Below are 66370 nucleotides of genomic sequence, written 5' to 3'. Positions count from 1 at the left end.
AGAGAGAGAGAGAGAGAGAGAGAGAGAGAGAGAGAGAGAGAGAGGAATATTTGTGAACAAGAAAAGAGTAAAAAGATTGTGATCTGCCTTAGTATAGTGGAACATGCCAGTCACCATCATCCTTGGAAGTATAATAGGAGACCATCCTGGGTTGTACAGTGAGTTTCTGGCTTTCCTCTGCTGCATATTAAGATCTATGCCAAAAAACAAACAAAAGAAATAATGATTACATTAATAAACTAAAGTAAGGAAAAAATCCAGAAATTGTAATAAAACATAAATTGGTTATATAAGTAAATAAATATTTGGCAGACATTTCTGGTGGTTGGAATTCTTGTTTCCATATGTTTGCTTATTTCTTATTATAGAATTACATGCTCATGCTCTTTGCTAAAGCGCTTTGTAGAAGGGTCCACTTGAGCCTAGAGAGTAAACATTCAGCCCTTTGATGTTTGTCTTGGCCTTATGACTGAGCAGGTTGGGAGGAAGCAGCAGCCTCAAGAGTGCTCACTGGTTAGATATGACCTGTTGTGTTTCTTTCTCAGCCCTAGGAAGACCATGCTGCTGATAGCCGTTAGAATCATTGCATGGACAGAATAGATACAAACTCACCTAGATGTCCTGGGCACAGCACTTGAGCCCAGGCAAATTCAACCAATATGTTCAAAGCTCAGCACACAGTACAGGAAAGAAAAATGAGTGCTGTGTTGTAAGCTTTCAAGATTGTGACTTATTTTGTCAATATCTGACATGTCAGATAGGTGTTAATACCAATGACTGTAGAAACACTATAATACATAGACAAATCAGGAAGAAAACAAAATGTTATGCTGATACAGATATTGTTAACAATATAAATCTATGATATGTTCAAGAGACCTTATGGCAATCTGAAAACTAGATAAAATTGTTATTAGAAGGCAATTTTAAATTATTTAAGTTGCTGGGCAGTTAAATCTATGATATGTTCAAGAGACCTTATGGCAATCTGAAAACTAGATAAAATTGTTATTAGAAGGCAATTTTAAATTATTTAAGTTGCTGGGCAGTTGTGGTACACAGCTTTAATCCCAGCAATCTGAAGACAGAGGTAGGTGAATCTTTGAGTTCTAGGCCAGCTTGGTCTACAGAGTAAATTTCAGGATAGCCAGGGCTACACAGAGAAACACTGTCTCAGAAAACAAAACAAAAAACGAAAAAAAATGTTTAAGTTATCCTAATGACTGTTAGAATGACTGATACATTATCAATCATAAATTATTGAATATATATATATATGTATATATATATATATATCACTATCTATTTCATTAGACTAAATAAAAAGTCACTATCAAGAAGTAAAGTTTTAAGATGCATTTTATTAAATCTTTAGAGATCATTTCTTCCTCCTATAAGTGGCTGGAATCAAAAAGAAACTGTACTCAAATGATTAGCTAAATACAGTTAATCAAAACTCAAAAGTTCATCACAAATGAAGACAACTCTTATTTATCTTTATATTTTTACTAATTCTTTAAAATTTTATAAAATAGAATTTTTACTATATTTACCCTTCTTCCTGATCCTCCTCTTCCTATCTTTTCCCAGAGCCACACTTAACTCCTTAACCCTTCAATTTCTCAGTCTTTATCGTCTTCTCCTTCTCCTTCTTCCTCTTTTTCTTCTCCTCATCCTACTCCTTCTTCTTAATAACCCATCAAGTCTAATTTGTGCTGACCATCTATTCCTGAGTGTGGGGCTACCCACTGGAATGTAATCTTCTACCAAAAGCCGTATTCTTAAAGAAAACTGATTATTCTTCCCCAGAAACACCAATTATCAATAGTTCCTCAGTTAGGAATTGGATCTCATGACCCTTTCTCAGCTGATGCTAGAATGTTGACTGGCTTGATCTTCCACAAGTCTTATGCAGGCAACCACAGCTGCTGTGAGTTGAGGACAGCAGTTCTATCACGTCCAGAAAACACTCTTTCACTCCAGTCCTCCCAGACATCAGGTTCTTGCAATATTTGCAGCCCCTTTTCTGTACTAGTTTCTGAGTACTGGGGAAAGAATGTCAAATATAGATGTCATGTTTATGATCAGGAACACTTATTCTTAGCACCTTGACCAGTTATGACTTTCTGTGCTAATCACCATCCACCATACAAAGAAATTTCACTGATGAGGTCCAAGCGCTGCACTAATCTATCTGTGAAAAGATATGAATCTAAAAGGAAGTCTGATACTATGTCCATTTAGCATAATCATAGTACTAGATTTACCTGTGGAACCTAGAAACTCCCCAACTGTTGAGGTTTGGTGTGTTGCTATGTATTGTAATGCTAAATACTGGCCCCCAAGGTCTGGTTGCCCTGAGGGATCAAGAGATCTTCATGTACACCAAGTGATGCACATGAAGTAACGTTGTCCCACAAGTTATTCCTGATTGGTCAATAAAGATGCCTGTAGCCTGTAGGTAGGCAGAAGAGAAGTAGGCTGGGCTTTGGTTTTCAGGCTTGGGGTCTGAGTCAGAGATCACAAGGAGAAAGAAGAGGAGAAAGAAGAAGACAATTCATCAGATAGGTGAATTATTAAAACATGGTCATGAGGGCTGGCCCATTGGACTAAGTGTATCCCAGGCATAACATGACAAGTTATAGCTTGGGGTTATAGACAGGGAAGTATACAAATAGCACAGAGAGTTGATATCTGCCCAGCTCTAGTGATGCTAAAGCTTATTATAAATATAAAGGTTTGCGTCATTTATTTGGGAGCTGAATGATCTAAGTTGGGATAGAAACCCCCATTAGATATTTACCACAACACCCAGCCTTTGGTTCTTAGCTAGATTTACAGTATCAGATATATGTTTCTGCCTGTAGAGCAGGCCTTAAATCCAATAAAAAAGTGGTTGATTGTCCCACTAATTTTCATGCTGTTATTGTACTTGTGGGTTTATATTTCTACTCCAGTCATTATTGTGGTCACAGAGTTTACATCTGGTAAATACTGTTAATGATTTCCTCCCATTTTCAGTACCCTGCCTAGGACATTGTGGTACTCTGAAAGCTAGCTATCATTGAGAATGCTTTCTGCTCAATACGAAATTAATGTATCCATGTCCTCTGGTCACGGTATGTAGTGTTGTCAGCAAACAGGATCTTACTATCAAGTTCTGGTGGGCAGGCAAGAGCAATAGCAATAGCCTGTGTTGATTTAGATGACCCTGGGACACCTGTTACCAAGAACCTGAAGAGAAGTATCACACATCTGCCATTGGGTTTTTACCTGGAAACCTATGACTTCTGTTTTTTGAGATGAGCGTTACCTGTTGTGTAGGATAAGCCCAATTAAACTCTCTTATGTGAATATATATGAAGCTTATAAAACAGTAAGTTTCCATATGAATTTTTTCAAATATCCTTCATATTAGCTATCCCTCCTCCTCATATCCTCTCCTTCTGATACCAACAAAGAAACTTCCTCCCTTCAAGGAGGAAGAGAAATCTTAAAGAATATGTGTGTGTATATGTATGTATCTTAGTTAGGGTTTCTATTGCTGTGAAGAGACACCATGACCACAGCAACTCTTTTAGGAAACATTTCATTAAGGCTGTGTTATAGTTTAGAGGTTTAGTCCATTATCATCATGGTGAGAAGTATGGGGGCACACAAGTAGTCACGGTGCTGGAGAAAGAGCTGAGAGTTCCACATCTAGATCAGCAAATAGCAGGAGGAAAGTGAGACACTGGGCCTGAAATAACCATCTGAAACCTCAAAGACCATCCCTAGTGACATACTTCCTCCAAAAAGGCCACACCTCCAAATAGAGCCAGTCCCTATGAGCCTCTGGGGGATTTTCATTCAAAACATCAAAGTATGTATGTACGTATGTATGTATGTATGTATACATGTTTGTATTATGTGTGCATGTATGTATGTAGAAATATAAATACAAAATGACATAATTTGAAAACTCACTACTAGAGTCCAGCAGCACACCTATAGTGTGGCCTCAGGAATTTGTCTACAAATTGGCTGTGTGAGAACTGGTAAATATTTTTGACCTTTATGTACCTCAGTATTCTATTTTATGGATCTTTTTGTTGGTGGTAGTTGGTGATGGTTTTGCATTTTTCTCTCTCTCTCTCTCTCTCTTGGCTTTTATGAGACACAATTTCTTTGTAGCCCTGGATGTCTTGTAAGTCACTCTGTAGACCAGATTTGTTTTGAACTTAGATGTCCACCTGCCTTTGCCTCCCAATGCTGGGATTAAAGGCATTGAGCTACCACCACCCAGCTAATATTCTAATTTATAATTGAAAAGAGTAATAGCATCTAGATTAGAGTCCCTGGCACAGAGCAAAGGTCATGAGAATATTAACTACCAGGCTGATAGGCATTTTCTTTCCTTAGTGACACAGACATAGGCCAGATTAGACCAGATTAAAAGTAGATAAAAGCAGGTTTATTAGGAGGCAACTCTCAGGTTGGTTCACCAATCTCACAGGTGGAGATCAGTGAAGTCAAACATCTGGGCTAAAGCAACGGGGTTTTATAGAGCTTATGTGAGGAGTGATGGTGTGCCAGCTAGGAGCTGGAATTGTGTTCACACATGGTCAAAAACTGAGCCCCTGGGTGGAGACTCTTGGGTGGGTTGTCAGAAATGTGGAGATAGGGTGTGATGACATGTTAGCCTGAAGCGTTCTCCAAGTGGGCAGGAGAGTTTTCTCTTATGGGCAAGGTTGGGAGAAGAAGGGCAGATGGGGTTTTGAAGCTTGAACAGGGGATGAGCAGGAGTTCCAACATAACGCATGTGCATAATTCAGAAATTCAAAAATGGCTCAGTGCTAAAAAAAATAATAAACCAAAATAATACATTAAATTAATATACATAAAGTTTTGCTAAAATTCTCAATTCAAATGTTTACAAGCTTAACACTTGAAGCTTGCTCTGTTCTCAATAGTGCTACAAGGTCTCAAATTCTATACATACTCTCCTCAAAGACTGTTGCAATGCCAGACTCCTGGGTTTGATTTAAAACATACCCTCGATGAGTTTGTCCCTATGTTTGTAATTAAGATTTCTTATTTTACATTCAATCCATCATTGCAACTAAAAGTGGTGGCAGGGTTTGAAGCTGATGTTTCTTAAAATAAAGAGTAAGTTGAGGCCTATTTTCTGCATATGTGACTATTATTGGTATTAATATTAGTTTGGAGATTATATCCCTGGCAGACCAAAGAAGTCAGGTTCATTTACCATACTCAGTAAGCCAAGTGAAAGAGCCAAATTAATCGTAAAAAACAGAAAAGGGAGATTTATTCAATATAGTCATATTAGAAATAGGGACAAAGAGATCCGGTGATCCCTAAGTCTATTTTCAGGGTCCAGGTATAAGATTAAAATTTAAAAATTATGATGGCCAAGCACTCCTAGTCAAGGTATGGTCCCATTCATCTTTAATCCAAAATCATCTTGACTCTAGTCTCTTCTCTAAGTTCATGTCAAGACTTGTCAGAATTTTGTGAAATTCCTCTTGGGGAAGCAAATCTCTCCTCTGGCTAACATCAGGCCACCCTTTTCTTTCTCCAAACATGAGATTCCTGGAGGAAATTCTAATCTACTGGGATACTTTGTTTCATTGTCTGATAGCCAAGGGGGTAACACAAGAGTCAGTCTAGGATCTCCTCACTCCTTCTAGGTTTGTATGACGGTGGCATGAAGTTGTAGACACGGGTGTTACTTTAGGTTACATGAAAGATGAAGAGAACATTGATCTAGAGGTGAGACATGTCTGTCCTTACAGAGAATTACTAGACAGTGAGGATATTGTTGCTTCCCAGAACACACTGACTGGTTATGTCTGATTGTTCAGTGGCTTCTGACAGTGCCTCTTGGGAACTAGTACCTTTGGAAAAAAGAATCTGTGAGAGCCTCCCACCAAAGCATGGCATCAGTTGTGTGTGAACGTCCACAGTGTCTTGTTACTGGGGTCGTATGTAGTGAATAAATGACATGACGCTTCCGTGTCTTGGCATTCACACAGCCCATAAGGTTTCTCTAGCAGTGAGGTGAGACCACATTGTCCGAGCATTGTATAGCTCCCAATTTCCTCCATTCTTCTGTTTTATTTTTTTGATGCCTGTTACTAGGTAGTTTTTATTTATTTATCCATTTTTTGAGATTACAATATAATTAAAATATTTCTCCCTTCCCCTTCTTCCCTCCAAACAGTCCCATATACCCCTCCCTGCTCTTCAAATACATGGCCTCCTTTTTTATTACTTATCATTATATTCCTAAATATAACCTACTCAATCTATATAATGTTACTTGCATGTATGTTTTCAGGACTGACTTTTGGCACTGGACAACCAATTGATGTACTTGTCTCTGAGGAAGATTGTGTCTCCCACTTCCAGCTTTCCTCAGTTGCCTCAGTTGTTCCTTGTGTAGGGTTGAGGCCTCTCATTTCTTTTTTTCCTCATGATTCAGCCAAAACAGACCCTCTCCTGGTTCAGCACTGAACCGCTCCTAGAACTGGAAATGACTCTTCTGACTTCCTTAGGTGGTACCTTAATCAGGGAATCTGAGGAAATTGAAGTATCCTTACTCATAAAGATTAGAAGGATGATCTCCTGGGCAAGGTAAGGGAAAGGATATTTTTCACTATGCAAGCTGAGAGGTCACCCAAAAGCGGTCAGCTTCCTTTTCTCCTTCTACTCTTCCTTGAACTGGAAATGGAGGTTGTAACTCTCCTAATGAACAGGCTCCTCTCTCTAGACCCAGTGGTGGCAATCCTGGAGTCTGTCTTTAGACTCAGTATCTCTTAGTCTCAGCTGAGCACTGGACACCAGCACCCAGGACTAGGAACTGGCTCCCTTTATTCTTTACTTTCTCTGTGTTAGTAGACCAAAGAAAATGCCAGAGAATTGTGACAAATTTCAAAATACATATTCTTGACTTAAACAAATGTACCTTAGTAGACTAGGGCTATAGTTAGTGGCTGTGTAGTACATGGCAGCCTACATTTTATCCCCTACAAAAATAACTGAAAATAAATCTTAGAAAGCTAAGAAAGAGAGGGTGCTTCACTACATTGTTCCAATGTATCTCTTAGAAACGTAAAACATGTGATTTTAAAAAATACAAAATTGGCCTTACTGTGACATTTTCATACATGTATAATTTGTGTGTTGCTATGTGTTCATCTCTTGGTCTCTTTCCCATCTCCCACTGCTCCCTCCCTTCCACCAACTCCCCTATCTGATTGTGTGTGTGTGTGTGTATGTGTTAGGGTATGTACACAAATGTACAGAGATATATTAAATATAGTTTTTACACAAAAGAAAAAGTAGAACATTTTTTCTGAGTCTGTCTTAGTTCACCCAATATATTGATTACAGTTCTTCAGTTTTCCTGAAGATAATTCTGTTGGTTTTTATGTTAGAATACAACTCAATTTTCGACATATGCCATGCTTTCTTTGTCTATTCGTCTGTTGATGAACACTTAGGCTGATTTTATAACTTAGCTTTGTGAATATTGACACACTAAGTAGGGATATACAGCTATCACTGTGTTATATGAATTCAGAACCCTTCAGGCATCTATTCAGGAAAGATGTGACAATAAATTTTCACTGGTGAAGTATTAGAAATTCTCTTATGACACATTAGGACCATATATGTGTATGTTTATAGCCTTCAGTGGATGGCCCCACATCCATGCATACATGGACAGCACATGTACTAAATGAATTTAGTGGTTTAAGAAAAAGACATGAAGTTGGGAGGTAGATGTGTAGTGGGAAATTGAGAGGTGTTAGAAAAAGAAAATGAGGCTGGGTGTGATTATATGTAATTAATACACATATGAAATTCTCAAATTTTATATATATGTATATAAAATATTGATGATTGAGTATATGATCAATTTTTAAAAAATCATTTCCCCCAAACCAATAATAGCTCAACAATTGAAAAATGTTTTCAAAAACAATGTAGTTACAATAGCAAGTAATGTCATAAAAAAAATAGACCTAATAGGAAATAGGGCAATGTCAACTTTTAAAGCTTTAGACTGTTGATCTATAAAACTGAGAATATGTATCTTTTTCTAGCTCTTTGATCTCTGCAAACCCTCAACAGCTTATATATTGAGTCCTCAGCACACAGGTGGAAAGACCAGCTTGGCAGCTAATATTCATGAAAGTGTATAGCAGTTCTCCAACTGGCTGTTCCTGGACTTCCTTTTGCCCAAGAAAAGATGGAAATATGGGAAGAGTATCAAATGTGAGGAACACAGGAGACTTCTAGAGATAAGGCATATAGGTAGCTGTCCCCTCAAGGCATAGTTACACCCCTATGGATATCTGGAGTATGGATCATGGTCACATTCCACATAGCTGAGACTAGGGTGGATCCCATAATCCATCCCATGCATTTGAGAGTAGGATGACTCATAGAAACCTGTGCCTTCCGTCACACCTCCACCCATGGCACAGTAGATATCATCCCAGTGGCTGAGTAGGAGTGAAAAAGATGATGTCACTCCTCAACCTGGACCATACGGGCGCAGATCTGGAGTTACCTTGACCCCAGCACGGATGTCATGTTTTTCCTAATACCTTTTTAGCTCCCATGCCTCTAATATGGTTCTGGGGCACACTTAAAGATTAAATGTTATCTAATAATAAATGTTATCAGTGCTTGTCAAGGTACTTGGTATGAACCATGTGATCAGTCTTTGCAGTAGTAACTGTTATAAGTAATGATTTTGGTAGGTTGGGAAAATGTAATGATTACTTTATTTGCACATAGTGAAGAAATAGGCTCAAAGAAAATAGCCCAGAAGACAACCTAACACCTGGAATGCAGTTGATTTTAATGGAATAGCTGATTGCGTTCATAAGAGGAGAAAATAGAGTTCAGTTAGTGTCATGAATGCCTCAGTGATGTAAAGTGAAATGAGATTGTGTCTGTTAGCAGGAAAGTACTTGATTTAGGGTCTGGACTGGGAAAGTGATTCTCTCAAAACCCAGGGTGGCTGCTGTTAAGTCAAGAGGTCAAGTTGGCACCTCCAGTCCCAAAGAGGGGGCCATACATGCCAACCAGGGAGGTTATGTTTCCCCAGTACTGTGCTGTAGCCCTACCTGGTTGTCTGGCTTCTTAGAGACAATGTTTGCCTTGAAAGCCATGGATACAGATGGCACTGAATGTGGCCTACATCCACATACTAGGCATTTCACAGAAATCCCCAATGGCTATCTTTTATGTTTAACCTGGACTTCTAAATCTCGGGACATTGAGTTGCAGAAGAAGGGTAGAAGGGTCATGGAGCAAGCATTTTCTGTGTAATTTGGAGGGTCCTTTCATGCTGCATCTTCATGGCCACCATTTATAAATAAAGACTGGACAAGGTGAGGAAAAAGGAAGTCTCCATCCATCTTATGATGAAGGCCAAGGTTGACAGTGGCTGCCTTGAGTGAATGCTCTGATGAGACTCTAGGGGAGCACTCAGGATTACTAAAGAATATGGAGAAGAGTTTGGGGCCATGTGGGAGATAGGATGACTAAGGATGCTTCTAATTCTGATGGTCACAAGTAAATTTTCTTGAAAGGTAGTTGCAGGGTCTTACAGACCAGATGGATCATCAGGATAGAAGCTTAAAGACAATTTGAGGTTTTATCTTTACATCTAATTGCTTGATCAAAATTCACAAATGGCCAGACGGTACTGCAGGCAGCCCTTATCATTCCATTTCCCATCTGTATACATTTCTACACATTTCTCTTTGCCCCGACCTCTGGGCTCTCCTGGGTACCAGTTGGTGTAGTTCACAGAAGCCCCATCCAAGTAGTGGAAGTCTCCAGGAGTCTGGTCTTCAATTACACCCAAGTAGGCATAGGTGTTATACTTCTTTGCAATGCTTGCGATGGCCTCGTTCTCCTCAGGACTCCTCGGAACAGCAATGTCGCCACCTGCTCTGGTACACATCTCTCTAATGGTATCAAAGTTGACTGACTGCCCATTGGTGGAAAAGACTTTATCCCCCACAGACAGCATGGATCCTTGCAAGCTGAGGACTAAGCAAAGGGGTCTGGGTTAGAGCCACGGACCCCTGTTTCTCCACCTATCCCACTGACTTAGGCTCTCACCCTTAAGCTTTCTACACACAATCTCTCCATCTCTGCTTTTCTCAGTGTTTTCTCATTCTTTTCCAGGCCTAGTTTTAAAATCCATCTCTCTGTTCTCATTCACCTAACAATTACTTATTGGTAGAATCTATACTTTCATGCTTTCCAGTGATAGCGGGAGGAAAGCCTTTCTCTAAGACCCATGTCCACACTCATTTGCTAAGCACTTATGTTCTGGATTCTGGTACTGAAAATTATAGGGAAGAACTGAGAGTAGTGTGCTTGGTGGGACACCCCCCCCCAAGCAGTCCCTTTACCTCCCATTGTTTGCAGAATCTGATGTTTGATCTCGTAGAGTTCAGCCTGGAGCTCCTCATCTAGGTAAGCGGGAAACCCTGTGGAGGTCACACACATCCAGGATAGAGGGCAATCTAGCAAAGAGCTCCACTTGCTACCAGACAGCTATTCTGTCAGCTGCAAGGCTAAAGTTCTGTCATCTAATGCCATACTAAGAGCCCATGGCCCAGTTTCAAGAGCCCAGAAGCAGAGTTTCCATACTCATACACACCCATCTCTTAATATAGCTTGAACCTGCTCAGCTTTCCTGTTCTATTTTTCTGTATCCCTTGACTGGCCCTTCATGTCCATTTATGTCTTTTTCTGGCTTATGAAAAAGACCCCCTCCCATGTACTCTACCAAGATCAACAATGAGGACCTCTGAACTCTCCAGATAGGCCACTATACTGATCCATACCCTGGAGCTTCTATCAGCATGTGGGATTCCTGATCACACTGTCTGCCTGGATTCCAGGTCCATGTAGCCCTCTCTACTTTTTGAGTGTCCAGAGCCTCAGTTCTAAGAAGGACCCCTAGGCTTCCTGATGCTACTCCCCTTCCCCTACAGGACACTAAGTGTCTCTCCATCAGTAGCCATGATGCTTGTCAGTCTCTGAAATAAGGTATTCACATTCATGTGGTTTCTCTCTTCAAATTCATACTTTCTTACTTAGGCTTAGCCATGTGTCTCGAACCCTCCCTTCCATCCCTCATGTGACATCACTACTTTCTACTGGCCCTGGTCTTGCTCACCTGGAAGGCCCCTTTCTCCAGGCTCTCCCTTGTCTCCATGTTCTCCAGGTGCACCAGGGGCTCCAGGAAGCCCATCGCGTCCAGGAAGACCTGGCATTCCTCCAGGAGGACCCATGGGACCTACAGAGTGAAGAGAACACAGATATATGGACCTCTATTAGCATGCGGTGACTCACTTATCCATCCACAGGAACTCTGAAGACATATGCTCCAGCTTAAGGACTCCAGAAAAGTCCCTTCAGCTAAAGCCCTAGACAGATGGTCACCCAGAAAACAGGTCCCTATCCCTGAGCTAAGGATGGGTTCTCCCATACAGTACCTGGAGGTCCAGGATCTCCTTTGATACCATCTCTCCCATCTCTGCCAGGCAAACCATGGTTTCCAGGAGTGCCAGGGATCCCAGGGCTTCCGGCACAAACTTCTGTCCCATTGCACTTGATACCAGCAACAACAGTCAAGAAGAGGGTGAAGGCCAAAGAACCTAGTGACATGGCTACCGTACCAGTGGCTTCTCCTGCAGGAGGGAAGGACCACCAGCCAATCTGTAGCATTAGTGCAGCTCTCCTCTGATCCCCATTCCTGCTGCACTTTGTAGGACCCAGGAACACAAAAAAACATGACCAGCAGATATAGCCAAGAATAGCAAGAAGACTCAAATTATTCCTAGTCAGAAATCTCCAGCACCATCTGGTGTCTAACCCAATCACTGCAGGCCTCTGACTTCAGATCCCTGAACAGAGGAGGAGCACTCTGGTGAGTCAGAGGCCTGAGTTCTCTGAAAATTCTTGTCTGTTATAATTTTGCTGTGTTGCCTCAGGGAACTCACTGTACCTCTCTGACCTTAGCTAATCCTGCTGTGCTCTGTAGACAATTCTAATAGGGTTGTCTATTAGGAGGTGTGTAGTCACCAGGTTACTCTATCCCTCGATATTTTAAGTTATTCTGTTTGGGTTCTCAGATAAACAGAAATGAGAATGGTTCACAGTCCTGCTAAACTGTCATAAGCAGTACCTCTCTGCCCAGTCCGCCCTCAATTAGTATGTGGCTCTTACTGCCAGAAACCCATACACCAGTGGATACCCAGGGGCTGGTGGCTAAGCTCACCTGCACTCAGAGCCTGCAAGCTGTGTGGATATCTGTCTTCAAGTCAGAGTGGACAAGTGGACAGCATCCTTTATAGACATGTAGGCTGATAGCTTTCTCCACCCTCAGAGGCCCTATCACAAAGGAGGGCCAGGCAGGAAGCAACCATCTTGTGTACACAGCTCAGTTTCCTTCAAAGTACTTAACAAGAAGAGCACTTAGAACCCTTGAGGCAAGCACAGAACCACAGAAGGCAAACTCTATGTGTGTGGGAAGGGAATCTTTCTGTTGTCAAGGTTACCCTCTATTCAGAATTAACACTTGTGGTATCAGCACAAAATGAAAGCCTCTCCCAGGTCCTGATGAAAATCTACTACCATTCAGAAAACAAAGCAAACCATCAGAACAAATGAAACTATAACAAAAAAAAATCAATCAGTTACACTAAGCTACTCTATCACCAATGGCCACAGGAAAGAAGCAGAAAGAAAATAATAATGTTGAAAATTAATTTAAAAAATGGGAATAATAACAAGAAGGTAAAATAAAGGGGGATCAGGGAAAAGAAAAAATGAAGAAGTTAGGCTAAATAAAAAGGCATGGGGGTCAAGGGAGGAGAAAAAAAGGAAGAAAACAGCAAAAACACACAAAAAATCCATTTACAAAATAAAAACACACAAAATCAAATAAAGGTAAAAAGAAGAATGGAAGAATTAAAAAATATTTTTCAGAATACAATGAAGTGTGAAGTGGGGCCTGAAGAGTTGTTTCAGTGAGTAAAGCACTTGCTATGCAAGTGTGAGGGCCTGGGATTGTGTCCCCAGGACAACATAAAGCAGGGCTAGGCGGCACCTTGTGTCCCTGCTGTCCTCTGTCCAAACAGGAAGTGGACACAGGAGAACCTCCTCAATCTCCTGTCACCCAGCCTGCAGTGCTCAGTGGCAATGCAGACCCTGTATGAAACAAGGTGGATGGTGAGGACTGACACTCAACGTTGTCCTCCTGCTACCGTATGTGTGCAGTGCCACAGGCATGTCCATACTCACACAAACATGCAAGGAAGACATACAAACTGACACATTAAAAGGGATTCAACACCACTGTCAACCAGGGAAATACAAACCAACACTATAATAGGATGCTGCTATCCGGCCATTCTGATGGCTACAACTAACAAGCAGCAGGTACTGAGCACACAACGAACCTGGAAAGCTCAAACGTTGCTGGTTGGATGGAAAACAGTACAGTGATTTCGGAAGACACCGTGGAAACTCCTCAAAACATGAAACAAAGAATTATTCTTACAATGCAATTCAATTCCTACCTGTATATCTAAAATAACTGAAAATAGGTATTCCAAACCTTGTACACGGCTGTTCATATTGAAAGCCCAAATGTTTATTATCGACTCAATGATGAGCAAACAAAATGTGGCACCACATTATTAACTCATAAAAAAGGATAGAAGTAAACTCTGAAAGTATTTTGCTAAATGACAGGTACAAAAAGCAATATATTGAATTATTCTAATTATATTAAATACCCAGAGTTGGCATGTCATCCGGACAGAAAGTAAATAGTCAGCACTAACAGACAAGGGAGAGAGGAGTTGAGAATGATGGCTTAATAGAGGGTTTCTTTGGGGAAATGATAAAAAAATCTGGAATTAGATAATGGAAGTGGGATAGCATGTAAGGCCATTGGCTCACATGCTTTTGAATGATGGAATTTATAAAATATATATTAATTCTTTTTTTATAACAAAAAGCCTGATGCCTAGTCAATGCATTTAAAAAGGCAGCTGTTTATCTTAGCAAGTCTTACCTATTGTGGCAAATCCTGGACTACAGAATAAAATCTTGTCTCAAAAAGCAAGCAATCACGGGGTTCAAGAGATGGCTCAGCAGTTTAAGAACAGTGGCTGCTCTTCCAAAGGGTCCAGATTCAATTCCTAGCACCCACATGGGAGCTTACAACATCTGTAATGTCCAGTTGCAGAACACCTGCTACCCTCACACAGACATACATGCAGGCAAAACATCAATGCAGGGGTTTTTTTGTTTGTTTGTTTTGGTTTTTCGAGACAGGGTTTCTCTGTGTAGCTCTGGCTGTCCTGGAACTCACTCTGTAGACCAGTCTGGCCTCGAACTCAGAAATCTGCCTGTCTCTGCCTCCCAAGGGCTGGGATTAAAGGCGTGCACCACCACCACCCGGCAATGCAGGGGTTTTTTAAAGTACATATAAATAAATAAAAAGTAAGCAAACAAACAAAGAACTCATAAACAAAAAAAAAGTTTACTTATCAACAACTTACTTAAATGTCAATGGACTAAATATTTCTGAAGTAGATGAATCTGGTGGCATAGATCTATAACACCAGCAATCTAGGAGTCTGAGGCAGGAGGATGGAAGCTCAAGTCTTGCCTGCATTACAGAGTGAATTCAAGGCCAGCCTAGATGACTTAGTAAGAGACTATATGAACAAAATAAAATAAAAAGGTGAAAAGGAGGCCTGGGATATAGGTTTGTGGTTGAGCAGTTACCTATATGACCACCTCCAAAGAAAGCAAGAACCCAGCAGAGACTCACTGTGTCCTTCACGCTCTTCCCAGGAGTAACAGAGTGGCACTGTTTACATCATGGGGTACCAGCCAGGCCCAGGGCGACTGTGGTCCTGGTGAACATGTCAGTGCTGTACAGGAATTATAAAGTTCTAGGATGCCACAGCATATGCTACACTGGAGACATGGGCTGGTGTCCTTAAGCAAAAAAACCCCTGAAGCCCCCAAAAGAGTGTTATCTAAGCTTGTGGCTCTCCACTTCAGACCCTAAAATAACTGTTCTAAGATCAATGGAGACTGGTGCCAGACACTACCCCTAAGCCATCTTCTCCCAAAAGCACCAGGCTTTTGTACCTCAACGCAGACCAGAGGGAAGACAGAGAACATGCACATACAGAATTCACCTTCACACTTAACTGGGCTCCGTTACTTGTTGACCATAGCAACATTGCAACAGGCTTCAGTGATTATATTTGTAAAATAAATTATTGCATTTATAAAACAGTTCTTAAGCAGTTCGTTGCTGCAGGCATTGCACAGAATAGCATTTTTGTGTTTGATCCTATTCTTTAATAAAGCACTCTCTCGACAAAGGAGAAAAAAGAAGCATTATATTGGACAGGAGGGTTCTGAGACGCAGGTACAGTAAAGACCTCCAAGAGCCTTCGGTGGATGGATAGGGAAAGTAACAAATCAATTACAGAGGCGCATCCTCTCTCAGAATGAACAGAACTTTCAAGAGGGCTTTTCCGTCATGAAAGAGTGTTATGTGAGTCAGCTCTGCTCTCTGCTGGTTGCATGGAAAAATGTAGCCAACTGAAGTAAGTGCTGTACAGTCCGATGTTAAAGAGAAAGTGCCCTCCTCGGCCGGTTCCACATTTACAGAGCTCTGCTTTGACTCAGGAGGCCTGATGGGGCAGGAGATGGGGTTACTTTGCTGTCTAATGAATTTCTGTCCTGCTTCTGCTATCCTCGTGACTCGGTCTGAGAGACAGAATCTTTGTTCTTGTGTGTCTCCCTTTGTTGATTCCCTTCTGGCAGATCGGTGCTCGGAACTTGGAAAAGCCTAATGAGAACCACTATCCACCATGGCGTGCCTGAGAGGTATTAGGTACTGGCTAGACCCTTCGTGTCTTCTACATCCATCTCTCACTCACCTCCCAACAGGATCCGTCTTTATTCCCTGTAGTATATAAGGAAACTGAGTCTCAGTACAGCTCTGGTGACTTTCCAGAGATGATACAGCCTGCAAGTTGTGAAGACTTGATCAGACCTCATCTTGCTGGGCCTCTGAAGCTCTGTTTGAGTTTTCCTGAAGACTCCAGTGCAGATTCTGTTCACAATAACCAAAGCCATGAGCCAGGCTTAGAGAAGCCTTTCAACCTACAGGGTGGATCCAGCCTAAGCCTCAGCTCCCAAGACTGTGCACCATATCACACCAAAGCGCTGACCTTACTCATTCCTTGTCCATGGTGCACACAGCCTTGACATGCTTGATTTTAGTTCAGCCAAGCTACTGAGCACAGCAGTACTTACTTCCCAACCTTGGTCCTGAGGTTGTAGATCACAAATTCAATACAGGCTTGCCCAGAGCCTTCAGCATGTGAACTGTAAGGATGGTAGTGGTGTTGAGGCAGGCTCTTGTGAATCAGATGCTCTGAAGAGGTAAAGAAGGGCTGAGGAACTCAAGAGACTACTTATCTTCCCTTCCATGAGAAGCTGAGCTCAGCCCTGCCATAGCCAGTATCCTAGTGGCCACAGGGTAATGACCCTGCTGAAGCCAGACCAGCAGCCTCCCCTGAGCCATCATCATTCCATCCACATGAACTTCACAAACTCAACCTAATCCATCCATAATTGAATCAAACCATGGAAAGATACCAAGAGCTTCTTCTCTTCACTAAGCTACATAAAAGCAGGCTCTTATGATGTTCTCACATTTTAAACATATCTGGCTGAGCTGCTCCCAGATAGTGACATCATATATTTAGAAAAGATGAGCAGTGTCATGTAGTTAAAAATGATTTGTATGTTCTAGAAATAATAATGTGAATAAGTTAAATGGGCACAATTTATTAAATACTATAAGTTTATAATAGTGCTTGGATGCAACTTGAGAGAAAATATACTCTTGTTTCAAAATATTAACTAAAAACATCTATTGATAATTCACAAAACATGCTTACGGGAAAGTAAGAAGATGTACAGAACCTCACATAGAACAGATATTTGGCCCAGTATGACATTCTTGACCTCATATTACTGAACTCATAGCAGTATTTCTCATAGCCTTGACTTTCAATGATGACCCACCTATTGGGTCTCTTCCCATGCTAGCAGTTCCCTGCCAACATCCTTTGCTTCTTCTATGATGCTGCTTGTTTAGTTGTTGTTGTTGTTGTTGTTGCTGCTGCTGCTGCTGCTGCTGCTGCTGTTAGGTGGAGCGGTGTTTTGTTTTCTCAGTTTGGGTTTTTTGTCGTTTTTGTTTATTTGTTTGCTTGTTTGTTTTTGTTTTTCTTCTGTCAACTTGACACAAACTAGGGTGTTCTGGGGAGAGGGAACTCAACTGGGGAAATGACTCTATCTGATTGCCTGTAGACAAGCCTATGGGTATTTACTTGATTGCCTATAAGTAAGCCGTTGGGTATTTTCTTGACAAACAGTTGCTGTGGGGAGTACCAGCCTACTGGGGGTGGTGTCACTCTAGGCTGTCCTGGACTGTATAAGACAGTAGGCTGAGTCAGCCATGAGGAACAAGGCAGTGAGCAGTGTTGCTTCATGACTTCAGTTCTTTCCTCCAGGTTTCTGCCCTGACTTCCTTTTACAGTGGACTACAACTATAAGCTGAAATAAACTCCTTCCTCACTACGTTGTCTTTGGTCATGGTATTTTTATCACAGTGATAGAAAACAAAGGCATCCATATTTTGCTCTGATCTTGACCTATGAGTGTTCCGTGGCTCAAAAGTGTATTTTCTTTCTTACTTTCTTTCTGCACGTGAGTGTATATGGTGTGCGTGTGAATATGCATGTCCTTATGTGTATTCTCACATGTGGAAGCTGACATGGAGAAGTGTCCACAATCACTCTTAACCTTATTTCTTAAGGCAGGGTCTCTCAACTGAACCCAGATTTTGTTGGTATTGTCTAGCTAGCCACCTGGCTCTGTGCTATTTCTGCCTCCATCTTCTGAGTGCTAGAATTAGAGGTGAGCTGCCACATCCACTTGAAACTAACCTGGGTAACGGGGATCAGAACTCTAATCCTTAGGATTGCCACTTGCATAGCAAGCACCTTAACTATATAGCCAACTTCCTAGCCCTTCCCTTTACTTTTGGTGAGAATGTCAAACATTCATGCAATATGCATTTCGATTAAATCCACCCATTTTCCTCCCTTTCACTTTCATCCCACCACTGTTTTTCCCAACTTCGTGTGGAAAAACAAGAAAACACTAACAACAAAAATAAAACAAAACCTAGAGTCCATTTAGTGTGCCTGTATGTGCGTGGATATAGTACCATCTACTAGAGCTCTCAGGGGTTGCATCCCTGAAGGAAACTGACTGTCCCCCAGCATCACCAATTGCCAACCGCTCTTTGCTGGGTGGTGGACCTTCATGAGCCCCTCTCCCACCCATGCTGGAATTCTAAGCCCTTCACTTTTTTCCTTTTAGTAATTGCTTTTCCCTTTTTTTTTTTTTATTCATAAATCTCCATCCTGCAAATAGGGATCCCAAGATGTTTCATGGGGGCCTTGCTGCTCACAGAGGTTCTTGAAGAATGTCACTTTTCTGTGAAGTTACTAATCTTCTGACCCTAGAACAAGAGGCTGTTCTAAATATAGAACCAACCACACCCAAGGCCACCTGAGACCAAATATCTTTGGCTATTGTTGCCTTCTGTCCTCTTCTCTCAGCAACAGGCCTGGGTCTCAGTTAGACCCCAGTCCTTACTGTCACCTAGGTCATAGGAATAAGGAGCAATATTGACCTGCCCGTCAGCCTGTTTCAAGCACATGTCCCAAAATTGATGCCTTCCCCAATACTTCCTCCTAGGAAATTGCAAGAGTCCCAGCTCCACACTTGCTTCAAACAGAGCTCCAGGACTTGATGGCTGCAAGAGGAATTACTAAGAAACCTTAGAGGACATGGAGCAAATACAGTAACTCACTGACAGTGCAGGAGCGAGTCAGTGAGTAAATGTCAGTTCACAGGTGTTGGAGGGAGTTCCGTACAGGTCAGAGCTGAGGTAATCCTGAAAACAGCACCCAGCTTTTCTGGGGGTAGGAGAGTCAGAAGTGCTTCACGGTAAAGCAGCTCAAGTTTTGCAAACAAAACCAAGTAAAGCGGGTCTGCAAAGATCACTTAGTGGAGTAGAGCACTTGCTGTACAAACATGAAAACCTGGGTTCAAATCCTTAGCACCCATCTGAAAAAGCTGTGTGTGGCCATGTGCACGCCTGTCACTCCAGCATGGTGGTGGTGACGGATGAAATAGGAGGCTCACTAGGGCTGGCTGGCTACCAGCCTAACTCCAGGTTCAACGAGAGACTGTCTTAAGGGAGTTAGACAGAATATGATGGAACAGGATACTCAGTGCCCCAGTGCCCTCCCTTGGTCATACACGCACACCCCACCCTTGGTCATACACACACATATACACACCCCACCCTTGTTCATATACACACACACACACACACACCATAAACTGCAAGTACAGAGTCGTTGCTCCTTGAGTTTTTATTCACCATACTATCATCAGGTAATATTAACAAATAATGGCTTTGTTTCATATGGAATGTTGAAAGAAAAAAAGGATCATGACTTTTAGGGTTAGAGCAAGTATACCACTCTGGATTTTTATTTAGATAAAGCTTAAGTTACAGGAATGCAGCCTTCTGTGCACCCATCCTTCCTTCCCTCTGCTGGGAGGAACGTGGCTCCCAGGCAGCCATGAACCCTATGGAGAGAGACCCAAGCTTCTATATCACACACAGCTTCAGAATCCATTGGCCACTGGGAAACAGCTTTTCCCTCTGCTGTTTCCTTACCCTAGTGGAAAGGGGAAAGCTGGGTCTCGGTCCAGTCAAGGCACAGATGCGAGGTGTCTGCTCAGCCCTTCTCCTAGCCAGAGCCATCACTGTGACCCAAGTCTTTTCCTGATCCCATGTTCTTTGGAGCTAAGAAGGCAGGATGCTATGGGGAGGCCCCAATGAGGGACAGGTTAGATATGTGGCATTGATCATGATGGGACACCTAGAAACACGTGGTTCCCAGGACCCTGCTGGACAGACATGTCCTGCAAAGGGTACCTGGTAAAAGCCAGTTCTTGTGAGATTTTGGGCAACTTGTCGACTGCTTGGAGGCTGGCTCTATACCTTGATCACTCACTTCCCCAGCAGCATTTAGAATACATAAGCATGAGGGTCCAGGGAAGGAGGAAGCCTTGAAGGGGGCAGGGCCCCCTATTAGAGGATAGTAGTCTGTGGTGGAACAACCAGCTGTCTGTCCTCTGTGAGGAGGAAAGCACATGTGGCTGTCTATGATTAGAACTCATGCCCAGAGAACTCACACACCTATCTTTGAGTGTTAGGGAATAGGACCATGAAGCTTCTTCTTAGTTCCAGACTCCAGCCCAGCTTGATAGGCCAAGATACCCAGCTTTCCTTAAGCCCTCTTCCAGAACAAATGAGACACTTATATGTTTCCATTTTGATTCTCTGGAACATGATAGTGGCTCACCAAAAGCCACCAGGCTCATCGCCTAATTCTCAGGAAACCCAGGCCTTAAATAAGAACCCATAGCCTCAAGACAATCCACTTGTCATCACTCTGGTCAGCATCTTGTTTGGGATACAGATGTGAGGGTTAGAGTCAAAACTCCTAGATCCATTTCTTGGCTCTGAAACATGCGGTATGGAAACTTTTCAGAGCTTCATAGACTCTCTGAGCTTCTCTTTCCCATCTGTTACTGTGGGTAATAAAGATACCACCTTATTGTGCTGTGATGAAGAACACATAGCTCGGTCTCTCACACATTGTAATGCTCAGGGGACACTGACTGTATTTTATGTGGCAGATGCCCAGTCTCAGAGGAGCCCTGAGAGAGCCCTGGGTCAGGATCTCTGGCTGCAAATGTGAAGGGGAAGCCAGAGGTCTGTGCAATCTATTCATCTGGGCACATGTCCAGGACAGAGAAAGAGATGGCCTGGTCAGGTTCCGACTATGGGAGGACATGAGGGAGGGGCTTCCTGCCAGTCAGGAGTAACTTTTACACAAAATTAACATTGCTGTCATCTGAGAGACAGGCAGGGAATACTGACTATCCTTGCAAGGAGACATGATAACCTAGCACCAGAAAGCCACCTGCCATGTCATTCATAAGATGTTTGCAGATTGCTGGATAGGGGGAAATTACAAGAATCGCCCTGATGGTGGGAGGCAGGGAGGGCACTCTGGGAGAGGCTAGGAGACCAGGGAGTTGAGATCCTGAAGAGGTGAGTATGGGACAAAGCTAAACTTCCCAGCAGCACTAAAACACAAGCTTCTTGGGGACCTCCCAGGGAAACTCGCTTCTCCCGAAGTGGCCGTAGCACGCAGTCTTCTGGTAGATGGGTCTTTTCAGATCCAAGTCCCTGCGCAGTCAGGGGAGGCAAAGATCATTTTTAAATGGAAAATGGTAGTGAGCTCCAGGGGTAGTCCTAGGAGAGACTTTCCCTTCCATACCTGCAACCTATCTATACCGCAGTGCTAGCCTGTTTAGGTTAAGAAGTGGAAGCTCCAAGGTCAGAGACAACTGAGCACTAACACGCCAGGAACAGGATATGAACTCTACCTGAGGTAACTTTCTCTACTCTACTCCACTGGTTTAGCCAAGGCCAGTGCTCTCGTGCCGAAGAACCAGAGAATCAGGATGCCATGATAGCATGTAGGAATGGAAGTGCCTACTGGCTTCCTAGACATCTGGCCTGGATGCTCCAACTGTTCAAAGATAGACTCATCAGGGCTAATATCTGCTGGACTTCCTTCTGCTTAAAAGCAGACAACCCACATTGGGGGCATGTACTGGTCAATAAGTCCAGGCACTGTGCTGAGGGGCCAGGCACTTGAGACCCTCCTGTTGTGTTTGAAAAGTCCTTTCTGTTTGGGTGTCCTCCTGAGTGAAGGAGTGGGAAGGTCCCAGGCCAACAGCAGCATGATGGCACTTTTACCTGACAATAACACCAGGCCGGAGGTCAAAGTTCTTGTTCACCACCTCTAGCAGCTCCCGCTCGGTCTTCTTGGAGGTCCCGTAGGTGAAGATGGAAATGGACAGAGGTTCTGCCACACCAATGGCATAGGACACCTTCAAGAAAGATGTGGCTCAGGCACTGAGCCTCTCACAGACTTTACAGTGCAGAGGCACCAGGTACAACACTTCTGCCAACAGGACCCCTATCTCTCCTGCCCAGCAGCCCTTTGTCTTCAAGTATGCTCTCTCCTTCCCTAGTTTGCAAGAGCTCCACCCACAGTAGCCAGTGCAATATATGCAGAGATGCAACCAATGACAAGAAGGCGGCTTTCCCACTGGGCTGCTATCTCCCTACTCCAGGCTGGGCTGGGGTCTTCAGTAAGGACAGGAAGGAAGGATTAGAGTAGGTGGGGACAACCTACCTGAACAAGCACTCTCCGACAGAGTCCAGCCTTTACCAGGGACTTGGCCACCCAGCGAGCAGCATAAGCTGCTGAGCGGTCCACCTTGGTATAGTCCTTTCCAGAGAAGGCACCACCACCATGGGCACCCCAGCCTCCATATGTGTCCACAATAATCTTGCGGCCTGTGACACCTGCATCCCCCTGCAGAGGGAGACAAATGGTCAAGAAATGAAACCACTAATACTGAACGCCAGATTGGGCAGAAGAAACTACGCTAAGTCTCCTGTGAGCATTCTCAAAGGCCCCTTTAATCAGGCAGAAACCATGAGTTCTCTCATCTCAGTTCTTCCTGGCACTGACCAGCTCTAAACATCAGGCAACCTGTCAAAGCCTCGTTGGAAAGTTCAGGAGATGGGCCAGAGGTCATGTGGGGTCATGCCTTCACTTTTGAGTCCACCATAAGAAGCCATCCACCTGCAGTAGGAATTGTACTGCAATAAATACAACTCTGGGCTGTCATCCTGGTCAGTGCCACCATGTGGCTCACTTCATAAGTGTGTTCTGTGTAACAGCAGTTCCAAAAAAACGCCTTTAAATGGAGCTAGATTTAACAATTTGGGGAGAATCCAGTAACTTTAAGCCTATTTAGAGAATCACACTTTGTACTTACTTATCTAGACTTTGAGACATCCTTCAAGAAAACAAGGAATTTAACCTTCTGCCTTATTCCAACAATATTTGATCATAGGACCTATTATGGGGGCTCAACCTTGTGATAATACCCTCAGTTCTTCTAATCCCTACCTCCATAGTCCTATGTACATATAGCTGTACCTGCTTTTATAAAACTCACCTCTGCTCTCCTGACAATAATAGCTGGAGACCCCCATAGCAAATTTCCAGCAAGTACTACCTGGGAAAGTCATCCATGAGCAAGCACTACAGAGATGAGTGAGTCCATGACCAAGTAGGGAGACATGACAGTGGCTGTGGCAGGCATGGGCTGGGTGGGAGGGCTTGACAGCACTAAGTGGTAGACTCTTATGAACATGTCCCTCTTCTTTCCATATTGACACATATAGAGTGTTTTCAATGTCAGCCAAAGTTCACTGAGCACAATTAATCCATGAGCAGACACTGCTGAGATACTCAGAACTACATCTTGTCATCTGTGTACTCTGGGACACGAGCAGTCCAGTCATCAAGAGCCAGCAACAGGGCCTTATCTAGGGACAAATACGCACCTGGGGACCTCCAATGACGAACCGCCCACTTGGCTGCAGGTGGTAGACAGTATCTTCATCCAGGTACTTGGCTGGCACCACAGCTTTGATCACCTGCTCCTTCAGGGCCTCTCGCATGGCTTCCAGCGTGATGTCTTCATTGTGTTGCACAGAGATGACGATGGTATGGATGCGCACAGGGATGACTGCACCATTATCCTGCACGTACTGAACTGTTACCTGTCCATTCGAGGAGATTCTGTGAGACCATGCCTGAGCTGAGGACACATGGCTGTCAGGCACAAATCTCCAGGAGGCAGCCTGAGCTCTCAAGGGGCCAAGAGAGTCCCATTGTCCCTAAAGACTCTTTGGAGAGTGAATATGGCACATGCTTACATTTGTTAATTTGCTCAGTACTATGATGATAGCATAAGGCATACGTATGTGGCACTAGCTTTCAGCTGTGATGACCAGAGACTGCTAGTGCTAATGACCTTCTCTGGCCAAAACCCTCTGGCCACTTCCCATGGACATCCCCCACTTCTGTGAGTGAACACAGGATTTCATTGGCAGAGACAAGGGTACCTTGGTCCTAGAATGTGAAGGACCAAAAGGACCTTTAACCAAGGCTATATTTGTTGCCATATAGAACCTCTGAGACAGAGAGAAGGAGCCTGGCAAGTGGCCCTCTGCCCTTAGTAAAGGATCCTGGAAGTACATTGGGACCAGCAGACTTTGCCATCTTTATGGACAAGATGAAAGATACTCTAGTCAGGACTGTTAAGCTAAAAGGACAGGAAGCTCTGAATCACCATTGTCTTGGTGCTTTGCCAAAAGAAGGAAGAGTGGTGTACACTTGGGTAGGAATCAGAATCCTGCTTAATAAATATTTATTTCTACCATGTCCAGTTCTGTTCCCATCCTGTGTATTATCAATTAAGATTGAAGATATTACAGTGAGGGAGGTGCCATGCCCCACCCACTTTACAAATGACATAAATTAAAAGATCAGAAATTGTTTGACATTATAGTCAGTTTGTGAGAAGCCCAAGATCCAGACCTTGCTCAAGCTGAACCAAAGCTTATCAGTCCCACTGTAGCACAGACAAAATGTTCGTAGGGACTCTGCCCTCTAATGACATGTCACTGGGCACAGATACATGATATCTCAGGTGGCAAGGAAAAGCAGGTAGGTCCCCTTAGGTTTGCAAAGTGGAATGGTTGGTGGGAGGTTAGCAGATGAGGAGGTCCAGAAAGAAGCAATGGGTGAACAACCTTTCATGCTAGAAGCCATGCTATAAATTGGTCACCATTTTTGCCCATTCTATAGACAACAAAGCTTAGGTACCACAATGGAAACACTTTGGTCAAGATCACACACAAGAGCTGAGTCCTGATCCAGAGATTTATAGCCAAGGCTCTGTTTAAAAGAAAGTTGCTACTTAAGACCATGAACCTATGCTGAATGACAGAGTCCATGCTCCCCAAGACAATATGTACCTATCAGAGCAGTATCCACACAGCTTATGGTCATGAGATGCTCACAGCAGTGTGCCTATACCAAAAACCTAAGTAGGGGTCTGGCTGGCTGACTAGGTGACACAGAATAGTTTTCTATCCTAACCCTACAGCAAGCAGTCCCTTGCTGGAGCTGTGCTGAAATATGGTCTCTGCTTGGCCAACATGTGTTAGGCAGTCATACAAAGCCATCTGTCACTTTCCAGTCTTTCAGCTAAGATCAAGTACAGCTAGTGGGGTACATATCAGAATTCTGCTCGGTGTCCTGCTGGTCCAAAATGCAATAGAGAGACATCCAGAGGAAGAGGCATAAAAAAGCCTGGCCACCTACCATCTGACCCTACTGTGATAGGCAGGTCACAATCATTGAGGACTAACAGTTAAATCCTATGCTGTCCACACATGGGAATTATCTTCATATAGGACTCCACAAGGGGGAGCTGGGGTGGGTATAGGGACTTCCAAGAGAGGAGACCCTTAGCAGGCTGTAGAATCAGAATTATCTCATGTAGCCTTGGGAGGAGGTTCAGTCTTGAGGCAATTCCCCAACCTAGCTGTTTTCCACTGAGCCCTGATGTCTCTGTCCCCACTGGGCAAATACCAGGCTTCATCTTTGCAGAACTCCTGGCAGAGAAAAGGCCCGAGCTCTGCTCTTATCTCGTCATGTCAGCAAATATGGAGAAAAACACACTATGGAAAACAGAGCTCTGACCTGGTACAAAAATAGCCACTGGACTGCCAGACCTGATTCTCAGTATCAGCAGCAGCAATTTGTTCAGGTGGAAAGACTCATCCTGGTCACAGTCAACACAGGTGACAATGAAAATCCTTTACAAAGAGGCTGTAGAAGAGAAGGCTTGCTACTGTCCTGGCACAGAACTCTCTGCATAGAGGCAGACCTAGGAGGCAGCTGGGCTGTCCAGTGTCTTGTGACCCCCTGTGATAGGCATATATACTGGACTCTTACAGAGACTCAGTGCATCCTCTCAGGAAAGAGAATCCCATTAGACTCCCTCTTTCCCTTAGTGCTCCTATGACTTGGAAATCTCTTTCTTGTGCAGGGAAATGAATGAGATCTTTCTTACTGCAGCTACAGTAGCTCAAAACATTCCCTCTGTTCCTCTCTTAGCAGAGGGAAAAGAAACGTCAGGGGGTCTGTTGTCTTTTGCCCACCTCTACTCTGAGACTGTCTTTTCTAAGCCCTTTCTTTTGATACCACCACAGTCTATATGTTAGCTCTTCTGTCTCAAAACCTCCAGGAATACCTGAGAGATGCTGGTGGCCCTGACTCTACCTTGAAAATCATATGAACAGCACAGAATGCCCTAAGAAAATGTTCTATTAGGACCATAAGCACACTCAGTTGCCCCAAGTGGAGCCAGTGTGATACTTCTGCCCAGAGAGAAGGATTCATTTTGGTGGCTGAAATAACTAGACACAGCTTGATGCTCTATAATGGGCCATAAAAGCATTGATAGCAATTGCAAATACAAGAGAGAGAAAGAGCAAACAGTCTGGTGGGGGCCACAAGTGGCATTCACAAGGAAATGGGCATTGCTGTCCTCAAAGAAAAAACACAAATAAGACAAAGGATGGTATACAAGCCCTATGACCTAAGGATAAGCCTAGTGGGATGATGTTGGTGAATTGGAGACGTTAAAAGGGGAGGGGGGGCTGGCAAAGGAAAGTTCTAGTGGGATACCATGAAAGTCTGAATTCTGGAATGACAAGTGGATTCTGCCCTCCTCTCACAGGAATAAAAACTTACATAGAGAAGAATTCTGAAGAGGTGGTGAAGATGAGGAAAAATTAACTGCAGTTCTCAAACAGGGAGAACCTTTTGGGGGCACAGAAATCTATTGCTGGCTTGGATGAAGAAGTAGGGACCAGTCCAGGAAAGGCTGGGCTACGGTGAGAGGGATACTCATCTGGGGAAACATGAGGCACTAGTACCATGAAGACAGATGGCACTAAGCAGCCCTGGGGAATGTGTTGTGCTCCACTCAGTCCTCTGCTGAGTAAAAGATGACAGTGAGCAGCATGTGGTAGGCTCTCAGCCTGTGAGCCTACAAAGTGAGTAAGAAATGAGGCTGCTGATGTGGAGGGACCAGGGTGGGAAGATTGAGGAGCCAATGTGTGAAGAGGTAGAGAAAACATGTAGGGGAAGATGTGCCAAGACCTTGGGACATCACACTTTGGAACATGGAAAAGGAGCCAGGGCAGGCAGCCATTGGCCAAAGGCCATTAGGAGACTGAAGAGTGTTAGGGAGCCTCCGTGTGTGCTAAAGTTTGCATCACCACTGTCCTTCAATAGAAAGGGATTTCAACATGATGGGGAGGAGGGAGGTCAAGGCCCCCAGGGCTAGAATGGGACATGTCAAGCGTAAAGACATTGAAACGGGTCCCAGAGAGATGGCCTGCTCATGGTGGGAAGGCCTGGACGCTCATAAAGGCAGGGGCTACCATGTCTGAAACTGGTGAGAATGGAACTGAATTATCATCAGAGTCTACATATGCCAACAAAATAAAAATAGAATTTTTTATGCCTGTCTGATTTTTTGAATAATTCTATATTAAATTTTGATGAGAGTAAGGATGGGAAATGTGTCTAGCATAAAATGGATAATACTTTGGGTACCTAAGCAGAACATTTTCATCTTAAAACTAGCATGACTAAAGTGTAGTCAATCACTTTCTAATTAGATTTGAGGCTCCCTCCACAAGAGGAAATGCATGTCTGGCATGGTAAACCCCATGGCTGGGGAGAGCATAGGCCTAGTGAAGAACCTACTCCTGTTGTTTTGCTAAACAGACATGATGTGAAGCTGACTTCTAAATATTTACTCCCAAATGGCTAATGTATGTTATAACCTAGGTTGAAGAAGATCCTGTCTGTAGTGGGCGATGGCAATGCAGAGACTCATAGCTGATCAGAGTGCTGAGGATAAGTGATGGCTGAGTGCCTATCCCTAAATGGAACGTTCCTATCTCCTCGAACATTCAGAAACAAGGTGGAAGAGAGGGTGGAAAGAATACAAGAAGAGCCAGAATGGAAGCCTGCTGTTGAATGCTGTCTTCTGGTTATGACATGGCACTGCACCCATCAATCCACAGGAGCTTTGGCTCTCTGCATGATATCTGCACAAGGTTGGGCCCATCAGTGTTTTCATTATGGATAGGAGAGAGCCTCATAACATCCCACTCTCCCTGAGGAACTGCAGGCAATAAATGGTCAGTTACAACTTCATTCAAATAAGTAACCCCCTTACCCGTGTTCATGCAAGCAACTGTAATTAAATGCAGTGGATTATCCACACAAAGAAACACATAAAAGTGAGAGGGAGGACTTACTAGAAAAAAGGAGGGCTTGATGGAGATGGGAGGGAGATAAGGGAGGATAGCAGAGCATGTAACCAAGCATGTGTGTGTGTGTGTGTGTGTGTGCGTGTGTGTATAACAGGACATACAACCAAGCATGTGGAGTGTGTGCATGTGTGTGTGTGTGTGTGTGTGTGTGTGTGTGTGTGACAGGGCACGTAACCAAGTATGTGGTGTGTGTGTGTGTGTTTGTGTAATAACAGGGCATGTAACCAAGCATGTATGTGTGTGTAACAGGACATATAACCAAGCATGTGATGTGTGTGTGTGTGTGTGTGTATGTGTGTGTGTAATAACAGGGCATGTAACCAAGCATGTATGTGTGTGTAACAGGACATATAACCAAGCATGTGATGTGTGTGTGTGTGTGTGTGTGTGTGTGTGTATAACAGCGCATGTAACTAAGCATGGGGGTGTGGGTGGATGTATTTGTGTGTGTGCATGCATGTGCATGTGTTGTAAATGAATTAATTAAAATATAGATACTTTTAAACCATTTTGGCAAGTGATAATAAATATGTATTACATAGGGAAAATGTGGCCAGAACCCAAATGATTTGGTGTACTTGTAGTTCCTGTAGGGAGGTCCACGGGGTTGATGGATGCAGCTCACCTGAGTCTTAGAATCAGGTCTCAGCCAGGGAAGGACACCAGAGCGCCTCAGATCTGCCATCCGGGTGTTGAGTTTGTGAGCGAGTACAATGGTAAGGGGCATGCATTCCTCCGTCTCATCAGTGGCATAGCCAAACATCAGACCCTGGAATAGGACAACTGCCTTAGAACTCAGGACAGCAATATTCTCCAAATCTCTTCCTTTGTTTGGTTCTTCAACAGTTATTCAGTATCTCTCACACACAGAGAACACTGCTAAGTTTGGCATTTTAGGAGAAGACATTGCCTCTGACCCCCAACACTCTGGAAGGAGGACACAAGCCTACATCTGTCATCATCAATCACAGGCTTCTACCACACAGCCTGACATTGCTGCCAGGTAGCACTGCTCAACTTACTGCAGGCATGATCCTCCCCAAATAGCCAGAGTGATGAGACCACCCAAGAGTGTAATTAACTCAGCAAGCTTCTCCTCATGGATCATAGCTCAGTCCAAACACAAAACACTCGTCCACCCCTCACACAGTTGACATACCTGATCTCCTGCACCAACATCCTCTTCAGTTCTGTCTAGGTGGACACACTGGGCAATATCTGGGGACTGTTGCTCCAGAGCCACTAGCACATTGCAGGTCTTGAAGTCGAAGCCTGGGCAGAAGCAAGCCGAGCAGGGACAGGTGTCAAGACAGAACTATAAGTTTCTTGGTGGACTTCTCAGTTACTGCTGTGGCATTTAGTGTTAGGGGTGGTAGCCTCTGGTTCACAGTTGAGGCCCAGGTTGTTGAAAGACCACATATTAGCCTTCATGGTCATGTAGAACTCTTTTAAAAGAGAAGATTCTCCATGATATATTTTACTGTATTCAATTATACCTTGGTTAAAAAAAAGTATATCCTACACAGAAATGGGACAACCCACAACAACGGTACAAACCAGACAGCATCAAGGATATTCTGACTGACGAACAGGTGAGCAACATATGGTCTTACACCCCTAGGTATCCCAGAGAACCCTCCAGAACCCCACTTGAAAATCAAAGCACTAGTAGGACATGGTGCCTGCTGTAATCCCAGCACTTTTGAAGTGAAAACAGGGGGCCACTCTTGGCTAATCTAGACTACTTTGAACCCTGTCTAAGAGAAAGGAAAAGAAAGAGAAAGGGGGATGAATATAGGGAGGGAGGGAAAACGAGAGGGACAGAGGAACAGAGGGAGAAAAGAGAGAATTATCACCGCAGTGATTGAAAATCAAGGGTCTTTCAAATGTTGTCATTTAGAAGCCCAACTATATGCCTTACACATATGTGTGAGTATATTTACTATTTACAAACATGCTGAATAATAAGTACCATGTATATGAACCATCAAGAGAGACTCCTAGAGTTGGGATCCTATGACAAAGCTACAACTCTGAGACCAAGTTCCCATCTGCAAAGCTGCAGTATAGAGTTGAGGTGCACCTCTGCACGCTATGCGCTTATTCAAGGAAGCCTCACGAACAGCTACCCCAGTCAGGGAGCCAGAACTCCTTTAGACAACAAACTTAGGTCTAGCCTTAAGCATGTGTACTTTTCCACCTCCCCTACATATCTCTGGATGAAATGTTCCTCTTCCGGCTCCGCCCCCAACACCTAAACTTGACTAGCTCCCAGTTAGCGTCCTTGGACATTGACCCATGCAATTCTACTCCCGTGTTGCATAAGATGAAAAGAGATTCACATAGAAAACCTCAGAGTTGGTCATTTGAGGCCAAGCAGTCCCTCTACCCCAAGCATGTGGCTTTTTTTGTTCTTTGCCTCCTCCTCACCCTCACTATTCTCCAGTGAATGTTTTTGATGTAGAAATCAATGAATAATCTTTAGAGAGGTGCCAAAGGGCTCTGCTCTGTGTATTAAGATTTTTTCATTTTCTCTGATCATTGAGTTGAAATAATAGCTCTTCCCAGTACTGAGTTCAATTTTGCCATAGTTAGGCTCTGTCACTTAGCCCTTTCTAAAGAACATTGTCTTATGAAAAATTTCTTTGCAACCTAATGCAAGGCATGGTATTGAATAAGGTATAGATGCACATGAATAAATTGACTTCTAAGGGTATAACAGGGAGAGGCTATACATAGTAACATCCCAAAATGCTGTTCTTCAGAATGATAAGTTTCTTCTATAATGGTCACTCATCTTAAGTGGGAAAATCAACTTGCATGTACTGTTTCTCTTCCCAGACATTCTAAAACATCCCCACACCCCAAGAGGTGGTCTTTCTTGTGACTGTTCTAGGTCAATACATCTGATCTCTGGAAATTGAAAGAAGTCCAACAGAGACACAAAGGGAATTTTTTTAGATAAAAAAATCTGAAAAATTAAAACTGAAATTACATGAATATTTATTGCTAGAAGCTAGTCGAACCTTGAAGAAGTCAAGTCTGAGCCCTTTCCAGGAAACTGGTATGGATAATGGGCAAATGGAAGCCCTCCCAAAATGCCTTTCAAACAGGTGCCATGCCCTAGGTCTTCTGACACATCCCCAGGCCTAGCCTGAACCTCTTCCCTGGGTCTCTGCTCCTTCATCACCTGGCATGGGTGCTAACCTGGGCTTCACAGTCTCTTTCACCTGTAATTAGGCCCAGGTGCTTGAAAATGAAGCCTCATTTTCTGTATCTATAGTGAAATACAGTATAGCTCAGTGAAAAGTACAGGAACACCCACCCTGGTGTTGTCTCACTGTGTTTATAATCTAAGACGGTATATCCTTATTTGCATAAAAAACACTCCAGGGTATTCTGGAATGATGAAGTCAGATGACATAAGCAGACACTAGCACCTGTGATTGGCACAGAGCATGTTGTCACTGGAGGGCTGCCCCCTTCATTAGGAGCTTCATTCAAACTTCTGCCAGCACAGGGACAGCAGGACCTTAAATGAGATTTGTCAATAGTGAACAGGTATGTGCTGGTCCCTCCAGCTGTAGTCCTCCACAGAAGGTGACCAGACCTTGGTCTAGGAATGTTTACCCTCCAGACAGGATTTGTACTTCTATAAAACTGAAGGATCAGATTTGATTCAGTATGGAAAATGGATACAGCAGAGACCTACATGTGCATAGACCCAGCAAGCCCATCCTCACCCTTCGCAGAGTCATCATAGCCAATGTGCTTGATGGTGTCTCTCACTACCCGCTGGTAGTCAACCATGGCCACTGAGGTGATCTCCCCACACAGTAACACCATACCTGTCTTGCACACTGTCTCTGTAGGGAAAGGAAGATAGGTAAAAGTCATGGGGCAGCAGACAGAAGTTCAAGTGTCTAGACTTCTCAAAGCAGAGATGGAATGACTCATTAGGGGCTTCATGAGGAGTTTCTAAGAAAGCACAATTGTGCCAACAAAAAGAGCATCTCCAGCATTAATCACTGAGAATGTGCAAGTGTTGATAGAAGAATGAAGCTCTGAAAAGAATGAGTTGTATTTGAGTTTTGTGCAAAGTATGTACTGATTCTGTTATCTTGGACAACATACTTAACCTGTCTTCAGTCATGTAGCTTTCATAATCAACATGATGAATGCATATGACACATCTTCTCCCAATACATACACACACACACACACACACCATGATGCCAGAACATGTAGATCCTGATCCACAGACCAACACAGACCAACTTTCTCAAAAGGAATTTTTAAAGAACTGGAATCATATAAATATTTACTCCCAGAAGTTCTTATGGAATCTTTAAAAACAAGAGCAAGAGCCTCTAGAGAAGGAAAGAAGGTCTTCACAGAGGACAGGACACAGCACAGACAGTGACAGTGCATGCTGGTCTCCATGATGGGGCCTCTTGCACCATAAGGTATGGCAAAAGGCCTGGTGTAAGCAGCACTGTTTCTCCATCAGTAAGGTCAGAGATTGGACATGGACCTTCCACACTCTGGAGTCAAGGGCTATGTTGTGTAACAAAACCTTCTATCAGACAAATATTTGATGCTGGTGAACTTATACCACAAACAACAGTAAAGGTATTTTGCTTACATGGGCCCCAAGAGGCCATGGGTGGATGGCATGGGTGGACAAGGGCTTCAGTGCCTTATTCAACACTGATGGCCTTTTGAAAAGCTGTTGGTTTGGGTATGGATAGTTAATGGAACAGCTGTTCTTTGTTGCTGGTAAATGGAATGCATAAATTAATTTAACATCTGTGGTAGTACCACAAACTAGGAAAGAAAATCAAAGGAGGTAGACATGGATAGCCATCAAATGAGCTTCCAGACAGCCTCAAGCATTTCCAGCTCTTCACTTTCTCTGAAGGATTCATCTAAGAACTTAGAAAGGCATCCCCCAAACCCCCAGCTCCCAGTGAAACCTTTGCTAGGGAGTCCATGTTCCCACCAAGCACTCTGCTAGTTTTGGTGGTGATGACATCTAACATCAACTCCTAGGTGAGGAATCTGTTTCATCGTTAGAGATGGTTTCTGCCCTGATACACCATAAGAAAGTCACTTAAAGAAGAACTATCCTGTAGACAGGAGGACATTGACTTTGAACTTGAATATGACTCTATGATCTGTGGGCACCATGAACTTTGTCCAGCATACTCAAGTCTCCAGTAAAAAAGGGAACTTGTCTCTTACCACAGGCAACCTTGGCATTGGGGTCTTGCTTAAGGTGGGCATCCAGCACTGCATCACTAATCTGGTCACAGATCTTATCTGGATAAGAACAAACAAGTAACATAATTGATAAGCATGGCAAACTTAAATGCTAAAATAATTAGACAGCTTATGAGTCAGCCAACCAAAGCTACCTATCAAAAATAAAAGGAATATTCTCTTACATATAAGAAATGAGAATTATTTTTGCCTAATAAATCCTTTTATAGATTTTGAATTTTTTCCTATTCTTTGACAGTTTCATATACATATACATCATATACATATACATATGCACAATATATGTTGCTCATAACCAATCCCCATTACCCTCTCTTATTTCCCTCCTCTTATTTCCCTTTAAGCCTTTTCTTTAGGGCCCTCCCTCTACTTTGCTGTTTTGTTTTGGTAACTCACTGAGTTTGACTGGTGTTGCCTGCATGAGTGTGGGTGTGCTGTTATGTATCAAAGCATGACGGACTTGCCAGTGACTATACCACAGAGATAAAATGACCTTCCCTTCCTTCACAGCCATTAAGGGCCAATTCAATAACTTCTTGGCTAGGTGTGAGGCCTCATGAGCCCCCAGAGATGAAAAGTATTTGAATTTTTAATTTATTCTAATTCCTACCTCATTTTGGATGGCATGCATTACATAAGTTTATACAATGCCTTAAAAGGAAAATACATTTCAAAGCCAGCTCTTCTAAGAGTCTATGCAGCTCACAATCACATTATTTTAAGTCTTTCATTCCCCAACCTTATTCCCTAGTGCTAACATCTAGAAAAGTTATGGCTCTAGTCTAACATCTTTCATAACATCAGTAAGACTAGGTACTAAGTGACCAGACAAATGCCATATATTGAAGGATCCATAGATGCAAGCTGAAAGAAGCAAAACAAACCCAGGTAGAAGGCAGCACCCATGATTCCCTCCACAAGAGAACCCATAGACACCATTGCTGATCATGAGAACACTACCATAAGCATTTCCCAGATCCTCCCTCTGGTCACTCAGCCTCCTATAAGTCAGATGTCCTGAAAGCTGCACTAAAATGGGGTCTGACAAAGATTCAGCAAGAGCTGAGACCCAACGTTCTTCTGCTGTTTACCTTAAAGGACTCATAGTCTAACATGTAGATCACCAAATGACATTTTGCACAAATTCTCTCCAGCTTTGCAATTAAAGTGTGTCTACTAACAAATTAAGAGATAAAGGTCTCCTATTTAAGAAATTCTGTCTTTCTCTTAATGTTCAAAATGCCCAAAGAGTCTTTTCTTTAAGAGTGTTTTTAAGATTTCTTTTTACTTGTATATATGCAGGTGTGAAATCTGTGTAGACATGTGGGCACAGACATACATGGTATCTAGAAGTAGATGATGGTTCTCTGAAGCTGGAGTGGATGCTGAGAACAAAACCCCAATCTTCTGCAAAAGCAATGAGTGCCCTTACCACTGAGCATCTCTACAGGCCCTGGAGATTACTGTTGAGCATTCAGATCCTGAGTCAAGGAGTTTAGCTATCAAATGTAGGTACTAAGATATTGATTAATTTGTCATTAAAGGTCAGCTTTCTAATTTGAAATAAATGATAGATTTTATTCTATCTATCCTCCTGCCATTGTAGATGCTGGTTTTAAATCTGGGAAGTTGTGAGTCCACAGCCTCTGCCACTCGTATCAGTAAAGGCTTCCTGACATCCTAAAATAAATTACATGGTAGCCAATATTGACCTGTCAGAATGCCTAGAAGCTATCTATAGATAAACTGCAGAAGACATCCAGAAATCCCATTCATTTACAGGGCCCAGCTTACATAAGGTACCACTATGTAGGGAAATACAGGTACAGGGAAAATTTAGCAAGGTCATGAAGATAGTTACTTGATAATTCCTAAATCCCTGAGAGACTTCCCTCTCTCTCCTCCCTCCCCCTCCCATCTTGGATTTTTGAGAGTCACACAATGAAGTTTGCCTTGAACTTGCTCTATAGTCAAGGATAATCTTGATGTCTTAACTCCCCTGTCTCCAGCTTCCAAGTAATGTGATTACAGTTCAAATCTTTTTTTTTTTCCAATCCAGGAGTGAAGCCACTAAATACGGGGCCTTGCACATGCTAGGAGGCAAGCTCTGTCTATCTATACTACTGAGCTACATCAATCCCTGGAAGAGTTTCTTTCTTCGAAGTCTGCTCAGGATTTCAAAGTTTCTATCACATCGTAGGTTTGAGACAGTCATTTAGTCTTTCTAATAATGGAGAATTCCACTATGGAATGGTAAACAGGTCACCAAGCCTTCAAAGAAACCAACCAACTTGGACACTTCATTTATAGTAGAAAGTGAATAGTGAATGAGACAAATTGATAGGCTACTATTAAGGAAGCAAAACAGTCAGTGGGTTGGCAGATGACTTCATGCTCTGTCCACTAAACACACTGCTGTCAGGTGCAATGAGCTCCACTTGAGGCATGTTTCCACTGAGCATGCTCTGGGCATAGTATGTTCTTTAACATATGGGTGACTATCAGAAACTATGGAGCTGCCCAGTGAGTGTCAAGTACCAGAGATATACCTCTGATGAACAGCTGCACTATTGATATTTGAAGCCAAATAATTATTGGTTATGGGGCTCAGTCATGTATTGTGGAATAGTTAGCTGCAGGTCTGGTCTCTACCAAAGAATCTCCAAGAGGATTTTGCCTCCAGGCCCTAGGATATAACAATCAAAAAAATGGTCCTAGACATAACAAAATGCTTCTGAAAGAAGAGAGCCTGGATTACCTTCAGTTGGAGGAACATGGGATAAAGCACACAGGTGTAGTGAATCAAAAAATCCAAAGTCAAGTTTCAAGATATGAAGTTAAATCTCTTGGAGAGAGAAGGAAGGTAGGAAAATTAGTCTTGGTGACAAGTCAACACACACCATATCACCCGGAATGGATGTGAATAAGTTCTCAAGTCCTCAAATCAGTGTGCCTAACCCCAGGGTTCTCCTAGAACGATGGTTATCAACCCCAGAGTTCTTCTATGTCAGTGGTATCTCAATGTGGTGCAGCATACGCAGCACCTCCTAAAAGCTGTTACAAATTAGAATTCTTAAGCATCTACCTATCTAGACCTACCAAATTGGACACTATAGGAGTAAGCTCCAGCCCTTGGCTTCATCAAGCCTTGTGGTGTGATGCCTCTGCACTACACAGCTTGACAACCTCTGTCCTAAAATTGGAGCTTGTGACTACCTGCTCATGGTTCTGTCACTGTCTCTAGCTTCACATCACAATCTGTCCTCCTTTCAAGGACCAAAACAATGCTTGATGGTTCCTCTATAGCAGTAGTTCTCAACCTTCCTGATGCTGTGACCTTTAAATACAGTTCTTCATGTTGTGGGAACTCCCAACCATAAAATTATTTTCATTGCTACTTCATAACTGTAATTTTGCTACTGTTATGGATAATTCATAACAGTGTTTTCTGATGGTCTTAGGCGACCCCTGTGAAAGGGTTGTCTGACCCCTAAGGAGTCGAGACCTACAGGTAGAGAAACACTGCTCTTTAGAAGTTTGTACTGTATCAGAAAGCATCTCTGAGATCCTTGCCATCTGGAGCTCTGTCTCAGCACCCATTAGAATGCAGTGCTATTCCTTTCTAACCTGTGCATGGTTCATGTGCAAAACCTGTTCCTATTTGAGAACCATTCTCCACTGATTTTAATAGGTCACTAGTAATAGATGAAAGCTTTACTCAAAAATATATTATTTAGTTTAATTCTGTTAGTACACATGGTACATAGCAACAAGCCCCTTGTTGCTGAGATGCTGAGTGGGCAGCATCATGGACCTAGGCTTCAAGATGAGTGACAGCTTTACAATCAGCTCGCACTTTCTGCAAAGAGTCTCTACTTACAGCAGTTGCTTGTATGAACCTTGTTTTTAAGGTACTTAGTAAAAGTGACTCTCTGGGCACAGGCTGGGGAAGGCAGGCTTGTCCCAGTTCAGGACAACCTACTTACCTGGATGCCCCTCTCCTACAGATTCTGATGTGAACATGAAGGCTCCCTCTTCACTTAGAGAATGGTCACACAAGCCATCCACAGGTCCATTCATTGTGTCACACTTTTCGACTTCACTTCTCCAAGGTGACAACTTCAAAGCTGAAACGTTGTCTGTAGTTTCTTTCTTTTTTTTTTTTCCTTTTTCTTTTTTTCCTCCCCCTACAAACCCAACAGGCAGATCTTTGGCAGAATCACGAAGCGATGACTTCTGCCTAAGAGCCTATGAGCATATGAGGGCAGGGTAAGGATGGACAAAAAGGGAGAGAGTGGATGGAATACAGATGTGTCACTCCCGGCTGGTCACAGCTTGCTCCCAGGTGACTCCTATATATGGAAAAGTGAAAGTGCCTGAATAACCAAGTAAGGACAATGGAGGAGTCCATTTCCTGGGAGGGGAGTCTTTTTACCTTGAGGAATTTCAGCCTTCAGCTCTGATGTCTCAAGTGGGAAGCCTGTAGTCCATGAGAAACAAGGAAGGCTGGTTAGCCTCTCGGACCGGAAGTGCCTCTCGGACTTCCTTCAACTCCTTAGCTGGTCTCTGAGTGGTTCCTGGGACACCGTCCCACTCTGGAGATTTGGGGACCTGGAGTTACCCACAGGCAGCCAGAAACTCTCCTAGAGATTTGGTATGGGCTAAGGTTGCAACACTGTGCAGCTCTGTTGTGAATGCTTCCCTCCACCCCCACACCTGATCTGGATCGGGCTCACCCCCTCTACCTTCTCAGGGCAGAACAGGAGCCAAGAGCATGCACCTGTACTCTGAACCAGCTGTACCATTACACAACGCATTTGTTTTAGTTCGAGGGAAATCTTTGACGTCCGCATTTTTTTTTCCTGCCACAAGAAATTACCTAAGCTGTCAATATCTCTAAGAGACCTGCAAACAAATTAACAAGCTAGAGGTTTGGTAGTGACAGTGGTGGGTGATCCAGGACACAAAGATTATTACTTTTTTAAAATGGAATGTGAGAAACAGGTCCATTATGTGCAAATTAGTTTACATGTGATAAACTTCCGTGAATTCAGTTTTGTTCCTCTCATAAACCCCCAGTTCCTATACCTTCCTCATTCTTTTTGCTTTGCCCAAGGAAAGGAGTATGCAGGATTGATAGTCTCCTTCATTAGCTTGTGTCATTGATGATAGCGTCTGTCCGCAGCTTTTCTCCTACTCTCAGATCTACGATATTTGAATAATGGGGAGTTAGGATCAGACAGGAGAATGGTAAGAAACCAGTTCCTTTTAGAACACAATAAAAAGTAACCAACCAAAACTTTGTGCATACAGAGTGGACTCGCAGAAGCTCGAAACAAGAGGAAGCGATGTCCAAAACAACTAACCTTAGTGACTAAAACCTCCCCTGCACCTTTACAGGCAGTTAATACATTTTTTTCCTGTGCTCCAAACCTTGAGGTTAGTTAATCAACACATTCACTCTAGGAACTTAAAACTATATTAAATCGCTGTGGGATGCTATGAGGCAGCTTGTAAATAAATACGCAGCTATCAAAGCACCTAACAAGAAGTGAGCTAACTTGCTTAGGCACATGACTGCAAGGGGGGTGGGATTGGAAAGAACCACTGGGACGGGACAGAAAAATGAAGGATCAGATTGGAATTTTAGATGAAATGGCCAACACACAAGATCTTTCCTGTTTGTACTGAAAATATTTCAACATCATTGTCTCTTTGTAAATTACTTTTAGGTACATTAGTTTCAAGCCTAGAGACAATACAAGCTAATGTTTAATTTGAACCATAGACCTAGATTATGCCAGCTAGTAGAGCTGTAGCAATTGTGTTAGAAATTTGCTTCAAGTGTGACCTAAAGTCTGAATATCAAGAATCCTTCAAAGTTCTTAGATCCAGCAAGGAGACAGAAAACAAGACACCTCTCTTTAGAATTCCAAAATGAGTAATAACATCATGGGGTAGAAGGTACCAGTTAGAAGATGTCCTTTATAGAGAATTAGGGCTTTCAGAAATGTATGCCACCAATTCAAAGTAAAAGAAGAATCTTGAAGGCAACTGATTCAAGCCTAGCTTCTATGTGAGCTCCGTACAACATGGCCACTAAACATGAGGATGCCTCATGTTTTTTTCATAAAATAAGTAATCAGAACTCACAGAATATGGCAGGTGGCAGTTCAGGCTTCAGGGATGGAGCCTCAGTTTTTTTCTCTAACCTACTACACATCCCAGAGCAAACCTGCATAGCTCTGCAACAGGTGAAATAATTACCTGCCTTATAGAATTACTGTAAGAATGAGATTAGACTGTTTAGGCATCATGAGTTTTTAACATACTGCTAGAAAACAATGCAAAGTTATAAACATTAACAAATATAATTAAATGAGCTATGCATGTATGCATAGTATTCTTCTGAACAAGAATAGAACATTGTACACATGCATATGTTTATTCACATGCACATATTTGCAGTTTGCTCTTTTTCCATATCTATATGTAGCCCACGTTTTCGTATTTGACATACAGATAGATGTTTCTTTTAGCACATGAATAGTATCCCACAGAAGGACTGTACTATATATTATTCAGTTGCTCATTTCATGGTGCTTGAATATTTTTACTTTTCCATTTATATTAACATCATAAATATATTCATCATAAGCATGTTTTGATGAAATATAAAATGGAAATGGATTTGGCTGTTTTCATCTGTAAAGTGAAGCATTCAGGAGGCTGAGGCAAGAGGATTGTGTTTTGGAGGCCAGTTTTGGATTCATAGCAAAATGTTTTCAAGAGGAATGCGGATAAGTTTTGAACTTTAACCCTAGAATTCTATAAGCAGAGGTTAGTGGGCCATTGCAGTGGGTTTGAGAGACCAGAATACTAACATATACAAGGACCTTGGAGGGTTAGTGTCTAAGGTTTTGGAGGACAAGAACTCTATTGGGAGCTGAAGTCATAATATTATATTCTGGAAAAGAGTATGGCTGCATTCTGCCTGTGTCTTGAATATTTGAGTAAGACTACAATTTTTAAAGTGGATTAACTTGTTTAGCATATGAAATTTCAAGATAAGATAGCATGCAGGCTATGTATACATATATACATATATACACACATATACTTGTCTTATCTGAAATATATATATATATATATATATATATATATATATATATATCAGTTTGAAAGTAGTTTGAAAGCAGTTACAATTGTTAAAGAGATCTATACCATTAAATAAACACCCAATGCACTGCAGAGCTACAACAGGTACAACAGGAGAGGGGCAACCAGACATTACCAAAGAAAGCTCTGTGTTGTAAAAACAAAAACGTATTTGGGGAGAGAATCTAAACTGAGAATGCCACTGAAAGAGTTTCCCACATAAAAAGAACTGTCTAGAAAAGTGTCATCCAAGAGTCAGAACACAGAGACTCACAAAGTCTGCTGCAACTCAAGTCCAAGGAGGCCTGGCTGCATACTGGGCTAGCAAAAAGAACTTAGAAGCATTATCCACATAGTACTCCAAGCATGAACAATTCAAAATGAAGTAGCTCTAGATCTTGAATCAATTTCAGAGTGTTCCAATTCTTCCAAACAAATGTTTGGAAGAGTTGGAATCCTGCAACTTGAACATTGGGAACCACTGTGAAAAGTTGGAAAGGTAAAAGCTAAGTTACAATGATGATTCCAGGATGTTGGAGATACAAGAATCAAGGAACACACAGTGTGTGATGTGGTATGCATGGAGTGGGGCTGGGTCAAGAAAGAGGCTGTCTGTGCTGTAAGCAATAAAGCTAGAAAACGTGGCTGCCCAAGCCCTTTGCAGCCCTGATGATTCTGTTATGTGCTCTAGATACTAAACATAGAATTGCCTGATTTGCTCTTCCCCATCTTGGGAATTTGCTTTGCTTTCGTCTTATCTGTCTTTGATATGTGCCTGTCTTCCTTTTTGGAATGAGAATGTTTATGCCATTGTATGTCAGAAGTATATAATTTTTTTTGTTTGCTTGTTTGACTGTGAGGAGCTCATTATTAAGAGGTTGGCTGGATTTTATCAAACAACTCTTAGAGGCAGGAAGATTTCTGAGTTCGAGGCCAGCCCTTGGTCTACAGAGTGAGTGCCAGGACAGCCAGGGCTACACAGAGAAACCCTGTCTCAAAAAAACAAAAATAAAAAAAAAGAACCAAAAAAAAACCTCTTATATGACACATTTTTGAGCAGTGTTGAATTATTAAAGACTGTGATAACTTAAGTTAGACTATGTTCATTTTGTATGATGAGATGTCCGTGTGCCTAAGGAGACAAAGACTAGGAGGCTTAAAGTGATGTGCTTGGGTATAAAGTTGACAAGAGGTAGAGTTTTAATGGTTAATCTTGTCAACCTGATGGGATGTAGAATCATCATGTGAACAAACCCCTGGGTGAAGTGGAAGATCTGGTTGTGTCATGTGATTCAGACTCATGTGGTGTTTTGCTGAGGTCACGTGAGGTTTGGAGATCATATAAACGGGACTCGGCATACAGTGATGGGCCACTTGCATAGATAACTGTGCAACTCTTCATCGGTCTCTCGTCTTCTCTGATCTTCACTTCATTGAGAGAAGCACAGCAGAGAACTCCTGGCACTCCAGCTGATGCTGGTTGCTCCCACTGAGTCCTGCCAATTCAGCAGAGGCTTGGTGGTTTCTGCCGGACCATGATGCTGTTTGGTGACACTTTTGAAATGGACTGTTGCTATCCTGACAACAGAGACTGGAATCGCCTCAAAGAATACGTCTAAACAACACAACATCCCTTTGTCCTATATACCATCTTTTCTTCCCTAACTTTAGGGAGTAGGTTTTTAAAAATATAAGCCTACAACTTAGAATACCTATTGAGTCAGTTTCTAGGTTATGTTGGGAGCACTATTCCATGGGGTCCTGATATAACATGACCAGCTGCCTCAGGTTCCTGCTGCTATGCTTATCATCCAGTGAGAAGTAAAACAAAGAATACTACATGATGCTTAAGCTATAGAAAGAATTAGTAACTACATTCAAATTTTAAAATTGACTTCCTGAGTCTTTCTTATAGAGAAAACCTTGCAGGAAGGCTAAATTTGGACACCAAATAACCTGGCAACCTGGCAACAAAAGTGGCTGATTTTGAAAGAGGAACAAATTGCTCCCCCTCAACCAGTTAATTCATATTTCCTAGAGAGAACCCACTTTCGTAATCCTAGTTACTATTATTCTGAGTCTAGAGTTACGTCAGAAAGCCTTGGCCTTTCTAAGCCAGATCAGTGCTGGGGGTCAAGATTTAAATAGAAGTCCTCCAGTTTTTCTGGAAACCTGTCTCTGAATTGCCCATATAGATATCCATTCATCCATCATTCTTCCATTCTATACATTCTCTGAATGTGATTTAAACACCTGCCATAGACAAACCCCATGATAGGCTCTCTACAGTAAAAGGACCTGATGCAACATAAAAAAAAGATACTAAGCCCAGGAGTTACAAATGCATGAAATTTTAGGGACACTTCTGGTGTTCTATGAGGCTGGGTCATGGAGTATCATCTAGTAGACAGCCAGAGAGTATCAGAGGAGGAGTCAGGAGCTATACCAAAAAGAACTCTCTGAGTTCTATAAGTAGTTTAGTTTAGTCTTGATGACAGAGATAAATGCATGAAGTCTATCAAGTAAACTATGTCAGTTGACATGGAATGTAATCAGATACAGTTGTTTGTAAGAATGTTGCTGGCCACTGAACTAGACAGGACTGCCCTGGAGGAGCTAATTGACTGGTGTAGTCAGAAAGTAGGAGTATGGTCTGATACTTCATTGAGTATGGTAAGCAGAGGAATAGGATGATTCAGGGGTGACTTCCAACTTTCTGGCCTGAATAAATACGCAACAGTCGAGAAGAAATAACAATAGCAATAGACACAAACACTGTGTCCAGTATAGGTATAAGGTAGTGCTGGTGCCCTGGGTGAGGGTGGCTATTCTTAAGGGCCTTACTTGGCCTTTCTACTGTGCTTAAATTGTATAATTCCCTTGTATAGGTAACTGAACATCTTGTTCAGTGTGAAGGATTTATTTAACAAGAATCTAAGAAGTATGAAGTAGAACTCTTTCGTGGATGAAAAATGTAAAAGTAAAAAAACTCTGGCAAAAAGGGAAATTTTTAAAAGTCATGTAGAGTCACGTGACTCTACTAACTATGCAATATTCTGAAGCCTGTTGATATCACTAAGTCAACAAAACTCACCTTGCATAAGCAAACATACTCACCAAGATAAATATTCCAGCAGTGTCAAAACTAAAACGAGCATGGGTATGTTCAGAATTAGCCAATAATTCCAAAGGAAAAACACAAAGTTGGGTGGGCTGGAAGAGCAGGGTAGGATTGGCCAGTCCATCTCCCAACCAAGGTAACCACAGTGAGGGGAGGAAGAAGGAACATGATACATGCCCAGTATGGGAGTTTCCTGCTGAGGACTCTATCCAGCTAACCGAACTTTATTCTAGAAGGGTTTCAAGTACTTTCCAGAAGTTACTAGGACAAATGTATAAATCAATTTATAGCAATTAATATATTAAATTCTATACTAAGGAATCAAATGTTGTCTCTCCATTCTAAACCTTTTCATTTATAGCACTGTTCTGATGTGTTGAGAATTGTATAGACATCTGGAGGCATCCCTGAAGCCACTTTGAGATAAGGTCAGCATGGCCATAGCTACTTAATGTAAAGTGGTCTTGTTTTTAAAATGGTCTCAAAAAAACCTTATTAAATTTATAGAAATTTCAAATATGTCCTAAGTCAACTCATCAAAATTCAACAACAAAAATAGGAAAGCTAGAAAAACACACACTGTCCAAACTGAATGACCTCAGTCTTTGCCTCCCTAGCTGATATTAGGTCATCATCCTAAGGTTGTGTAATATTACCAGCAGCTGTGGCAAAGTCACTGACAGTTCATCTTTTCCCCAAAACAACTCCTCCACTAAACAAATCATTGTTACATCAATAAAGCGGGGATTTACAACACTTCAAAGACAGAGATTATGGAGGAAAGAAATGAGAGAGAGAGAGAGAGATCTTGATTTTTTTATTATCTTTTGTGCTTTAGAAAATCTTATAAGATTTATTTTATTTTTTTATATGTCTCTGAGTGTGTGTGTGTGTGTGTGTGTGTGTGTGTGTGTGTGTGTGTGTGTGCATAAGGGGGTGCCCAATGAAGGATGTCAGATTTCTTGATGCTGAAAGTTACAGACATAGTGCTGGGAACAAAACTGCAGGAGCAGCAAGTGTTCTTACCTGCTGAGCCATCTCCTCAGCCCTTAGACTCTGTCTCTGTCTCTCTCTTACTCTCTCACTCGCTCACTTTCTTTGTGTATGTACACATGTATGTATTGTTGCATATATATGTGTGTTCATGTGAATGGAGAGCAGAGGACAGCTTGGGCTGTCCGTAGGAGCCGTGGACTTTGTTTTCTATTTGTGAGATGGCTTCTCTTACTAGCCTGACTGATCCTTGTTCATCCAGCTAACTTTGCTGATCACCAAGACCCAAGGATCCTCTGGCCTTGGCCTCATCTGCTGGAATTGAACAAATGAGTTTTCTCCTTCACCACCTGAGTTCAAAGTCTTTCCATCAGAGTAGGCAGCTAGTATCTTTACTGCTGAGCCAATCTGCTGCAGTCTTTTGTTTTCACCCAAGTGTCTTATTTACCTTAGGCCCCAAACCCCTATGTAGCCAAAGATGACCTTGAACTCCTGGTTCTCTTTTGTTTGTCTTCTAAGTGTTGGGGTTCTACCAGTGGCTTCTGATTAATGATGATCACTCAGAATATCAGAAAGGGTAAAGTGACAGCAGTCCTTGGACTGGATTCAGATCTTGCACCATGGGCCAGAGACTGTTTAGCAATGTGTCCACCACCTACTTTCCCACCAGAGGCAGCCCTTCCATGCCTTCCTCAGATATCTGCTCTGCTGTCAGACGTCTCCAGCAGGCCATGTCTGCAAAACCCCTTTTCTCTCCAGTCTATGCCATCTGAACTTGCATTTCTGCCTCTATAAAATACAAATACTATTGGAGCTAAACAGAATCCAGATAATGTCGTGTCTTGCATCATGCCTGGATCATAGTACATGTTTTCTTTCTTTTAAAGGAATGAACCATAATGTCAGAGGTAACTGAATTTCAAAATAGGGTTGACGTAAATAAATACCTAGTTGGGCAGAATGGTCACATGGGAGTTATTTTAGAGCATGTGAACATTTCTTGTGACTCATAAAATCTGTCCGTGGTCAGTCTCACAGCCTGGAAAGTCAGTCTGTGTGCCTCCCAGCTGTGAATCCTCCCACACTTAACTTGCACTTTGAGATTCAAGAAATCTTTCCTTTCTCCCTGAAGAAAGGAAGTCAAAGCACTGGAACTCACAGCAAAGCTGGGAGTAAGCTGACATGCTTAAGCTGCAGCAGATGGACTCAGCTTCAGCACCTCAAATGCCATTCACCACCATTCAAGTCAAGAACCAGAACCCTTTTATTCCGTACGACTGCCAACAGTGCATTTGACCATACTTTTAAATTTTAAGTTTGATTACTGGTCAGCTTGGAATAGAATAAACTTGAAGAGATAACTCTTTGGCCAAATGACCTATCCTAGAAGATTTGAAAATAGCTGATTAGTTTATGAAATGGTTAAAGATATAAATGAAATATGTAAATAAAATAAAACCAAATGCTTTTTCTAAACAGTAAGCACAGTAAGGCAGCTGAAGTCAGCCTACCACCTGAGTGGTTTCCCAACACATATAATCAACAAGGAAAATCAATAGGACAGAGACAAACAAATCAATACAGTGTGTAAGCAAATACTGAGCATGTGATTCCCAGAGGAGCAAATCAATCAGCAGTAAACACAAACGAGGCATCATCTTACTACCAATAGAAGAAAATGCAAATGAAACAACATAGAAACTACGAAAGTGTGCCTCTATAGTGGGGGATGGTAGAAGTGGAACATTCCCAAGTACCAGAAAGGACAAGGACAATAGAGACTCCCATGCCCAGCTGAGAGAGCAGTGGGAATTCGCATGACTACTTTGGAAAGCAATGTAACACTCTCTAGGATCTTCGGAATGGACACAACCTATGCCCAAGGCTTTTACAAGTTTCCCTTGTGTACCCTCTAGTGCCTGAAAATACTGATTCTCAATCAGGGTGTGATGGTAGACACAGGAGAATTGAGAGTTCAAGGCTACATGAGACCCTTCCTAAATAAACAATAAAGTAAAATAAAATAAAATAAAATAAAATAAAGGAAAAGCAGAAAAGAATGGAAGTTTTTCAGCCCCAGACTTACTGAGTGGGAGTTAGAACACTGTAATTTTTAAATCTGAAGGTCAGTAGTAAGGAGCAAGTACTGATCCAGGAGGAAGAGCTGCATGGGGTTTCTATGGTTGAGAAAAAAATCTGTAGCAACTGCTTAATAATGATGAAATGAGACTGTCTTAGAAGCATGAAGCCTATGCATTCTAAGACTCTAAGATGATGCTTTTGGGCAGAGATGTTACAGAGTTCAAATGAAAGCCCTTCCTTGTCTACAGCTAAAGAAGCTGGAAATATTCAAGACTGTGAGCAAGCATACATTCCTCATTTACAATCACCGGAACAATAAAGGCTGAGTAATAGCAGCATTGTCTGAAGACTGGTCTTTGGGCTATTATATCCAACAGGCAAGAGTATTCTACAGACTAAAATAGCATTACATTCAAGAGTCTTTTGATCTTGTGGGTATCCAAAGTATATGGGCACCACCCACACTAATGACTAATGTAAAGGCTGTGTTTACCACCAACTGTGACCAATGTGCAAGTGCTTTCTTTAAAGCATCCTATTTACAACAAATGGTTGCTCAAGCCATTGGACATGATCAAATCTAAATGAAAGCTGCCAGAATTTTTGAATAGTATTAATGTTCTGTTCTTTGAAATGATGCAGAAGCATTGGAAAAAGTTGTGTCAGACACACCAGGGTCATTTGGGAAAACAATTTAGAAACATACACAAAGGTTAGGGTTGTCCTCAAGGCAAGAGATTTATTAGTTCCCTAGCAAGCAGTGGGGCAAGAGTTTGAAGTAAAAAAAGCATCAGTCCTGCCTTTATCTGACATGTCTGATCTTAAAGGTTTCTGAGGGGAGGAAAGGCTTGTGTTGTAAGGAGATGGGCTCAATTAATATGTTGCCTGTGCCATGTGACAGAAATGTGTGACTTAGGCTTTCTGACAGATAGTCAGGAAACAGTCAGAATTAGGCATAAAGATCTTCACGAGCCCCTTGGGTTGGAGGCTGAAGAGCTTTCCTATGTCTACCTAGGGAACTGGATGAAGACAGAATCCACAAAGTGAGAGCAGAGGCACCAAGAAATCTCACAAGGGAACTGGCAGAGGTACACGGTACTCTCATCAAAGGGCACAAAAGTTAAAAAGAGGTGAACAGCACAGGTTTACATGATCAGGCAGGCAGATTCAGGATAATCTTGGTTACCATGAGGAAACAACATCAAAAGAAGAAACAAATGGTGTAGCCAATGCTTGGCATCTTCCCAATAAATGCTGTACCTGCTAAGCCAGCAGGTTTAGAACCTCTTGTGCCTTCTGCCTCCTGTTCTTGCATCTCATCAGGAAAGAGAGAAATCCATGATTAAGTCATCATAGCTACCACAAGCAATTTTAGTGAGATGCTTTAAACATCCTCAAGACTACATGTACCTTCAGCTCTGTGTGCTAGGAACCTGTTCACCCACTCTGTTCACATTCCATACATCATACAAAATAGCTCCCAAGTATTAGATAGACACTTTATTGTAACATTGGCTTTAAATGATTTTGTCTAACTATAGACTTAAAGTCTCCCCAGCATGTTTAAGTTGGGATAGGCTGAATTATAATGGTTGACAGGATGGCCTTACTAAATGTGGATTTGTTGAGCTGTAAGGCAAGGAGCAGCTCTGGTTGAATTGAATCATTGCGACATCTTGTGGTCACAAGAGGTATTACAGCAACACAACCAGAAATGAGTACAATTGAATGAATTCTTGATATCTGGGTTCCTGGATTTTTCCAACGTTTCTGCTTTCACTTTTTAGTCACTGCTTCCAGGAATCTATATGTTTGTCTTTTCAATGTGTAGGGCACTTTGGGATGGTGTGCCATGTATACATGAGTTATGTGGTTTAGCTGCTAGCCTCCCGGCAAAGGTAACCATTATGTCAGTTCCTGTGTTCCTGAACACCTCCTATCCCACTCTCCAGGTCAGAGAGAGCAACAGGAAAAAGCTCTGAGCTCTTGATTTGTGTGCTGGGAACCAAACTTGGGTCCTCTGCAAGAGCAATCTGAATTCTTAATTGTTGTTGAGCCATCTCTCCAGCTCCAATGGTTTTAAAATAATATTGGGACTAAAGAAACAGTTCAGTGGGTAAACTGCTTGCAGCACAAATGTGGGGCCCTGTGTTTAGATAAGTCAACACCCACTTAAAAGTCAAATGTGAATGCACAAGTCTGTACCTCAGTGGATCTTGAGGGCTCACTGACCAGTCACTCTAGCCAAGAGGTTCCCTGGAGAGAATGTGTTTCAAAAAATAAAAACAAGAGAAAAAGGAAGATTCCCAAAGCTCTACAGGCACACACATACCCACCACCATCACCATCATCATAGTAGCATAAACTGAAGACTATTATTACATCAGTTAAATATCATAAATCCATAGTAGTGAACATCAACTAGAAGAAGCCGAGGTAAGGAAGAAGGCTCAGTGGATAAAAGTGCTTGCCATAGGAGCCAAATAAAACAGCTGGATGTGGTGTTATGTGTCTCACAGCACTCTCAGTACTGTGAGATAGGAGGTGGAGACAGGAGAATTACCCAGAAGCACGTGCATCTGCCCTTGGAGACACACACACATACACACACACACACACACACACACAGTTCATGAAATTAGGTTTTTCTAAATCCATAAAAAAAAGCCTCTACTTGCTTAAGAAAAGGATATTATATATAAAAGCATATTTAAGAGCAAAAGGTTTCTTTCTAGCATTTGTGGTTTTATACCCATGTTGTTTATTTTTTAACTTACTTACCTTTATTTTATGCACGTTAGTATTTTGCCTACATGTATGTCTATGTGAGAACATCAGATCTCAGAGTTACAGACAGCTGTGAGCTGCCACATGGGAGCTGGGATTTGAACCCTGGTCATCTAGGAAGAGCTGTCTGTGCCCTTAACCACTGAGCCATCTCTCCAGCCCCTATAATCCATGTCTTTAAGAACTGAAAACTCACACCATAATCTTGGATCTAGAAGAATTCTGTAAAGGGATTTCTCCAGAGAGCCAGAGATACATATGGAAACTTTACAGGTACCAAAAATCTGTCTCACCAAAGTGTCCTGGTTTCTATGCCTACTGGATGACCAAGAAAAAGAATTCTCCAGGTTCTCCAAGACTGTTTCCCCACTCCACTGTCTCTGTGTGAACACTCATTGCAACAACCCTACGTTCACAAACCCTGAAAAGACAGACAGGAGCTGGCTACCCAACTACACAGAGTAAAAAAAAGGAACCCCCCCACACCTGTTCTCCAGTGGGGATGGCTGAGCCACATTCAAGAACACACACCTCCAAAGCAATGGGGAAAAGACTCCCTCCAATTCTGCCTACATCATGGGGGTTTGATTAAATGTTCTAAGAGGCTTTACCTGCCAGTAATCTGGAAAATGCTTTGCAGTTCAATCTCAAAGGAGAAGCCATAAGTTGTAGAAACTCTTGAGACCTCCAGCCTTTGTATGGTAGTAGTTTCTAGAACTTTCCTTCCAAGCAATCTTGTTCTTGTAGAGATTACATTCTTTTGGCTCATCTCTTGCCTCTTTTTGTTGCTTCAATAAATTCTGTCATACTTCGTCAATGTATCACAAGTAACCAATTTGTATTGTGATATCTGAACTTTATTTTAAGGATACAGTTGAATCCTGTTTATAAAGTTACTGGGTGGAGGGAGGGGAGTAGGGTTCAAATTTGGAAGAAGAAAAATACATATTAGGGCCCTTGTGACTTGAAGTTTGAAACAGGTAGATAATATTTCTTTTCAGTTGGTTGGTCCTACAGATCTTGATCAATGTTTAATGCAACCTAAAAGCAAAAAACAAGGTAAATAAAGTTTACTACAATGAAAAGACACAAGACAAAGAAAATCAAGCTTAAATAACATCAGTGTGAGCCTATAAAGGTAGCTGTTTGAGTTTCAGGTAATATCAAAGAGTACCAAAGTAGTTTATAATCATAAATGATGTTCCTAAACAATGTCTTATTCACTCCTTTCTCATCCTTCTTGGGAGGCACTTCCTTTCCAGAGCCACCCCCTATTGGGAACAGAAGCCTTGTCCTGTTGATTATGAGCCTTGGCCTTTAAGAGTCTGGAATTCCTAATGATTTCTTTCTAGCTAGAGCTCAGGCCTTCACACACTGTGCTCTCCTCAGTACTGTGCTTCCTCTCCTATCTCAGTTACCACACATACCCTTGGCTACTGAATTTGAATCTTCTGTATGGCCCTCCTGTCCCTACCAGAGCTATACCATACATAAAGTGGTTTGGGGTCATGTGTACATCTCATTATCACCTGAAATTCAACATCTCCCTGTGCAAAAGCCCTACTTCCTTTTCTTTTTAAATATTTATTTATTTATTTTATTGATGAGTACACTGTAGCTGTCTTCAGACACACCAGAAGAGGGCATCCAATCTCATTACGGATGGTTGTGAGCCACCATGTGGTTGCTGGGATTTGAACTCAGGACCTCTGGAAGAGCAGTCTGTGTTCTTAACCGCTGAGCCATCTCTCCAGCCCCCCTACTTCCTTTTCTTATGTCCACCAACTCATCCAATGATAACACTCACAGCTCAGCTGCTCGGGGAGAAAGGCTGGTTTCCTTCTCGGCTCCCTCTCCCCCATCTCTTGAACCAAACTTAAGTCTATTCTGGTTATAATTGTGCTGCCGCCAGGCTTCAAGGAAGCACCGAGACACCGTTCTGGGGGTAGGAAAACGCAGTCTGAGATATGGGAAACCTAAGATGATATTCCCTGACCCCCTCCCCAAGACATCTAGTCATCACTAGAGTGCCACACAGAGGAGTCAGGAAGGAAGGCTCAGGGATCTACTGGCCTGCAACGAGGCCAGGACCATTGGGGGCTCATGGGCTGAGGATGATGTCTAGCCTGAGGCCAGGGCTGGGAGCTCCAGCTTAGCTCAGCAGTGATTGTTCTTAGCTTGGAGGTAGTTGTGTGGCCTTCTACAGGAGACATAGGAGGCGCAGCTTTGTAGGCGAAGGCCTTCTCCACGCTCCCCATGGCGGTGGTAGATGAAAGAGACAGTCCTTTGTTCCGAACTGTTTATTGGTTGTTCATCATGGAAAATGAATGCATACCAACTTCTCGGGGTGGGCCAGGAACTAAATACATTTTACAGGGAGGGATGTCTGGGAAGTGGAGCTTATTGGCTAAACCCTCAGGGCCTCTAGGTATCTCATTAGCAGGGAGAACTCTGTTCTGGGCCTACATAATCACAGATCACGTTTCCTTATGTGGGAAGTGTGGCACATGTTCCAGGCCAGGAATCTGGCAGGGAGCTACCTACTGTCTCAAATGGGTGTATACCCCGAGTTTCCAGGGACTCAGACCTGTTCTACCTTACCAAATTTCCTGGCAAGGTCCATTGCCCCACACCAACATGCGATCTGGCTTTTCTACCTCCCTGCCTTTAAGTCCCACCCCTCTCCCAGCTCTGTAACACCAAGCTGGAACACTGGGCTCTTTGGCAGCTTCTTGCTATCTCTAGTTCTAAGTCTCCTTGCCTGGTCTCTTATAGCCCCTTCCCAATGCCCCATGGGCTCAAAGGGAACGAATTATGTATTGGTTCTAGCTCCCTGCTGTCTATCACCAAGTGCTTCTAGACCAGCTTTCTTAATAGCTCTTGAAAACAGCTTTTTCTTCTACTTCCAATAGGTACTATTAACTATTTCAACACCCAGTGGTTCCTACACAAACCTGCAGGCCTTCTTACTCTGCACGTTCGCCGTACTCCTCCCGTAGTTCATTTAGGTCTTTCTTCCCCTTTCTCCTCCCATACTATAGCTGACACATGATCTTTCCAAAGTACATCTCTGACAACATAGGTTTCCATGCACTGTTTTCAGGTAAATACCAGAAGCCCTGAGTAGGAATTACAAGTCCTTTCAGGGTCTGGCCCCTTCTGTCTCCTGGTCATTGCTCTTTACTCTCTCCTACCTGGGTCTTTATAGCCTGCTTGTGTTTTCTGCCTGTAATCCTTCCTCAGAATTCCCTTTCCCTACCACTGAGTAACAGTATCTGTCTCAAAAACTAGGTCATAAGCCACCAGCTTCATAAAATCCCCCATCCAAAGAACAGCCTGGAGATAACCACAAGAATGGGGAATTATCTCAGAATTGGCTATATATGCTTGGCAGCCTTGTATGGTTTGGGAATCTCATCCTGTGGCTAAACATTCATGACATAGAAATGCAGACCACAGACCACCTGGCACAAGCCAATCAGAAACCGACCCACTTAGCATTACCTTCACCCACCAATGAAATTTTAGATTAGCTAACCCACTCTCTAAGGTCTCAGCAAACATAAAAAAACTAACATAGTAGTCAATCAAAATTCTTTTCATGTCACCACTTTGGCCCCTACCAATCACGTTAGAGATTACCTGATCCTTCTGGAAAATTCCTCTAGCCCTGCTTTAAAAGGGGCCAGGAGCTCCTCCAGGGTCACCATTTTGATGAATGGTTGACCCCCACATGCTAGAATGGTTGATCTTCACATGCTAGTTATTTCTGCAGAATAAACATACTATTTGAGCCTGAAGTCTTCCTTCAGCAATTCTAGACCCTAACAAGACCACTGCTTCTCACTTTCCTTATTTCTTATTCAGCCCAAGCCCACAGTAGCTCTCCTACATTAATTAGCATTCAACAAAATACCCACCCACAGGCTAATATGAAACTCAAATTCAATTCCAGGTATGTCAAATTGACAACCAAGATAAGACAGTACAATGTGCTCCTGGCAGGACAGATCCCCTGCTGATCTGACTCAGTTATTCATAGACCTTTCTTTCAGCCATAAACCACACTGGTTTGGATAGTAGATTTCCTGATCATTCTCGTGATGAGCACCTAATGCTATTCAGATTGTGCTTCTCCTCTAAACAGGAAATTCCAGCAAGTACAAACTACCTTATTCCCCACTACATCTGGCACAATGCCTGACGTGGACATCACAGTATGTTTGGTAAATGAACATGTGCACTTACATGCTATAAAAACACTTATTCACGCTAAACTACTTATGTGTTTGCAGAGTTTGTGTCAGAGAACCAAAATGGTTCTTTCTCTATCGAATTTAAGGATTGCATATTTCACAAAATTATTTTACACCTGTATTTCTTTTTCTTTCCCCCCCCTTGTTTCTTTTTTGTGACCTTGGTAGTTTTTTATTATTATTATTTTATTTGTTTACATTCCACCCATTACCCTCCCTCCAACTCCCTTACACATGTATTTCTAAGAGGTATTGATGTTTTCAAAATCTAACTGTAAAATATGTAGATACAGATGATTATATATTTTTAGAAGTATAGATAGATATGGAACTCTACATGTAAATAGACACAGATATGCCAATGGTGCCTCCTTCACAGGCAGAACACCAGTTAAGAATTTAGTTAGCGGGGCTGGGGAAGTGGCTCAGCAGTTAAGAGCACTGGCTGTTGGAGAGGTCTTGGATTTGAATCCCTGTACCTAGACAACCTTCTCCCAGGGGGTCTGGTACCATCTTCTGGCCTCCAGTGGCACTGCATGTATACGGTACACAGACAAACATACATGCTGGCAAAATATCCATACACATAAAATAAAGATTTTTTTTTAAAAAAAGAATTTGGTTAGCACCTGCACTTTTTGTCTCTTTTGCATAAATGAAAACTATTACTTGCCAACAAATCTCATACATTCTAGACTTTATCAACATGAAAAACAATCTGTCCTGAGATATCATGATACTTACATCAGATAACATCGGCTCATCTAACTCTTCCACTCGGCTCAGATTAGGTGCCCCATAACGATCGCTGATTTCTGCTAGGGTTTTGCCCGAGTCCATCGATTCCTACAGTCATAAAATTCAGTTTCTACTTTCACATGGCTTCAAAATAAACAGGTCCCTTTTCTTTCAATTTTGAAATAAAATTTCTGAATTAAGCATTCGGACTCAACACTTTTAATTGGTAGAATTCACATCTACCACCGCCTGCTAATGGTGTAAAAATTCTAGTAAGAAGCATTAAAAATTTTTTTAAATCCATGTGGAATTTTAAAATACATAATTTGTGGCCGGGCGGTGGTGGCACATGCCTTTAATCCTACCACTTGGGAGGCAGAGGCAGGCAGATTTCTGAGTTCAAGGCCAGCCTGGTCTACAGAATGAGTTCCAGGACAGCCAGAGCTATACAGAGAAACCCTGTCTCGAAAAAACAAAAGAAAAAATAAATAAATAAAATACATAATTTGTAAGCAATTCTATGGGCAACATAACAGGACATTGTAGCTTTAAAATATATCAATACATACAGAATGTCCTAATTGTATTCACTTTGAGATTTGTTTCAAAGCACCGCATGCACACCTGTGACATCACTAAAATATCCATCTGGACTGTTCATACGGTTTTTGGTTTTGCTTTTGTTTTATTGAGGAAAGGTCTCACTACAGAGCTTTAGGCATGCCTGGAAGTAATCACAACTTTCTAGCCTCAGGCACTGCAATCACATGTGTATTCCACTATGCCCATCCTGGTATAGACAGTGCCCTTATTAAAACTTTAGCCACTTGTGATGGTTTGTATATGCTTGGCTCAGGGAGTGGCACTACTGGAAGGTGTGTCCTTGTTGGAGTAGGTGTGATATTGTGGGGGTGGGCTTTAAGACCTTCATCCTAACTCCTGGAAGCCAGTGTTCTGCTAGCAGCCTACAGATGAAGATATAGAGCTCTCAGTTCCTCCTGCACTGTGCCTGCCTGGATACTGCCATGTTCCTGCCTTGATAATGGACTGAACCACAGAACCTGTAAGCTGGCCCCAATTAAATGTTATCCTTATAAGAGTTGCCTTGGTCATGGTGTCTGTTCACAAAAGTAAAACCCTAACTAAGATACCACTGATACAAAAAATAAGGTGTTTGTTCTAAGGTATGTGTTCACTTCCCACGACACACAGTAGGTCTTCCCTCTCACCTCTGACTACATGGCCTCCTCACCTCTAGCAGTGCTATCACATGACACACAGTAGGTCTTCCCTCTCACCTCTGACTACATGGCCTCCTCACCTCTAGCAGTGCTATCACATGACACACAGTAGGTCTTCCCTCTCACCTCTGACTGCATGGCCTCCTCACCCCTAGCCGTGCTCTCCATGCTCATCATGTCCTGCATAAAGTCAAGAAAACATTGAATACTGTTCATTTCCATTCTACGTTTGGTTTTTTAGTTTTATTTTTATAAAGTGCTATGATCCGTCGAACAGCAAAAGCAATATCACTTTCTGAGGACTCATCAAAACACAATGCACACAAAACAGTGAATTACAGTTTAATTTATTACTAATAGGAGAAACCATTTGTAATTAAATAAAAAAAAATTTTAAATGGCAGGACAAGAGGTGGAAGGTAAATCTCAATTCCTGAGGATACCATGCCCTTCAGACACACAGTCTTGGGCTGAAAGAGACCTGAATACCCTTTATCCTGGGGACCAGTTTTTATGGTACCAGAAGGTACCATGCAAGCTTTCAAAGGAAAGAAGCAATAGCTATGATGCCCATGAACCACAATGGCCACCATGGCGGGATAACTCAAATGATCCAGTAGTGACACATATACACATACAGCAGTAACCAAGAGCTCTCTAACTGGACTTAAGATCTAACCAACAATGTTTGGGTTCATCTAAAGAAACTCATTAAACTCTCTAAGCAACAGAGACTGTTACAGAAAACCACATTAAATTAAACTGAAACCGCATTAAAATAAAATTAATATATAAGCTTCATTAAATTAAAATGGAGAATTGAAGAGTCCAGTTCCAATAAATATATCTACAAAATAACTTATGCACCTAAGGCTCAGAGAACATGGATGAGGGGCAAAAAGATAGTAATAACCAGAGGATAAAGGAGTTTGCTATCAGACTGTGTCTCCTAGTAATGTCAGAAGCTACATACATGAAGTCTCACAGCCATGACTGGATAAACACAAAGTGAAGAAGGACAACAATAGCCAAATGGGACAGGGGAGTCGATGAGATCTTAACCCTACACAAAGAACTACAGGCAACTAAGGAATACTGAAAGTAGGAAAAATAGTCTTCCCCAGAGAAAAGCACACTAATTAGTTATCCAATGCCAAATTTCAGCCCTGAAAACATATACAAAAGTTACATTATACAGACAGAGCAGGTTCTATTTAGGAATATATGGGAATAATGGGAAATTATTAATAACAATTAATTAATTATTGAGAAATAATTAATGAGAAAAGGCAATGATTTGAAAGAAAATAAGGAGAAGTATATGAGAGGGCTTGGTGGGAGGAAAGAAAATAGAGAAATTATGTAATTACATTATAATCTTAAAAATAGAAGGGAAATGTATAAAAAAGATACATTGTAAAAAATTTTCTAAGACTTAATAAATGTTATGAACTTTAAAGATGGGCTGAAACATTAAAACTGAAGCAAATATTCTTGCAACTATGAAAAGTGACAATATTAAAATAACACCTTAGAATAAGGTTTTTAAGGAGAACTTGAAGTTGGGTTTTATATAAAGGAATAACAGAATGCATATTTCTAAATTGAATCAACCTTGTCCAAGCTACTGTGCCATGCCCAAGTGGTCTCCATAAGTCCTTAGCAACTCATATCTTTAGTGGAAATGTTTGCCCAGCATGAAAGATCACTTCTAGATGAGAAAGCTTTCTTCTAACCAAGCCAACCTACTATGGCATCCTTCTTTTCATCACTATGGCCTTCAGCCAGGTCACATGACTTGTGCTAGGTTAAGGCATTTTGGCAGTTGAAAGATTACTCAATTTGTGACTATAAATATGGCAATCCTTTTTTTATCTATTTCATGTATATGAGTACACTGTAGTTGTCTTCAGACACACCAGAAGAGGGCGTCAGATCACATTGGAGATGGTTGTGAGCCACCATGTGGTTGCTGGGAATTGAACTCAGAACCTTTGGAAGAACAGTCAGTGCTCTTAACCACTGACCCATCTCTCCAGCCCCAAGTATGGCAATCCTAATTATAGTGATATATGCGGTACTATTTTGCAATGATGATTGCATTTTTTCTAGGAACTTTTTATTTGTTTACTTTTGATCTCTTTTGAGATGGAATTTCTCTATGTAGTCCTGGCTGTCCTGGCTGTCCTGGAACTTGCTATGTGAACCAGGCTGGCATTGAACTCACAGAGATTCCTCTGTCTCACTCCATGCTAGGATCAAAAGTGTGGACCACTACACCTGGCTTTCCTAGGAAGTTATCACCTTGTATCTACACAGTAGCCCCAAGCTGTTTATATACTTACAAGAGCAACGCCCTCAACCATAAAGATGGCTATTTGACACTAACCTTTCTCCCAGTTCTTTTAACTAAACCAGAAAATGAATCCATTCCTCTGCAGTGGTGGGGGCTTCAACATGTGACTCTCAGGAACCCAACACATTCCAAGTTCCTCATCCTTTGCCATAAACCAGAGCATCAGGAGAGACGCTAAAATCAACCTCAGAGTACAGCAGGGAAGACATTTCTTTTAGCTTTTTACTCTTGCTCCCACAAGTCTGAGGCAAGCATCCCTGACTGGGTTCTCTTTAACTCAGGAGTCCTCATACATTTAGAATGATAGTTTATGTTGTGTGTCTATAGGCCCGAACAAGGGACATGAAAGGACTCTGAGCAGTGGTTAAGTGTTTCCAAGGTGGAGATGAGTGCATTAAGCCAATGTGAACACAAAGTAATAAAGTTGTGTTGGCTCTAGTCACACAGGCTTGATACTTGGAGCCGCTGGTGTGTTAGTATATGTGTAAGCTTATGCACATACCCCAAAAAAGCTCCTGTTGTCCAAGCTAACAGACTAGCCACTAGACATTAAAACTATGAAGATATTTGAATTGATCCTTCAATATCTCACTTGTTTTATTCAATTCACCACCCTATGTGTTTTTAAGAAATGTTTGCCACACCTTTAATCTCAGCACTCAGGAGGCAGAAGCATGATCTGTGAGATCTCTGAGTACCGGGTCATCCTAGTTTACAGAGTGAATTCCAGGACAGCCAGGGCTACCCAGAGAAACTCTATCTCAAAAAAGGTAAACAAACAAAAAGTGTTTCAAATGATGGGGATTTTTTTTCATTTAATGTTTTAATAAACATATCTAATACATTTAATAAAATTTGCTTCTGATTTCAGTGTTAATTGAGGGTTCAATAAAGAACGTTTCAGTTGGATAGGGAAGACAGGAGCCATAGACAGTCATTCAGAAGTCTGGCCTATATGGTACACATTTTCAGGATATCAGGAATTATTACCAATGAAAATAAGTGTTTTTAAAAATTCACTCACTTCATTATTTATTTTCATAAGAGACATGAAAATCAATATGAGAACAGATTTTTTTAGATGTAAATGATTTTTTGATAAATGTAACATGAAGAAAAGTGACATATGGCTATCTCATCTATCAAGTACCTTCAAATCAGCCACAGTAATTAACACCAGGCGTGTCCTGACAAAACCATTGGCAGAAAGGCACTCACGTGACTGTACTCACTTCCTGTGTGATGCCTATGGTCCTGTGCTGCAACCACTGTCATAAAACAGGAGAGCAGACAGAAAGGCTGAGGCTTGATCCCACAGCTGATGGGAAGTGGGGTGTCTGGGTTCCTCATCCTATAGTCTTTCTGCTGACATGGCTGGAAGAAACAGCCTGAAGAGTCTAGAAGCTTCTAATAAGCAGACATGTAACAAAGCTTCAGATTACCTTACTTGATTTTTCTTGCCCTGTCTTGATATCTTCTGTCTTCTGTTTCTCTTTTTGTTGCATTTCCAACTCCAACTGGAATGCCAACTGCTGCTGAGGAATTACAAGCGTTGAAATCATACGGCACTTACAGCAGATCAATAGCTAAACCTTAGCTCTAGCACTCCTTTTTGCTTCTTTGCTTAGACTGGTCTTACCACCATACAATCCACATGCCTGGCAAATGAAGTGCTTTGGGTTCAACAAACCAAAGGGTTAGCTTTTTTTTTTTTTAATTTCCCACTTTTTAACATCATGCAAGCACACAAAAAGTTTCATGTTTAGGAATTTTTTTCGGATTAAAAATGTTCAACACAGCCGAGCAGTGGTGTCACACGCCTTTAATCCCAGCACCTGGGAGGCAGAGGCAGGCGGATTTCTGAGTTCAAGGCCAGCCTGGTCTACAGAGTAAGTTCCTGGACAGCCAGGGCTACACAGAGAAACCCTGTCTCAAAAAACAAAAAAAAAAAAAGTCTTCCATCTTCTACAGTATTACTTCAGGCCTTCACCATTCTTTTCATCCCTCTGACCTCATCACTTCATTCTTCGTGTGTGTTCATGGTTGGTCCTTACTTTGTAAAGAGACAGTAACATGCAGGCTGCTTTCGACTTGTCACCAGCTGATACACCCACCTATACAGAGACCACCCATTCTCTGTCTCTAAACTACAATAAGAAGCACTCATCCGCTTGTTTTCCAGACCCATTTTCTCTTATTCCTGTGGACAGAAGGCTCTAGACTATTTTTTCTATTCTTTAATGTCAATCATTGTATTCCTAAATAAAATCAAAATAAAACCCATTGCTCTTTCCCTCACAAGCTCCATGAAAGCGTTATGCTCACTCACCATCTCCCTCCTTACCTTCTGTGCTCCACCCTATCCACTCTTCCTAGACAAAATATCTGGCCTTGGAATGGACACCAGCTCAGCAGTGGGGCCCTTGACTACTGTCCCTTGGCTTCACTGAACCCTTGGCTTTCACCACAACATATTCTCTGGGTTGTCCTATTATCTCATGCTATATAGCCTTTTCTAAAGAGAAAAAATGGGGATACTAGAGAGTCATGTCTAAGTGGCCAGAGACAGTCGGTATTTCAGGATATGGGGTGCACACACCAAGGGTGATGTTCCCTTCAGCCACATCTGCCCTCTTGTCTGACCTGCTGAAACAAGAGTTCTTCTGCTTTGAGTCGCTCCAGCATTTCCTGCTCCATCATGGCTAATTCTCTCTCATGCTCCAATGCAATCATTTCTCTCTGTCTCTAGCAATTGGTAAAAAAGTAACAGCACACAATTAGAGATCCAACAATCTGTAAATTCAGTCTCAGAAGCATCTCAATTACAAGCACTAGAAAGCAGATTAAGCAAATGATGGTCTATTCATTTGGAAACTATGCAATGATTTGGGGGAGTTTTAGGTTTTAGCTGAACAAAGAACACAGAATTAAGATTATACCCATAAATATAAATGAAAAAGCAGAAAAAGAAAACCTGTGCAGATAAATATGTCAACATATTTGACATATTTAAATACAATGGAAAAAGACAACACAGAGAAGAAAATATTTCAATTCAAAACAAGCTTTCTTTCAGTTTTCTCCCCTCTCTATTTTTATATATTGTAATAGAAAAACAGATTGAACATAGAAATATAGACAAGAAGAACCAATTGTCATGCTTTTCTCATTTCTTAAAAGGAGATCCATATTTACCATTAGCTCCATGTTCACGTTTTCCTTGTGCTTATAAATCCACAAGGCTAAAAATTCAATTGGATCCAATGGGCGAACTCTTGCAACTTCCGTGAGACCTTGAGTAAGGCATGTCCCCAGGCACTTTTGAAGGTATCTTGATTCCATTTCTAACTCCTAAATAAAACCAGCTACAGAAGTTATTGATTAGAGACAAAAGTGTTCTCAGTAGGCACAATTAAAAGTGAAGCTGGGCAGTGGTGGCACTCATCTTTAATCCCAGCACTAGAGAGACAGAGGCAGGTAGATCTCTGAATTCACGGCCAGCCTGGTCTACAAGTCAAGTTCCAGGATAGCCAGGGCAACACAGAGAAACTCTGTCTTGAAAAACCAAAACAAACAAACAAACAGAGAGTAAAGTCAAGGGAGGCTTCCTGAACATTCCCTCCAGGTCACTAGTCATGGTGCTTCTTATGAGACATGGCATAAGCAAGTTGGCCTCAGGAAACTTCTAATCGTCTACAAAATAATTCAGCAATAGTCATAGCTAAATTAGCTTCTACATCCCAAAGGCTCTCAAACTAGTCCCAAAATCAGGATTAGACACTAGCATTATTGATAGCATTGTGCCAAGTAATGCTGGTGCCAGTTTATGCCTACAACATCCGAGGCAACTGGCAGATAAGGAGCCAGACTCGGCTAGTTTAACTGAACAGCTATGAGCACTTGGCTGGCAGATTAATTTAGGGTTTGTACTCACTTCTTGATCGCAGGGCCATAACTCTAGTGACTCTAAGATGCTTCTCCTAAGCATTTCAATAAAACATCACAAATTGTCCATCTCTTCTTCAAAATCATGTATTGTCAAAGCCAGAGAATATCAATTCAAATTCCAATAAACAGCATGAAGTTACTCATAATCTGGCCATAAACTTCTGTATTAGTCAGTGTTTCCATTGCTGTGAAGCAACACCATGACCAAGGCAATTCTTATAAAAGACAGCATTTAATTGGGGTTGATGTACACTTTCAGAGGTCCAGTATATTATAATCATAGCAGGAGCATGGCAGTGTGCAGGCAGGCATGGTTCAGAAGGAGCTAAGAGTTCTCCATCTTGATCTGAAAGCCTCCAGGAAAGACTGTCATCCTCAGGTAGCTAGGGGGAAGCTCTTAAAGCCCATCCCCCACAGTGACACACTTCCTCCAACAAGGTCACATCTCCTAACAATGCCACTCCTTGGGCCAAGGATATTCAAACCACCACATTCCATTCCCTGGCCCCTGTAGGCTTGTTCAAATATATGAGTCTGGGGGGAGGGGGGCATACCTAGCTGTAGTATAATGCAAAATACATTTAATCCAACTTCAAAAATCTCCATACTCTATCATAGTCTCATCAATGTTTAAAAGTCCAAGTTTGAAGTCTCTACTGAGATTCCTGAAATCTCATAACTGTAATCACCTATAAAAATCAAAATCAAAAATCAGATCATATACATGGCACAATATATACATTACCATTCCAAAACATCATAGCAAGGAAATACTGAACCAAAGCAAAACCAAAAACCAGCTGGGCAAACTCCAAACTCCATGTCTCCGTGTCTGATATCAAACTCTTTTGATGACTGCAACAAACTTCTTTCTCCTGGGGTGGTACCACTCCCACAAGCAGTTTTCCTTGACAGATGTTCCATGGCTCTAATATCTCTAACATCTTGGGGTATCCAAGACAACTTCAACTTTACACTTTTCTTGTTCCAATGACTGAGATACACACATGATCCTCTGGGATCCTCCAAAAGGCTGGCGTCACTTCTCCAGCTCTGTTCTCTGTAGCACTCTGGGCTCTGGTTGACTCTATTCCACTGTCGCTGCTGTTCTTGGTGATCCCCCCATTTTACTGGCATCTCCAATTCACTGGAGACTTATGTTGCAACTAGGCTTTACCAATAGCCTCTCATAGGCTCTCCTCATGGTGATAAGCCTCAACTTCTTTGCATGATCCCTTCAGTCCTGGGCCATCAACTGAAACTGTGGCCTTCCCTGGTTTCTAACAGTGCCAAGCCTCAGCTGCTCTCCATTACCCCTTCATTCCTTCAAAACCAGTACCACCTGGGTGATTCTTAAAGATTCCAAGTCCAGTTGCAGTACCAGGTACCACCTTGGCTATCTCTGGAATGCAGCTTCTTTGTGCTCTCAAAAAAAACACTTCCCAGATTTCACCTCAGTGATGCTGGTCTCTTCTTAATCACCATTAATTTCTTAACTCCTGCTAACGGATCAATTGCCCCAGTAGTCCCTATTGTATTTTTTACTCTAAAGCCAGAGTCATGTGGCTGAAACTGGCCAGTTCTGCTGCTTGCTGGGGCTGGAACATGCCGCTCTTATTCTATGATATTATCACCAGCTTTCTGTTTTCTAACTCTTTCACTGTCTAAGCTTGGCTCTCCTGGAACTTGCTCTGTAAACTGAACTTCAACTCAGAGATATACATGGCTCTGTGTCCTGAGTTCTGGGATTAAAGGCATATACCATCACATCTGAACCTAAGCTTTTCTTTACTTAGAACTTGTTCTGTAGCAGACTGGCCTTGCCTCTGTCTCCTGGGATTAAAGGCACATACCACAACAATGCCTGGACCTAAGTTTTTCATAGCCACTATTCCTCAAGATCTGGATCAAAAGCATGTGTCATCCCACATCAAGATCTGAATCAAAAGACTATCTTCTAGCCTTAAGACATGGATCACAGATGTGCCCTCCATTTCTGGATTGTATTCATTCTAGATTAGAAGTTGAAATGAAAACAATAACCAGTTCGTAACACCTAACATGATATATAACTATTTCTTGTTCAACTGCAAACACATAAACAATAAGCTTAGCCGGGTGACATTTTGCCCTGATGTCACCACTTCCTTAATCTATTTAATGTTCTTGAACACAGGATTTAGTTCCATTGCACTTCCTGGTGCCCCTTTATTGCTTGAACTATACATTTTGAGTTTTTTTTTTCTTTTTAGGCTTGCTATGCTTGATCAAAACAATCTTCATGAGAGTAATCAAGAGAACAAAGTCTATGCTGGGTGTTTCTGAGACTTTTTTTTTGTCAGTGCAATTAATCTGAGACTTTTAACCTGAGCCTCAGACAGACTCTTCAGACAAGGGAGAAGAGCAACAACATTCTTCACCAAAACATAAGAAAGATCTCCAGACTTCAAATCACCCTCAGTACCAATGTCTTCCATGTTCCTACTAGAATGAACCATTAAGACCCACTTAAATCCAAAGTTTCAAAAACCACATTCCTCCAAACAAAACCATGGTCAGGCTTATCGCAGCAATGCCCCCAGTCTCTGGTGTCAACTTCTGTATTAGTCAATGTTTCCGTTTCCATTGCTCTGAATCAACACCATGATGAAGGCAACTCTTATAAAGGCCAACATTTAATTTAGGCCGGTGTACACTTTCAGAAGTTCAGTCTATTATCATCATGTTAGGAACATGGCAGCATCCAGGCAGGCATGGCAAAGAAGGAGCTGAGAATTCTACATCTTAATATGAAGCATGCACACACAAATTTGGTTATATTCAAACCACCACAACTTCCCTTTAGACTAATCTCAAGCACTTCCCTGATATCATATATCCATCCTGGGCTCTTACTCCGCTGAATCTGCCATTCTACACATCACACTCTGTACTTTCCCACCTCGATAATCCTTTCCTTCCTCTACTCTTGGAACACAGCTCCTCGCCTTCAAGCCACAGGTCATTTCTGACTCCAGACTTTTGTTAAGCAGTACAAGGGAGTTTCTCCTGCTTCAAGTAGCTCATATAGCCCTTGTCATCCTGCCTGAGAAGTATATAAGAGTGTGTGAGTGTGTGTGCATGCATGTTTGTGTGTGCATGCACTCGAACGTGTGCATGTGTGTATACCACTGTCTCTCCAAGTGAGCAAGTATGTACCCACTCCCAGCTGTTTTCTAGTCTTTTCAGATATGAAGGCAGATGCATGAGGTTTTGGGGGAGGTTGACTATTTCTATTTACCTCATATAGGATATGCAGGTGGACAATAACAGACCAACAAATGATTCCACCCAAGCCCAGAATTGTGGCCCAATGAGATGAAAAGACCAGAATATGTTCGCCATTGCAGTTCTCAACTCCTGTCTCAAAAATGCAAGTTCAAGACTGAAATGACATGTGAACATGTTATTCTCACGTTATTACCATAGTAAAACTGAAATGCCATCTGAATGTCCAGGTAGAGGGTCAATTACGTACAATATCATGGAATCCAGCGACAATATAAGGGAATGGAGATGCTCTCTAAGATAGGAAGTAGTCTCCTGGTGAGTCACAATGCAGGAGGGAAAGGGTGATATAGAAATTGCTTCTGCTACCAAAGAAATGTACACATGTATGTGTCCATGTAAGTGTAGCCCTCGGAACTGACTGGAACTGGCACAAATAAGCTGATTTCCAACTAGGTTGGCACTGGTGTCCACATAGAGAAAAACATATGGCAACTGACTGGGCTGTGTCTCCACGGTGCTTCTTCAGTGGGAAAT

The 66370-nt window shown here is 42.1% G+C and overlaps 3 protein-coding genes across 8 annotated transcripts; all 3 read right to left on the bottom strand.

Annotated features, from left to right (window-relative positions):
• Nucleotides 1–8858: 8858 nt before the first annotated feature.
• LOC114636999 (pulmonary surfactant-associated protein A) lies at nt 8859–12357 on the bottom strand. Of its 3 annotated transcripts, none has more exons than XM_028785123.1 (5): nt 12323–12357; nt 11538–11948; nt 11219–11338; nt 10446–10523; nt 8859–10077 (listed from the first exon to the last, which is right to left on the bottom strand). In XM_028785123.1, exons 2-5 carry the CDS (start codon nt 11767–11769, stop codon nt 9701–9703), a joined length of 807 nt encoding a protein of 268 aa, XP_028640956.1. In that variant the 5' UTR covers nt 11770–11948; nt 12323–12357; the 3' UTR covers nt 8859–9700. The 3 variants fall into 3 exon arrangements, with proteins under 3 accessions (XP_028640956.1, XP_028640957.1, XP_028640958.1); XM_028785124.1 differs by having other exon boundaries at nt 11538–11732; nt 12323–12351; XM_028785125.1 differs by having other exon boundaries at nt 11538–11729; nt 12323–12351.
• A 7225-nt stretch (nt 12358–19582) lies between these two features.
• Mat1a (methionine adenosyltransferase 1A) lies at nt 19583–38544 on the bottom strand. Of its 2 annotated transcripts, none has more exons than XM_028785111.1 (10): nt 38322–38544; nt 37873–38238; nt 33848–33925; nt 32347–32469; nt 29763–29875; nt 29229–29372; nt 23741–23959; nt 22515–22697; nt 22073–22206; nt 19583–21496 (listed from the first exon to the last, which is right to left on the bottom strand). In XM_028785111.1, exons 2-10 carry the CDS (start codon nt 37964–37966, stop codon nt 21394–21396), a joined length of 1191 nt encoding a protein of 396 aa, XP_028640944.1. In that variant the 5' UTR covers nt 37967–38238; nt 38322–38544; the 3' UTR covers nt 19583–21393. The 2 variants fall into 2 exon arrangements, with proteins under 2 accessions (XP_028640944.1, XP_028640945.1); XM_028785112.1 differs by having other exon boundaries at nt 37873–38134.
• A 12393-nt stretch (nt 38545–50937) lies between these two features.
• Nucleotides 50938–61960, bottom strand: Dydc1 (DPY30 domain containing 1). Of its 3 annotated transcripts, XR_003713720.1 has the most exons (7): nt 61814–61960; nt 61262–61363; nt 60061–60150; nt 56389–56442; nt 55028–55129; nt 51835–51966; nt 51028–51068 (listed from the first exon to the last, which is right to left on the bottom strand). XR_003713720.1 is itself a non-coding variant. In XM_028785109.1 (6 exons), the coding sequence occupies exons 1-6, from the start codon at nt 61958–61960 to the stop codon at nt 51039–51041; spliced, it is 528 nt and encodes a 175-aa protein (XP_028640942.1). In that variant the 3' UTR covers nt 50938–51038. The 3 variants fall into 3 exon arrangements, 2 of the variants coding, with proteins under 2 accessions (XP_028640942.1, XP_028640941.1); XM_028785109.1 differs by lacking the exon at nt 51835–51966 and having other exon boundaries at nt 50938–51068; nt 60061–60153; XM_028785108.1 differs by lacking the exon at nt 51835–51966 and having other exon boundaries at nt 50938–51068.
• Between the last annotated feature and the right edge of the window lie 4410 nt (nt 61961–66370).

This window comes from Grammomys surdaster, unplaced genomic scaffold (assembly GCF_004785775.1).
Source record: "Grammomys surdaster isolate TR1022 unplaced genomic scaffold, NIH_TR_1.0 125114, whole genome shotgun sequence".
Classification (NCBI taxonomy): domain Eukaryota; kingdom Metazoa; phylum Chordata; class Mammalia; order Rodentia; family Muridae; genus Grammomys; species Grammomys surdaster.
This window is presented reverse-complemented; position numbering and strand designations above follow the sequence as displayed.

Bases quoted from the DNA above. Each gene is read 5' to 3' on its own strand.
- LOC114636999 (XM_028785123.1), bottom strand. From the start codon at position 11,769: ATGCTACAGATTGGCTGGTGGTCCTTCCCTCCTGCAGGAGAAGCCACT. The intron at 11,339-11,537 runs GTACTGTATGGG...TTCACTCTGTAG, and splicing joins AGGAGATCCTGGACCTCCAG to GTCCCATGGGTCCTCCTGGA. The intron at 10,524-11,218 runs GTGAGCAAGACC...TGACCTCCACAG, and splicing joins TGGAGAAAGGGGCCTTCCAG to GGTTTCCCGCTTACCTAGAT.
- Mat1a (XM_028785111.1), bottom strand. From the start codon at position 37,966: ATGAATGGACCTGTGGATGGCTTGTGTGACCATTCTCTAAGTGAAGAG. The intron at 29,876-32,346 runs GTGAGGATGGGC...GCTTCTGCCCAG, and splicing joins CTATGATGACTCTGCGAAGG to GCTTCGACTTCAAGACCTGC. The intron at 22,207-22,514 runs GTAGGTTGTCCC...TCTTTCTTGAAG, and splicing joins GTCGGAGAGTGCTTGTTCAG to GTGTCCTATGCCATTGGTGT.
- Dydc1 (XM_028785109.1), bottom strand. From the start codon at position 61,960: ATGGAATCAAGATACCTTCAAAAGTGCCTGGGGACATGCCTTACTCAA. The intron at 61,364-61,813 runs GTAAATATGGAT...ACCAATTGCTAG, and splicing joins ACGTGAACATGGAGCTAATG to AGACAGAGAGAAATGATTGC. The intron at 60,154-61,261 runs GTCAGACAAGAG...GTAATTCCTCAG, and splicing joins AAGAACTCTTGTTTCAGCAG to CAGCAGTTGGCATTCCAGTT.